This window comes from Poecilia mexicana, unplaced genomic scaffold (genome assembly GCF_051168715.1).
Source record: "Poecilia mexicana isolate PSO_F unplaced genomic scaffold, ASM5116871v1 scaffold_11, whole genome shotgun sequence".
NCBI lineage: Eukaryota > Metazoa > Chordata > Actinopteri > Cyprinodontiformes > Poeciliidae > Poecilia > Poecilia mexicana.
The window spans coordinates 3,274,623-3,336,413 of record NW_028263380.1 but is presented as its reverse complement, the minus strand read 5'-3'; the positions used below and the strand labels follow the sequence as shown (position 1 = coordinate 3,336,413).

The following is a 61,791-nucleotide window of genomic DNA, read 5'->3' as shown; positions in this document are numbered from 1 at the left end:
GAAAAACACAAAATTCACATACTCAGTGTTTTGTTATTAAACAAAACAAAATTAATCTTGATTGAAAATTTGAAATACACTGCAAAAGTATTCAAAGCCCTCTTACTTTTTTCATATATTAAGTTACAACCACAAATTTCAGCATACTTTATTTGGGTTTTATAAAATAGACTATGACAAGTTGTGTTTATGTGAAGTGGAACAAAACAAAGACAGTTTTTTTTCTTTTTTTAAATAATATTCAAGTAATATTTTTTTTTTTTTAAATGTGGAGGGTACAATTGACTCAGCATACCTAGGAGGGCCCCATATGGGATAAATTTGGGCAACAAGATGGGTCTCACATGGTTTTGTCTGTGGTTTCCATGGTGACTCTACATGGGTGTGCCCAGATAGAAAGTCTGTCTGGGCATGTAGGGCCACGATGGAAATGCAGACAAAACCATGTAGGACCCATATTATTGTCTACATTTATCCCACATGCAGCCCACCTAGGTATGCAGCTGCACATCTGCAAGTCTTTTGGGATATTGTGCCAGCTTGTCAACATAGGGATTAGCATATTTAACTATCCTTTTTTTTTTCTTTTTTTTTTTTGGACATTATCTCAGGATGACTCATCAGTGATTGTCAATTGTTCAAGTTTTGTACCAGATCATATTACATTTAATTAAATTTAGGTCTGGACATTGGACTTTTGTGCAATGTAATGAAACGTTGTTTTGTTTGTTTGTTTACTGTGTTGTGTTATTACCATGTAAAAATGTAAAACACTTTGAAATGCCTGTGCTACATAAATAAACTTGATTTGACCGGGCCATTCCTGCTAAAAGGTCAACCTGGGCACCAATTTCACCAATTTCTTTTCTCACATCTTGGTGCTTCCAAGATTGTTATGTATTTAGCATAATCTATTTTTGCACCATCAGGTCTTCAAGACGCACAATGACCCTCAGCTAAGTGGTTCCGAAGTGGCTGAATGATAACAAATCCCACGTAATGTTGTGACCATCACAAAGCCCTCACCTCAAGTGGGAGAACATCTGAAAAGGTGTGAGGAGTGGGCGGTCCAGCAAAAATATTTTAAGAAGCTTGAGGAAGAAAACTGAAAATATTTGACCCAAATAATGAAGTTCAAAAGCAATTTCAAACACTGAACTCATTTCAATGTCAGGAATGTAAATTCTTGATATTGAAATGATCAAAAATAAATCTCAGACATATTGTTTTTCTTCTTATTGTGGAATTTAGCATATAGAAGTAATTTAGGTGATTCTATCTGACCTAAAACAAGAGAGACAGTGAGGAAACAAAAGGTAGATGTGTCGATTTATTTGGTGTATGAAAACTTCTGGTTTCAACTATGGAGGCTAGAAAGCGTAAATGTGATCTCCTGTGAGATCAGCACCTTTCAACTCATATAAACTATCGTCAAAATAACATATCACAGCTTGAGCAATTCTCCAAAAAAGAATGGGCAAAAGATTGTAGTTTAATTTAAAGAAATACAATATTAAAGACTTGCAGATTGTAGTGAGAGTGGTCTAGACAAAGTACTGAAAAGGTAATGTGGATGCAAAGACTAAATAGGGAAATGGGGAGATAAAAGCTTTTTGATACTTTGTAGACTTATTCCCCCAACCCCTCCCAGTTCATACAAATTTTAATGTCAGATAAAATTGTTTAAGAAAATATAACAGGCAGTTTGGAAATTCTGATTATTAAATAGTGACATTTAATAACACAGGTAAAGTCCCACTTTTTTGGCAGAAATAAACCTTTTGACATAGAGCCGTAATACTCCACTTGTGAAAGTAAATCTTTTGGGTTTCTCTTTAGCACTCAGAGAACTGTTCTGAGGGCAACACAGGACACATTAAGAGGGAAAAAAGATCCACTTTTGACAATGCACCACTTCAGTGTACTATGTGTGAAAGAAAAAGGAGTGACTGCATGTTTTGAAAAGTATGCCGATTTTAAAATTAAACTGCTATATAAAATTTCTCAACATTAGATAAGAGGGTAACACTTTATTTGAAGGGGGTTGAATAAGACTGTCATGACACTTTCATAAACATGACATAACACCTGTCATGAACATGAATAAGTCTTCATGAATATTTATGACTGTTGTCATAAAGCGTAATTCGGTAAATTATGACACTTTAAAAATTTACAAAGTTGACATGATTCAAAATGTCATTGTTATGACAACTTGACATTAACTAGGAAATCATTACTGTTTAAACTTTACCTTTAATAACATAAAGTTACCTAATTTTTAAAGTGCAATCAATAATACTTTTATAACAAATTTATATCAGTAATGATTTCTTGGTTAATGACAAGTTGTCATAACAAAGACATTTTGAATAATGTCAACTTTGTATTAAAAGTGTCATAATTTACCGAATTACGCTTTATGACAACAGTCATAAATATTCATGAAGGCTTATTCATGTTCATGACAGGTGTTATGTCATGTTTATGACAGTGTCATGACAGTCTTATTCACCCCCCTTCAAATAAAGTGTTACCGATAAGAGCTACTGGATAAGATAAGAGCTACCACTGCTTATAATCTTTTTAACCAATAACCATTGGTGTTAAATATTTTGGATTGGAGTTCAGTTTTCTTAAAATGCTCCATCCAGGTCAGTTTGACCTTCAACTACGTAAAATCTTATGGTACGTATTTATAATTATAACTCTTTTTGTTTTGGACTGAAACACACACAAAAGTTGAACAACTCTGACCTCTTCTGGCCATTCCTCCAACTACAACATCATAGCAGGACCGCTGTTCATCCCTTTGAACGCTACATACCTCATATCAGTGTGATAGTCTGCCACCTAGCGGTCATACTCAGGTCATGCTGTTGATTTACAGGGTAGGGGTCATTATTGGAGATCAAGGGCACGCCATCCAGCAGTTTTGTAGCTCTGAAATAATCATAGTGTACTCTAAAATAAGAGCAGATATGTCTTACTAAATTATCCTCTCTTTGGATTCAAACAACATGGAGAAAAATGATCTTGATTAAATTCTTTCCCTCCGTTCTTCTTCAGTAACCAAATAACAAGGTATCAAGGTTAGAACTGATAAAGAAAGGTGTGTGTCTTTTGTTTTTCGTCTGTAAACACAAACAGTACTGCTGTATGCGGTGGGAAATGCAACTGCAGTCATTCCCAGTTCACAGTTGTTTTGTTTTTTAGTCTGCAAACTCTTGTGAACAGCTGTCTGTGGGAGTCACCGCTGCTTATGAAGGAACAGTCAGAAGAAAGTGTGCCCGCCTGTGACCTTTCCACTGACCCAGACGTTCAGAGGTCCAGACAGTGTTTCCCACCCTGTTTCTGGAGCTATTTATAGGATTACATTTTTTTTTTTTTTTTTAGTTGACCTTACTGGTTTTGGGCAAAAGTGTGGAAATATGTTTTATTGTTAAAGGAGGGAGATATTATGATTCAAGGAAAATGGGAAACTTTTTATAGCTACATTGTTCGATTCTGCCTGTCAACAGCCGGTTATTTTTTATTTTTCTTTTCATCAGTGGCCTTGGATAAACCAAAGACTTCATGAAATTTTTTAAATTACATTGCATGTAAATAGGTTGTTGGTGGTTGGAGTTGATCACATGCCTGATATATAAATCATTACCCAACTGTACCTAGATTGTTGAACGTTCTTCTTAGAGGCTGTTTTCATCCAATATTTTATTATGCTCATCTTTAACTCTATTTTGAGTTAAATTTTACTCTGAATATGTAACACTATGGAAAGATTTAAATTAACACCAGTTCCAATAAGGACCAAATAGACTCGGACACAATGATAAATTTAACACTGCAAAATTTACTGTATACTTTACTCCTTGAAACAGCTATGAGAACATTCACTACCTTGGATAAAAAGCAATGCAACACGAAGATCTAGTCTGCAGGCACAGCACAGGACTCATGGTAACCCACTTTGGTATCCAAACAATCAGAAGATGATTTATCTAACAAATGCTGCCTCTCTCTTACACTGGGTTGTTACACAAAGGATGTGTCAATGCTTTTGATTGACATTCTGCATTAACTTTCCAAGTGCAAGATAGTCGCTCTTGGGTTTCCTGAAGGTGTTGATTCAGTGTGTCATACAAACTTTTACACCACAAAAAATGTGTTAAATCCATATATCTGTCCATTATCTAATATATGGTCCTTTGGTCATTGGGCAAGAGGCAGACAACTCACCAGTCCACACAGAAACAAATCCCAAATCACAGACATACCCCACCCCAGTTGTGCAGTCCATAGAGGGGTCCACTTGGACAAAAAGAGTTCCCTCTCATATACATCACACTTTGAGTACATAACGTCTAAAAAGAATTTGCCAGTCTGCATTGTGATCCGACAATGACCTCCTTTATCTTAAATTTGGAACCAGTGAACAAAAAAAGGAAACCGGACCCGGTGCACCCTGAAAGTACTGACTACAAACATGCTGGATGGCACCAGACTGGCAAATTTAAGACCAGCACAATGCAGGAGCTGTTTGATCCGTCCCACCCACGTCTTTAAGGTTATTTTTAGTTAGCTCAATTATTTTTGACTGCTTTGTTCGATGTTGAGTTCCTCTAAAATCCTCCGTAAAATCAAGAGAGAGAAAGAGAGAGAGAAAAGCCGTTGACCAGCTGTGACTGTTTCAACCATCAATCACGAGTCAGGCAGAGCAGTTCTGGATTCAGTCTTACGTTAGTTAACTTTAGTTAACTTTATAAGTCTCTTTGTTACTGGATTATCAAGAGGTAATGGCTCTTTACTTGACAGAAACCTTTAAATAGGACATTGTTCTGTTGAGTTTGTTGTTGGTTCAGCGTGTTAAGCTGGCAGGTGTTCATTTTCTTTTAAAACACCTAATAACTTCTATTTGACACTTTGACAATAATGAGGGTGTTCCTGGTGAACTTTGAATACAGAGGTTAATATGTTACTACCACATTAGTTAATATATACATAGGTTGTTTTCATCAGAGAACCTGTTTTATTATGTCATATCTATCCCTAATTGTTCCACCATTACAGTCTTGATTAGTTTCAGGGATTAACTTGTATCTATCAATCATTTTATTTCTCTCTCTCTGTCTCTCTCTCTCTCTCTCTCTCTCTGTCTCTCTCTCTCTCTCTCTCTGTCTCTCTCTCTCTCTCTTTTAATAAAAAACACATTTTGTGACAAAAAATTCATCCATTCTACTGCTAAAATGTTTACTTTTGGGACTCAGTTAAAATTTTTAACCAAGTTAATGATCACATTTTAACTGAAAACCACATTGAAAAAAACAGAAAAAAGAGCATTGTTGTTGAAACAGTTTTAATTCAAAACCCATTTTTGATGCTAAATTAATCTACAAACACACTTTTGAGCTCAACAAGAAATATATTTATTGTTCTCAATCTGTTATTAGACTCTTCAGCTATCAGATTAGCTTGTATTCTCAAGCACTGAGAATACAAATTCTCAGTGCTTGAGAATTTGTATTTTACTTGAGTATAGCCTCTAAGTTTTGGACCCCGCTGCAAAAAGTGCAGAAGGATTTGAATGTTCCCCAACAGGAAGGACAGACCTAGGTGGCAGTGAAAGCCCATCTCTTCACAGCAGAACAGTTCAAGTGGTATTATTTGTTTAGAAAACCAAGTTGTTTCACAAAAACAAAATGACCTCAAGAATGTCAACTAATTACTCAGTGACCTAATCTTGTGTTGGAAAAAGTGAAACAACAACAGGTATGGCAGTAATTTTAGGTTGCTGGGCTGAAACTACATGCGTGATAATAGACCTGCCTCCACTTTCATTGTGCCACCCTGCAGGAAGCAGACAGGAAAACAATACGCTCATCACTGAGGCTGATTACACACTGCACTATCACGGTATCTCCCAAACACTAGATAAGACAATGCCAAGCAATCATATAAAGGAAACTATGAATGACTCAGAACCATAGCTGACCTTGTTAATGACATTCTGAAACCTGCAACCATAAAAAATGACAGTGACTCTAAATTCCTGTTCAAACTATTCATTTTGTAAAACTGTCTAATAGTGATGGAATACTAGGGCCACGCTAAGAAAATGTAAAAAATAAAATGACAAGAATAAAGTCGTAATATTACAATTTTACTCTCAAAATATGGCTTTATTCTCATAGAATTTATTTTTGTAATATTATGAATTCATTCTTGTAATTCTATAACTTCATTCACATATTTTTTCTTATTATGACTGTAATAATCCCTAATAATCTCACTGAGCCTTTGCACATGATATCATGTTCTTTAGGAAGCCGCTCACACAGCCATTTCTGACTTCAAATAATTTGGATGTAATAATTTCTATGGATTACTGCATATTTTTTCTTAGTACTACAGTCTTCATGATTAAATTTTTTTTAGCCCAAAAATGTTGAAGTTCACTTTTTTTTTTTGCTAAGTGAGCATGTGAGAAAAGAAAAACCCAGACAACACAGTTTCACTTCAAACTGTTTAAAATTTAAAGCAACTCTTTGACTTTTATTGCCTGACTTCTCAAACAGCAGGACGGTGCAAGGTAAACACAGCAAAAACAGCCCAGAAAGTCAAAAAAGAGTAAAGGAAAAGTACAACCAGTTACTGTTTTTTTTTGTGACGCCTCAGGTTGGAGTTAGTAGGTAGAATTTATTAGCAGTACTGTGATGAGTCTGTCGATGGTGACACTTTGTCTGGTCTTGGACTGAAACTCACAGGGTCACAGTGTTTGTGTTGGACAAACAGAAAAAAAAAGTTTATATGATGATCAGTCAGAAAAAATGGACGCGTTCATTCTGAACTGTAGTTACTGACAACATGCAATCAACACAGTCCAGACTTTACACTCAGGTAAGTTTAAACCTGACATGACTCGGCTCACAATGGAAAGAGCCAGAGTTTTGGAGAATTTTTGTTTAATTTGGACACATTATGGTTTATGATGGCGAGATCACAGATTTATTATCAACTGAACAGAAGGAAACAACACAAAACCCTCCGAACGCAACTTCCTCCTTCACAAACAATATAAACCAAAATGGATTTTAGCAATTAAAGGATTTCTCTTTTGTCCTTGGTAAAAGACCACGAGTCATTTCTCACACTAGCACCAGACTACTGTTTGTTTAGGTTGTAATTACCCAAAATGCATTGCACTGTAGTCCACTTCCTGTGGAGCGTTCTCTGGTCCACTTTCATCCACATGTGCATTCGAACCACACCAGAGTTCAATTTTTATTTATTTTTTGGCAAAACAATCACAAAACAATCAGAAAATCCTGGAGGGACTGAAAATATGTTCAGTATTATTTAATTTTAAGGATTTATTTATATTTTAATGGTTTAACGGATTTTATTAATACATTCTAGCACAACCGGCCCTTTGAGAAGATTCATGATCTTGGTTTGGCCAAAAAGGAAAATGAGTTTGACTCCCATGTCCCAAAGGATAAACCATCAAAAACATTGGTTAGTTTAATCTGGCAGCTGAGCCTAAAAAACGATGTTCATAAAGGGAGTCAGATAAGAAATGGAGTCGAGTTGCATTCTCTACAAAAGCTCATTGTTTGTTGTTATAACTGTTGGGCTCACAGGGTCACTGCCTCAAAACACAAAGAAGATTTAAAGATTTATTAAGACAGACAGTTTCTTTTTCTCCAGACGGGAGCCTAGTGCTCTGTATTGTGTGGCACAATGTTAGAGACTCAAAACCTGATCCACCCTTCCTACTGTGACCTTCTCCTGTGTCATCATGAATAAAGGTCATCACGCTGGGTTTCCCAGGTTGTTAAACATGAGCATCTGAGCGTGGGCATCATGGAAATAAAACGACTGTTTGTGGTACATGTCTATAATTAGCTGCCCAAAGATCTGCAGAGGGTCCGACAGGCGTCACCGAAACAAAAGCATCTGAACTTCTGGAACTTGTGACAGCGTAGATTGATAGGACGGAGGTTCTGGCCCAGTCATTGTTTAAAAGATGATAAACGTTCCCAGAAGGGAATTAGATCACCCTGCACCCCCCCTGAGCTGTGTTATGATATGTTAGGGATGGAATTTACCTGCTTAAATTTACATTCCTTTGTGAACACGGTGGTCGTGATTTGTGATGGTTTCATCGTCCATAGTTTAGGTCAGTGTTCTGTTAGTGGAAAAACCCAATGAAGAAACAAAGCAAAAAGGAAAAAAGAGGAGCTTTTTTTTTTTTTTTGACCAGATTTATTTTAACCAGATCAGACCAGTTGAGTCTCACTGAAATGTGACATTTTGAACCTTTGGCAGATGTTTTTACTCTCTATATTTTTCTTGTCCTCTGGTCTTAGATGCCATTTGGCCATCATACAGAGGCTGCAGCTATGGGGTGATGTTGACCTATTGACCTCTGCAAACAACAACTGGTATGGAAGTCTAAGCTGATAAGGGTTATGAAATGATAACCACAATACCAACATTATTGATGGACTTTGCTTTACAAAATCAATCAAACACATTATTAGTGATCTGATAGATCAACTATGCTGGACCTCCAGTATCCATGGGAGTGGCCCACTCTGCTTGTGTTCCTTAGTGTTTTCAGTCAGGTTCTTCAGATGTATTTATTGAGCCATCTGTTAATAACACAGCATATGTTTTCAGATTAATTTGGCAACATAAACACAGAGCAGCTGTAGTCCCAGGCTTATCCCTAACCGACACATCTCAACGGCCCAATTTCAAGGCGTTAAAATACAAAGTAAAACATTTTTTTATGTCATGTTTGATTTATGCATCATTTTTAATTTAAAATAGTGAGTTGATTGTGCTATAAAAAAGTACTATGTGCCTGGAAAACACATAATACTGACCGTTTAATATTTCTTGTGGTATTGCACATCTCTGTTGTTTGCACAGATAGATTTTCATACATTATAAGAGAACATTACTTTTTAATGCACAAATATTCATGCACATTTTGTACATTTCTTTTTTAAAATGATCTTAGTTTCACATTCCTCAGATCAGAGTATGCTATTTTTGATTAACTAGACATTATTTGATGTTGTAATTTTGCCCTTACCGGATAGCATATTATTTTTAATTTTGTTTTTCTATCTTATTTATTTATATGTATATGTACTAATCATTTTTTAATCTTTGTGAGAACTGACATGCCTTGACATCCTGTCATTTTGCTGCTATTACACCTAAAGAGTATTTCTATTCTATTCTATTCTATCCTGTACACTTTTGTTTGCAGCAGCTTTTTGCTTATTGTTTTGCTAACTTTTTTGAATCCTGTCTGGACAAGTTTAAAGGAAAGTAAAACTTAGGAGGAAAATACAATGCCTTCTTCTTTTGTTTTGGCTTGTAGAGATTTCCTAGATAAGAGTTTCAAAATGTTCCCCAGAAGCTCATAACAAATGTGAATATTGATACAACCAGATGCATGTGGTTCAGATTACAGTGACAGAGTTCACACAGCTAGAAATAAGAAAAAAAAAAAAAAAAAAAAAAAAAAAAAAATATATATATATATATATATATATATATATATATATATATATATATATATATATATATATATATATATATATAATAACAATATACTAGTTTTTTTCAAAACGAATTGTAATAAACTATCTGGTAAATGTGCTGGTCATCAAAATCTAATAATGTCATGATGATATAAATATGTATGTTTTTAACAGAAGTTTGAAAAAGAGAAAAAACTGTTTTGGAATTTGAAATAGTCATTCTGTAACAACATGTCAGAGGGTGAAAAGAACAGGTGGACTGAATAACACTAACGATGGCTGCATTCCATTCCGTAGAGCCAGCTCCACGGGGCCACCTCTGCCTCAATGATTTAATATGGGACATCTCATGGAACAAAACAATTTTTCATCCCAACATTTTGGAACATTCAAACAGAGAAAAGGCCTCACATCATATAAGAGAAGAACCCTGTCTGCACTACTAACTACAACTGAAGAAAGTTTAAGTTTATGGATTAAACTCAGGCTTAGAGGCATTTTCCTGAATCTGTACACCTCAGAGGCTGGGCAGTAGGTATCGATATAAAACACCAACGTGAGCAGATGACACTCAGTGTGATTCATCCCGGCTCAGGTGTTACTGTGATTCTCATACGACCACCATAAAAACTACACAGTTCTGACTCATGAGCTCTAGCAACACGTTAGTCGTGTTTTAAAATAATATGAATCTTTAGAAAGTTGACATGAATAAAGTTATTTATATGTAATGCAAAATGTGTAACCCAATTTACCAATACTTGTATCATCATTTATCCATTACATAATTTGGTAATTATATAGCATTACTACACAATACTTTTCCTTTTTTTTCCCATCCTAGCTTTCTACACAAACCATATTTCTTTCACTGCCTCAACCATTTTAACCGTTATTGTTAAGTAGTCTGATTTAATCCAAGTGATCTATTTCAGCTCATAATTTCTTTGTAAGAGAGATCATCTCTTACATGATCTCCATTCTACTCATGTTTCCTTCTAGAACCACCTGGCTGGACCTCTGTTGAATTAGGTCATTCACTAAAATATTTTATGTTAAATATTTTTATTAGTCATTAATTTGTATTGTATGTAGTTTGTTTTCACTTTGACATAAAATGTTTTTTTATGATTATTTTTGTCAGAAAGCCAAATCTTGTTGATGATGATTGATTTGTAAAAACAATATTAGACTAAAAAGAAATCGAAGGCGGTGAAGACTTTTTATGTTCTGTACACAGAAAACATTTCTAGATACTTTCCTCCTGTTTGGACTTGTCAGAATCTCTCACACCTGCATTTTGGAGTGAGGCCAGTTTTTGTCCCTTCCCATTTAGAACATTTTAGATTATCTTAGATCATTTGCTCTTAAATGTGACAGTTTGTTAAACTATCTAACATCTTAATCAGAACTTCTGTGCAATCACCTATTAGGAATGACTTCACCATTTTTATCACATTTCAGAAGGTCCATAGATAATGGTGATACACCTCGATTTATCCATGGAAAATCCCTGTTTTTTGTTTTGTTTTGTTTTTAAGCCCTCCACCGTCACTGCAGGTGATATGAATCGCTCTAAGAGCTTATCTGAAACAGAAGGAATTCTTGCCAAACCTTCTCTGACTGGCGTTATTGTTTTTACCCGTCACGTTCGAAGGACAAGGTGGTTTTTTGGATTTACTGTAAGTGTCAGATGCCACGCATCACAGCGCCTGGGGAGAAAAGGAAGAGAAACTATTTGGACAAACAATGTTTCAGTGTGATGAGGTGTGACGCTTTAGTCTTAGAGATCAGTGAATAACTCACGTGTAAAGTCCTGTTTAGAGTACATCTCAGACAGATGCGGTGCCTTAAAAGCATGTTCAAACCCACCAATTTTTTTCTCGTTTTGCCGCAATACAAGTCTACAGGCCAACACAAAGAACCAATAGAAAAATGCATATGTTTCAACATTTTTTACAAAGACAACAAAACAAATGACCATTTTTTAGGCTAAAAATTTTGCCCAGTCTTTTCTGCAAAGACAGTCTAATCTCTGTCACATTGCAGGAGGTCTGAGCTTTAGTCTTCAAGTCTTACCACAGATTTATACAGTGGATTAATTCCACACAGACTGATGTTTCTAAGCCATTTTTTCTGCTAATTATGATAACTACATCCTCACTGACAGAGTGGAAAAATGTGTGGTGCAAAAAATGAAGCATTTTGTCGTTTGTCATTGACGTTGGGGTTCCTCAAATATGTATTTTTGGTTCACTTTTGTTCAATGTCTATGTTCCCCCCCTGGCTCAGAATATTATCGTCTCTTTTGATGCACATCTGGACATAATCAGTTGGTACCCGTCTGTTAATGACCAGAAAACCTACAATGGTCACCAAAAGAACTTTAAACTGGCAAAAGTAATAATGAATACAAATTTACTGAAACTCAACCAGTGAAAATCACACATTGCTTTTTAAATTGTGGTTAAAATTTACAACAAAATCTTTTTAAAGAACTAAACTAGTAAAACCGGCTTGGACAAAATGGTACTGCCTATTTGAAAAGTACTCACTGTGCTGGTCGGTGATGTGGTGTGTGCAGAGTGAACATCAATCATTACTCTGCTTAAAGTGAATAAAAAATATAACATTTAACATTAGAATTTTATATTAAGCAAATAAAAAGAACATTTTAGTTAAGAAATGATGGCTTAATGAAGAGTTTGTGTAATATCTACTTTAAACTTTCCATAACTTCAGTCCTGAATGTGCCGCTCTGTTAACTGATCTTTACGATGCCACTCGTCCGCCATTGTTCTCTAATAAATCTACTTTGTTTTCACACAGTAGCCATAATCATCTAATTAAAGAGTCTTCTGTTCACTAATTTGCTGACTTCCCAATGCAGTAGTTTGCTCTGGATTTGATTTAGGGTGAACATATTTCCAAGTATTGTTTCTCACCTAGAAATAGAAAGCGTAACACATAAACTCCTAATGAAGTGCTTTAAATGTTGTGATGCAAAGTGCCTTTTCCAAGGCACTTGCACAATATTTTTCTTGGATTTGTAAGATTTTCCACCAAACATCCACATTTAGAACAACATCAGAGAGGCGAGGAAGCTCCTCTCATGTCAGTAAATTACAGCTGTGGGAGGAATGGATGCAGGAATTCTCCACGCCTGACTTTCTGGTGTTCACCCGGAGAAGCAGGTGCTCACTTCCATTTTTGGAGAGTCTTTGTCAGGGACAACATAACCAAGACATGAATCAAGCATTGCTCTTTAGTTTTGCACGCTGCACACTGAAGCATGATGTCATTTGTGTGGAGTATCAAACATTAAGCCACAGTACACAGATTAATGCAGGTCTTGCTTGCTTGCTGCGTCTTGAGGTTTTGTCTGGGATTTAAGGAGAACTGATATCACTGAATAATAAATACTGAGTTACAATCTTCAGGCAGGTGGATCATTTATCAGCTCAGATTTAGTCTTTGTGACCTTGTTTGGCTGAGAGCAGCTGTGGTGACACTTTCTGTTTCCTGTGACGTTAGCAGGGGAAGCTGCACATCAGGGGGTCTGTGGCAGCATCCAATCATGCATCGAATGTGTTTGTAGATCATTGTTAGTCATCCAGTTGGTCGGCTGAGTGAATGTTCAACCTTCAGTGCAATGACACAAAACTATGGCAAGAGGGAAAGACTTTTCTATACATGGTGTGAAATGTGTGAGACCAGAAATGATGACATGTTTTTGGCTCAGGTGACCGTCCGCTCCTCCTTCCTGCATTTTACTGTTACAGGAAGCTAAACATGGGTAGGTAGAAGAAACAGACAGAAAACAGGAGAGTGAGAAGGATTAACAGAAGCTTTTCAAAATGGTTGAAAGACAGTAAGTGAGTTATGTCAGTGCATCAAGAGGAGGACTGTAAATATTCGGGTTGTTACTAGAATAACAGATCACCAGCTGCATTCCCATTGAACATAGAATTTTACAGTTTGACATTTCAAAAATAAATTTACTTTTTAGCTATTTCAAAAAGACACATTTTTTGAGGAAAAATTTTGCCACTAAGATGAGATGTGTTTTTTTGGGGGGGCCATATTAAAATGGGTTTATTTCACAAACTGCAATGCAAAAACTTTTTCTGCATCACACGAGTCACATGATCAACAACCGGATGTTGCTACTTGTGAAAACCACAAAGAAGAAGATGACAGGAAGTAGTTGGGGGATGTTGGCGCGGTGTGTTTTTTGATGACTTCTCGTGTTAACAAAGTTGTTCACTTGTAATTTTCATTGAGTTTCTTATTTAATGTAAACACTGCAACTGCAAAATTCATTTTTTTCTACATTAGTGGAATAACAACAAGGTTTTGCGCACATTTATATTGGAAAAGCAGCTACTGTTTTCCTGTGACTGTGAGCTGTTTTTTTTATAATATAAAATATGAGAAGAAAAATAAAGGAACATCTTTGTGGATATTTTGTTGTTCAGACAGTAATTATTTGTTTAATTAGACAGTGAATCATAAAACAGATAAATTATAGAACTTGGAAAGGCAACAGGTCAGTCTAATATTAGATGGATGTGTAGGAAAAGGCACTTTTTAAAATATTTATTTTTAAAAAGTGGAGGCTACATTGTGTCTGGATACAAAGTGTGTTGTTGTGCCCATAAGGGGTTTACCTGCTTTAGCTATGAGAAGTAACACATGATCTGTTGCCTTGTTATTTATAGCAAAAGTATGAACTAGTTTCTGTTTATCACAGCCATATTTAACGTAGGCATCAGATGGAATCAAGCTTTGTGTAGTCTGGTTGATTCAATCTAGATCAGTAGATGGAAACACGGCGAATTCACATTTTCTCTCTTTTATTTTGCAACACTTTAAAAGTTTGCACAAAATTTGCATGCCAATTGTTTGGAAACATAGCTATTGTGGCACTGAAGCACTTTATATAAAATTGCATATATATAAAAATATATAGAAAATCTTGATTAAAAAAAAAAAGATAACTGCATTTTTAGGAACATCTTGAATGGTGCAGCCCACTAGTAGAGTAAAGCTCTGATACACAGTTTAAAGATGACGAGTTACTTAAAACATGTCCATGTGGTACCAGTGGACGTGCCTGTCAGGACCGTGTCCCTGGCCTTGTTCACACTGTCCGTCCCTCACGTCTTCACATGTCCCTGTTTTCTTTCCGAAGTCAGAAGATGGAGATCGCCAGGTGCCACAAAAGGAAATCAGAGATTTCCATCAGGAGTGTTGCACCGAGGACAGTGAGTGTTTACAGAGCAGTAAAGATTGTTTACACTGTTACAATGTGAGAAGACGATGCCCATTTAGTGGCTATCGCCTCATCTAGCCTACGTGTGCCCACACACAGCAGAAGAAATAGCAATCTCTACCATCAAGAGAAAAATGTCATCCAGTGCAGGCCTGCTGAAAAGCTTACATTAAGAGAATAAAGATGGATGTTCTCCTTAAGCAGACAGGAATGCTTGGGACTATTACTGGAAGAAACAATGCTGACAGTTCCTTTAGGAAACACTGACTATATTCATTTTACTCTGCTAAACATCTCTGTCTTTGAGTGATTACGTCGCTTAATGGATGTCACCTCTGAACTCAACGAGGAAACATCCAGGAATGTCTGCTATTCCAAACAGCTCAGTGACTGTTTATTCTTGACGCTTAAAGGAAGTTCTCTGAAGTCATGACTCCTGTTCTGGAGCGACTGGAAAGTTCCTCTTCCATGCAGCGAGACGACCACTTCAACTCGCTGTCACTATCTGAGGCTGCTTTCCTTCCTGCCAGTCGGAGGCCAGACTTCATGTTTTGGTACCAGAGGTGTTTGGGCAGCCAGTGGAGATGGATCAGTCTGTTCCGCGAGCTAACCGGGCTGACTCAGAAACAAACCCAGGAAGCGAAAGAATGTACAGACAGGCACTTGATGTGATCACAGTTGGACTTGGACTGGATCTGAGCTGGAAACACGAAAACAGATGAGGTGGCATGATGTTTCTGTGTAGAGACAGACTCATAGGATGTTTTCAGACTTCTAACCTGTGCAGAGGCTTTCAAGGTGCAACAGGTTCTTGGACAGTTTGTGCAAACAGCAGGGTTTTCAAAGACTTTAGCTCTATGAGTCTTGATCTCCAGAAACTACAACTGGATCTCAATCAACTTGAAAACTGAAATGCAATTACCTTTCTTGTTGCTAATGAATTCAAGTTCCCAGAAGAAAGGCAATTATTTTCTACTACTTTTATTGTAAAAGTCAAACTCTTCTCATTTCTTACTTAATTACATTTGACCTCAGAATCCTTGAATCTTAGCTTCACATTATAAAGTGCAGCACAGAACAACATTTTCTGTTGTTTTACATGGAGTGAGAGAGACACAGCATATCTACAACTTAACTTGACAGAACATGTTGAATGAAGCCATTTTTACTTCCAAAGAAGATACAAAGATAATGCTGCACGTGTGTAAACTTTTATGCTGTATACAACATGTAGAGAACCACTTATACCAGTTTGCAGCAACAAAGGGAGGTCATTTGTGAAAAGTTTTTTTTTTAACCTCTCTTTTTATAAGCTCTTTGCTCTACAAGGTAGATGTAAAGCTTAAGCATGAATACAGTTCTGGCTGAGGTTCGGGTTAGGAACAGACAAGGCATTCTTGGGTTAGGCATAAATACAGTCACTAAAATTAATGGAAGTCAATACAATGCAATATGTTTGGATAAATGTACAAGGATGTGTGTGTTTCTCTGGTAGACTGGGGACCAGTCCTGGGTCCAGTTGGAGGACCCCCGAGTTGGGGGGCCCCAACTGTGATCCTGCAAGGACAAGCTGGTACAGACGATGGATGGATGGATGGATGGATGGATGGATGGATGGATGGATGGATGGATGGATGGATGGATGGATGGATGGATGGATGGATGGATGGATGGATGGATGGATGGATGTGGGTTTTAGTTGAATATCTCTACATATGACAGGACTTTCACAAAAATGTAACATGCTTTTGTAAACATGAATTTGAACTGACAAAAGAAAACAAAGACTAGATTACACACATTAGCACAGTAATTAATACTGCGCGGTGCCAATGAACTGATTACATTTATTGACATAATCGAGCGATCTCCTCCCCCATCCAACCCCTATCAACTCTTTGCGTCAGCTATAAACACGCTCTTGTTTTCCTGTCGTTTGTCCTCATCCACCAGCTCTGTTCTGGAATTCAGCAGGAATGCAGAAACAGCATCCTGTTTTCATTTAGTGCTCTGACTCAGCCATTCAGACTCCGTCGCACACGTCGGCCCTTTAATTCTAGATGATGTCAGGTTGGATCAGGGGTGGGCGACTCCAGGCCTCGAGGGCAGGTGTCCTGCAACATTTAGATGTGTCTCTGCTTCAACACACAAATAATGAGGTAGCTAGCAGAACTATGGAGAATTTGACTGCACTTAGTAGGTCATTCAGTTATTTAATTGAAGTGTGTTGGACCAGGGAGACATCTAAGAGTTGCAGGACACTGGCCTGGATTGCTTCAGTTGAACTAACTGAACCAGGAGCGTCCAGTGGCTGATTGTGTATCAGTGGATAGAGAACTGAACTTACTCCAGTTCCCTCCTGCTGCACTATAACCTCCTGGAAAAGAATTTCTCCAAAGGTATCATCTGAGAGTCTGTCGCTCCTTTTTCCATTAACCATAGCATTGTGTAAATTGAAATTGTAATAATAAATTTGTGCAATGGAAACACCATTTCTCACATCACAGGAGTCACATGATCAACAGCCGGATGTTACTACTGGAGGAAACAACAAAGAAGATGACAGGAAGTGGCAGGAGGATGACGGTTTGTTTTTGTTTTTTCCGGACAATCTGCATCTGTCTCCAGCAGAGCTCTCACAGCATCACAGTTCATAAAAAGTTGTGTGTCATTCCAACGTGTTGAATCCATAACACTTCAGTAAAATCACCAACTACAATTTCCCCCAAAACGGCGCATACATAGCCGCTCCCAAGTAGGCGGGGCTTGTTGCTCCAATGCCTGAACAAGACGCCGACGTCTCCTCTGAGGGATGAAAGATGATGAGCGCTAGCACCATGATGAACTATGAATATATCTCATGTAACTGTTTATTTGTTATAACTTATTGAGTGAACGAGCTCAATAAGTGTGGGATTTTTAATTTCATGTCTTAGTTTATGGAAATACAGCAGTTGTGAAATTGTGGTTGTTTGACATCAGCAGAACATCGACAAAAGTTTCCACAAAATTTGCAATGAAAACACAGATTGTCAGCGTAAAGCGACTCTCCTGTAAAGTGGTTTTTGTGACCATAGAAAAGCCCTACATAAATCCAGTCCATAATATTACTTCGTGGTCAGGTTGTGTCCTGCCCCCCTACTGATGCGGTTTAAACCTCCAGAGCTGAACGAAACGATGCTTTGTGTGACTTTAAATCGAGCCACTTCCTCAGCCAGTCAATTATCTGTAAGTCTCACAGACTTGACTCATGAGTCCAGGATGTCCTGCAGATAATTTTGGAGAAAAAAAAATGTCACTCAACATCCTCTGTAATAAACAACTCATGAGCTCACGTTTGCCCTCCAAGAACAGCCTATCTTATGTAAACGTCACCTCACAGGCAGACTGTTTTTTTGACAAGTGACAGTAACACAAAGAAATGCTGTGTGCAGTGATGACATGCTGGGTTTTACTCTGCTCCCTCCGGCTCTCAGCAGGTTGAAAGTGCGCCCCCTCACTAGTTAAATGTTAAGCAGACACACCTGCTTTTGTACTGTCAATCTGCAGAGAGTACTTTAAAGATACCAGAGTTTCTTGGACAGTAATTTTCAAACAGAAGATATTTTCAAAGACTCTACTTTTACAAGTCTTGATCCTGAAACTATTACTGGATCTTAAGCTACTTGAAAACTGAATTTTAATTGTCTTTCCCATTTTTAATTCATCCAAGTCCACCTTACTTTTATTTTAAAAGTCAAACTCTTATCATGTCTTATTTAATCCCACTTGACCTCAGAATCCTTGCACATTAACGTCACATTATTTCTTTCTAAGGAACGAGGAAGTAAAACCTTTGGCTGCACCCTTGTGTGTTGTTGACACACCACAGCTGCTGGGTTAATTCTTCCATTTAGTTCCTTTGGTCCAAAGTTCTGGTATGATTCATGTCCACACCTTCTTTTCACAAACAACCAGGAGCTGGAGCATAATGCTCCATACAATGTAGGTGTTTACAAAGGGGTCCAACCGACCCCACACCCGTATCACTTGTATCATTTGCCTCAGTTCTCGCACGCACAAAGGTTAGAGTCCAAACCAGAGATGTTGAAAATGTGTTCCTCAAGAACTGTTCAAACATGTTTACGTGTTGGTTTTTTTTTTTTACCTCTTTTATTTGCTGTTTTTTCCCTTTCATTTTCATATCACCATATATTCCAAGGTGGCAGGAAGGAGAACTCCCATTATCCCTGCATGTATGATGCAAAGCGGTAACATTTGTATTTATTTTTATTATTTATTAATTTTCTTTTACAAATAACATGTTTAGATTTTCTGTATGTTTTTTCTACTTTGCAAACAGTTCATGTTAACTCCAATGACCCAATATCTGATTCTTCTTTTGCACTTTGACCTCTCCTCAGGACATGATTTGTTTTGTATTAAGATGCTACTTCAAGAAGGTATTGAAAATGTTATTTGGGCTTTAAATATGAACTATATTGAAATGCTTTTTAGGAAGGTTATGTGAAGCAACTTCAGCTATTTTTTAAGATAGCATTATGGGAAAAATAAATCTTTAAAAAAAAATTGCAAGTTTTTCAAAAAGGTTTAGCAAAATCTGCAATTCTAGGAAGCAACAAAAAAAAAAAAAAAAAAAAAACCCATAGCAACATCCTGGAGGTGTTGGTTGGTAGACCAGTACCAGACCAGAGGACCTCAGGGTCTGCAGTACATCAAAAAACCAAAGAGACATTTATAAACCACTGAAGTAATCTTAAAAACTATCCTGAGACTTCTGGTCTCTGCTAGCACACGAGCTGCAGAGTTTTGTAACAGCTGAATGATGGACAGATTTTTCTTATGAAAACCAGAAAGCAGGACAGTAGAAATAAAATCCTGCACCAAAGTCTCAGCATCAGCCAGACGGAAAACAGAGTGAGCTCTGAATAGATGATAAAATCCTGTTTTGACTTCATGTTTGATATGTGGAATAAAAGTAAAAAAAAAACGCCAACATGTATTTCTGCTAGATGTGTTCTCTCATGTCATCCATAAAAAAACAACTAAAAAAAAACAAGATATACAAGATGAATAGTTTCAACATTTTCTTTTATTCTCATACAAAATTCTTAACATTAGTTATAGAAATATAAATACATTTCTCAATAAGTTAGGCAATAAATAAATTCTTGTATTTACAATTACTGTGTTCGTATTAAAAAAGCTTGTAAACTGAACTTGACATTCAGTGCTGAGATGTTTTCTGCTTTGCAGTGATTGAAACGAAGCGAATCCACAATCAGTCACAGATTCAGTCAGCCTGCAGCGCCAACTACTGTTCCTCTGACCAATTACACAGGAATAAATGGATACTTATTGGGACTGATGTGTTCTTTTGTTTGCTTGTTTGTTTGTTTTTTCAGACAAGCTAAACATCATAGAAACCTTCTGGCTTATCCTCTAATAAAAACAAACACTTGAGTCATCACAATAGACCTACAGCGTCGCTGCCGTTCAGCAAACAGGAAGGAGCTGGCAAACCTTGAAAGAACTAATTGTTATTACGCAAAACCCAGAGAGATGACATTCGCTTCACCATGGCCGTGTGGGCCAGGCCTGAGCTAGCTGCCGGTTTCAAGATTTCATCATTTCAAAAGCCATTTGCAGGTTTGTCCTAAAGGTCAAGCAGGACAGCAGATTCCAGCTCTGATACAGAGGAGTTTGGAAATAAGGGTCTGCAGGGACGTTTGAAATAATGCAGATGAAATATACATATATATCTATATATCTATATATATATAGATATATAGATATATATATATATAGAGATATATATCTATATATATAGATATATATCTATATATATAGATATCTCTCTCTCTCTCTCTATATATATATATATATATATATATATATATATATAGAGATATATATCTATATATATAGATATATCTCTCTCTCTCTCTCTATATATATATATATATATATATATATATATATATAGAGATATATATCTATATATATAGATATATAGATATATATATAGATATATATATATATAGATATATATCTATATATATAGATATATATCTATATATATAGATATATATCTATATATATATAGATATATATCTATATATATATAGATATAGATATATAGATATATATATATATATCTATATATATAGATATATATCTCTCTCTATATATATATATCTATATATCTATATATATATAGAAAAAATCAAGGTGACTCTAGGATATAAATGACACAGTTCTCAATTTCAAGGTCTTTTCAGAGAACCAATGTTGGTGTTTCGTCCATTGAGCCCAAATTCCCAGTCCCTGTTGGTACTTTTGACCTTTCTTGAATATTTGACTCTGACTGAGGGAGACTAATTGTTACATATGAACTGTGATTTGGCCCATTATTCTCCATGGAGGAGAAAAAGACGACATACGCTTGTTCCTCCATTTAGGGTTCCTCATTTAGAACTAAGGAGTCTCCCAAAGTTTGAAACACGTCTTCATTTTCCTCCTTCCGCTTTCATGTCTCCACTCCTGTTTCCACATGATGGGGAATCCCTTTGAGCTCCGGAGTCAGTAGGAGTTTGGAGGAGTCTCAGAGGCTCACTGGTACCCCACTGGGAGGTAGGATCCATTAAGTCAGAGCGTTGTTTGGATCTTCTGTCCTTTACCTTCTTGTTTTGGTTTTCTTGGCTCCTGAAGAGTTTGATGACTGAATACCTTTTGCGATTGCCATGTTGAGCTTGACCACAGATCTGAGACATGAAACAGGAGTCCTGGTTAGAAACTCCTTGTTGTTGATCAGAAATAACCACAAAAACCCAACGAAAATGTGAGTTTTGTTATTTACCTTAAAGCTGTAAGAAATCTGTGGCTGTTTGTGCCGGTAACTTTTTGCAAGGCCTCCATTCTCCCGTCTTCAGGACTGTGGAGAGAAACAGGCCATCGTTAAGATTAGGACTGAAACTAAACCACAAATATACACGTTTCAGAACTTGATCTCACATTTTGGCGCCTTAGAAAAAGAGATCTATAACCTGACCCTACTGTGGGTGCAACTGTTCTGGACCAAGTTGGCAATTCCAAGAGATTCCTAATGTAAATATTTTTATGGCTGAAAAGCAGGACGTGCCTTACAAAACATCTTCAAGGACAACATCAAGAGATAATGAGTAATCCATCGTGGTGCTTTTGTGACCACAACATACCAAAGACGCAACACCAACTCCGTTGAGCCACAACAGAAATGTAAACTTTCCTAAAAATAGCCGCGTTTTTAATAAACCATAGTCACTCGGGAGAAATGCAGGTTTTGCTATCTGCCACCACCCTCATACCACAGGGCCACTATCACACGTCCGATCATTGAATCTTTTCTCTAGCTCTGTGGTGACATGCTTTCTCGATGTATCACTTAAGACCAAGGAAGACGTAGATCTTCCTTGGTCTTAAGGAAGATCTACGCTTTCAAATCACATCAGAAGATACACTTTCAAATCACATCAGAAGACAAGCGTGTGTAAAATATTCTGCACATTTGTAACAACCACCCTCTTCTGCACAGAAAGGACCTGCACCTTCCAAATCCAGATTATGTCGTGAGGGGGAAAATACTGAGTTTCCTGCTGGGTAGGTATACAGAATAAAAAGGCATCGCTCACCTTTTATGGCAAAAGCCATGGCAGGTTTTATCTGCAGGATCGCGGCATTCACATCGGCTGGCTGACCGGCGACGGCGAGACGCAGAACTTCCCAGGCCATAAGGAAGGAGTTTGCTGTCAAGGACAAATGAAACATTTTTAGATGGAGATAGCTTATCGAAGCATCTCTGGGCTTTTATTAGACATTTGGCTTTTCACACACAAATCCAACCAGCAGCATCACTGTCTGAAGCTGTGAGGAACCTCACCTCGGTGTGTTGACCCAGATGATGTCCAGGTGGCAGAAGTAGATGCACTCTCTGTCTTCCCAGTTGCTACAGGAGCAGCGCTTGGTCCTGATGTGGCGCTGATGTGGCTCTGAGACGATTGCTTCCTTCTGGTCTGATAAAGGGAGTCCACAGCCTGGCAGGTACCAGAGATCCAGAGATTAGACAGCATTACAAATGTGTGCATATGTGATTATAAATCATACATGCACATAAAGAGACATACAATATGTGTAATGTGGACCCATTGCTGCACAAATATTATTAGTTATTTAACTTATTCCAATTAAGATGATACACTATCTTGACCAGAAGTTCCGGGATCAGCAGTGCTACACTGATATTGTGTTTAATCTCTAATAAAAGGTGTGTTTCTTATCGAGGTCAAGTGTTCCATGGAAGTCTGCACTTGTTCTATTTATGCTCTCTGTTTACTGGTCAAAGTCTGGTCAAATAAAACAGCAGCATCTCTATTTTTAATCCATCATAAAAAATAAAAAAACTTCCAGGTTTCAGAACTTTACTCTGTCTAGAAATCTTTAACAAGTGTCCAACTTCCAAGAGTTTCAATGCTACAAACAAAATAATAATAATAATAATAATAATAATAATAATAAAAAACAACTTACCATCTTGTAGAGACATGCAGATAATGAATAAACCCAGCATCTTGCTCCTGAAGCGGTTCATTGTGGTTCTTTGTGGCGTTGGATGAAAGAGCAGCGGCAGTCAGGAGACACGTTCAGGTCGGTGGGCAGGTTTAATGTCTGAACTCTGTGCAGCAGCAGCAACAGGTGCTTTGTGTTCAGCTGCAGCCAGGAGCGTCTGCTTATATATCCCACAGGCTCCTCCCACATCTATGAGCTAGGTTGTTGTTATACAACTCGGCTGAGACTCCACCTGAAAACCCACATCCCCGCTCCATCACGGTGACACACAGCATTCCAGTCACCGGAGTGAAGCCGCCGTCTCCTCATGGAATGTCATTCAGACTGGAAACTCAAAATAACAACGGCAGGATGAGAATATTTCTAAGCAGCTTATGATGACCACATCTTTACAGATAACATGTTTATCATCTTCTGTCATTCTCTTTTATCTCTTTTATCTGTAGTTATGCTTATATTAGTCAAATATGCAGAGTTGGGTGGTAACTAGTTACATTTCCTTGAGTAACTTTTTTGAAAAAGAGGTACCTTTAGGATCATTTTTACTAAAGCTGTAATTTTGACTTTTACTTGAGTAATTTAATCATGAAGAATTTCTACTACTGGATTTTCTACCCACTGAATGAAAAACAAACATGTTTTAACCAGAAATTCACCAGACAAAACACCTGCAGCTTTATGTTAAAGTTTATGCGTTTTTTTATTGAAAGAAACTGATTTGGACAATTTTTATTTTACCTGATTTTATTTTTTTGTTCCTTTCATGAATCATGAATTATTGGATTTTCGTCCATAAAATATGAAAATTTCCACTTAACTTTAGATGTGATGATGTAATTTTTAAATATTAAATGATTGATCACTTGATAAGTTACTCAGTACTTGAGTAGACTTTTTACCAAATACTCTTTTACTCTCAAATTAGTCATTTAACTTGAGTAAAAATATGTTGAAGTAGTGCTACTCTTACTTGAGTACAATGTTTTGGTACTCTGTACTGAATTAGAGTTTGGATTGTGGTCAAACAAGGGTTTAAAAGGTGGTTGCCTTTTACTTTTTGACAAATAAAATTATTTCTTTGGAAAATCAGGAGCATGCAGCGGCTGAGAGGGGCTGTGTCAGCCTGCAGGGAGCCTTGTTTGTTTTTCCTCATTCCACAGATGAGAGACGTGGAACGAGATGGAACCGGAGCGCCAGAGGAAGAGGTGAGTGGCAGCAGAAGGTTTGCATGCGCCCTGCCGCTGATAGGGGGATAAAAAGAAGGGCTGTCAGCACCCCCCGCAGGAAGGTGAGGTCATAGCAGCGTCTCCACGGTGAGCATCACGGTTTGACCTTCGTAGAGACATACGCCAGATCAGCTCTCTGCAGCCCACACACACACACACAAACACAAACACACCCCTACACACACACACACACACACACACACACACACACACACACACACACACACACACACACACGCACACACACACACACACACACGTTTGTGTTGCTATCTTTGTGGGGACTTTCCATTGACTTCCATTCATTTCTACAGCCTAAACCTGACCTTTACCCTTTTCCTAACCCTAACCAAAACTCAATTCATACCTTAGTCCTAACTCTGACCCCTGACCCAAAAACAGGGTTTCCCCTTGTGGGAACTCCAGACTCCGGTCCCCACAAGGAGCAATTGGTCCCCACAACGTAGTATATGTCAGGAAAATCGTCCCCACAAGGTATTACAAACAAACGCACACACACACACACACACACACACACACACACACACACACACACACACACACACACACACACACACACACACACACACGCACACACCACTAAGTAAACACACTACAGTAAAACTCCACTGACACACACTCTCTTCTAATCCCACATACACAGATATTGAAATGTGTACCCACAGAGCCTAAGGAGTTAAAGTCGTTCAAACCTCCCAGGTATTCCTTCCCGTTGTCGTGTTGTGATCTTCAGAGCTACAGGCTGGTGAACTTGAGACAAAGAGAGCATATGATACAGGAACAAGTGGGAGAAATGAAGGAATTCAAATCAAAGTGTTAGTAGTGACAGTTCCAGCACAACTAGGTCCGACAAACTGAGGCTGTTTTTCTTCTGTTTTTTTTTTTTGTTCTGATTTTGTCCAACTTTCCTCTTCACAGAACAGCAGGACGTCTACTGACTTCAAATGACCAACACTTAGAGTGAAGGTCCTCACACTGAACTTTTGCATGCTACACTTTTCAGATTTTCATTTGTACACTGTTTGAAAGCCATCGATACAGACTGTTGTGTTGGTCTGTCACATAATATCTCACTAACATAGATTGAATTTTGTGGTTGTAATGCATCAAAATGTGCTAAAACTTCTAGGAGAGTGAATATATTTGCAAGGACTTGTGTTTCCTCACGTGTGAGTGTTAAAAACACCTGTCAAATAACTCATGATTAAATCATGATTGTGATTAGACAAAATCTTTTTATCAAAATGAAACCTGTATTACAGCTTTCTTTTACAAAGACTCCAAATTTAATCCAAATTTTAAATGATTTGAAACATCTGACTTCTATTGATCGGTCGGTGCCACAATATGCTCATATAAACAATGTTATGTTATTAAAGCAGGAGTTTATTTTCAGTGCTGCGTCATGCTGCAGTATGCTGGTTAAGGTGTTGTTCTTCCTGGATGTTCACAGGTGCATCTGCTCCCAAAATAAAATCAAAGTAGCATCAATGTATTTGTTTTACACATTATTTACCATAAATGGTTTCAGATTGCGGACCAGACGGCCAAATTTAAAAACAGGAAGGAGTGCAATTGTTTAGTTAATGCTGGATGGAAAGTCTGGTGGAGGAATTTTTTTACATCAGCACTGTGCTGGAAACGTGATAGATAGAAGGTGCTTAGAGAAACAACAGGAGGAAAAAACACGGCTGGAGCATTGTGTGCTGGTTTTGGAGGGTTAAGGTTAAAAGGAAATGCCACAAGGATGTCAAAATGTGTGCAGACTGATATTGGACCAATCACAGGTTTACAGTGAGGTGGAAAAAAAAAACAGATCTTGAGTAAATATTTGTCTGATGGAAAAATGGAGTCAATCTGAAGGTAACCTTTGGCCCTCGCTTCCTTTCCTCTTGCTGCTTGGCAGGGTGGCAGGGTGAAAAATGTACTCTTATCTGCCCGTCACTTCCGCCTGCTGCTGAGGGACAAAGAGGAATGCAAGGCGGTGACAAACAAAAAGCTGAGCTGTGATTGCAGAATCATTAAGAATTCCTAAAGGATGAGGGAAAACGTTTGAGCCGCTGAGGCAGCTGTGCAGCCTGCCACGATATCAGCATCCTTTAAAGCGTTTAAAAGTCTTAAATTCATGTACCTAAAATTAAGTCTTTAAAATGTATTAAATTCTTAAAACAAGATGTAACTTGGCCTTGAATACGTATATATTACATTTTGTCATGGCAGGATCATTTAACCTTGTATATTCAATATAAGATGCAAAAATGGGAAAGACGTTTGCGGCTCGCCGTCTGCCGGAGTCAGCTTTCTTGTTTTTGTGTCCTTATAGTGGCCATTATGTTGTACTTCAAATAGTTTTATGTATTCTGTACAGCACTTTGGTGCTTTTGGTAATTTTAATTTAAATCTGAATTGAATTGGATGTAGTGTTTTTCTGACATCTTCATTGCGTTCTGTGACACGAAGTGGTTGAGGCAACTCTGGACAAATACTCTGACCTTTCTAGTTTCTTGCGTTGATCATCGGTAAGTGAAAACATATCAACAGTCGGCTGGATTACATTCGACTTTGCCGTTGCCTCACTTCTATTACCAACCCTTTAGAGGCTACTTGCATTCTGCGCCCCAGATATGTCACAGTTTTGCTCCCTGGCGTGGCTAAAACTCCATAGAAAATGGTCGCCACTGTGATTAGCGCACAGTTCCTTCACACTGTGGTCAAGCAACTGTCTGACCTTTTGAAGAATTTTCAACAAAGTTGTTAATATGATGGGATATACAGCTGAGATTTGGGTGATGCAGGTCTTAAATTTCCTTCGTAATAGTCTTAAAAAGGTTTCAAAAAGTCTTGAATTTGAGTTGGTGAACTAGGAACCATCATGGTTTCTGATGGTTTTCATCAGAAACCATGATGAAACTACCTGCTAGCACTGTCTCTTTAGTAGAAACATCTATATTAGCTATCATATTAGTATAGATCTTTCAAGGCAACAGTTAGAAGCTAACTTGATCAACGCAAGTTAGCATCTCCACCCTATCTCTAAGGCGGAGATGTAGTGCATTTCCACCCTACTCATCTGGTACAGGTCAAGTATTAAGACCATTTTCCTCCACAAATCATGGAGAGAAGACTGTTTGATATTAGCTTTAAATACTAAATAGAAACATTTTAATATCAAGGGCTCAGAAGTTTGGATGATGTCCAGGAGATTTTAGTGAGAGCAGAAGAAGCAACAGCATTCCTCATATAGAGTTAAAATCTGGTGTTTATGTGAGCAGAGCACATTTCCTTAAATCTAATCTGAACAATCCCAGTGACAGAAAGACCTTCTGTAACCTTTATGCTATGAGGAGATGGTTTGTTTTTCAGGCCTGGGAATCTTTGTGATCCTGGCCAGGGTGGAAGAGAGAGCAGGGGTCTCTGGCATTCCAGGCAGACTTGACATTTCCCTGACATTAGGCTATTTTTGTTACATTTTTCCATTCTAAATCCAGGACATTTCCATTGTCCTGGGTTTAGTTTAAGGAACGCTGTTGTGAAGCTGCTCTGGAGACTATCCCTGCTTTGAGTCGATTCTTTCTTATTACTCAGAGTAATAATAATAAGAGTATAGAGAAGCTGCTGAACCAATCACAGCCAGGTCTGGTTTGGGGCAATGAGATTCAAAATAACTAGGAGCAAGAACTGAATATGAATTTACATATTTTAAATTAGGGTTATAAGTAACCATCCTCCACTACAAAGAGAGAAGTGCCGAGCCTAATGAGCCAACTGTTAGTGTTAATTTAATATTTGGAGGCGTGACCAACACAGACTGAACTGCTTCCTTCACTTCTGCCATCGCTAAAACTACAGGCAGCCTACAATTCTAAAACACCGCAGAAAAATCAACTTCTCACTCCACTTGACTGAAATTCTACGAGAGGAATCCACGTGAATGGGAGTAAACCCAGATGAAACACTAAAGAGAGATGTGAATCAAGTGAAACTGCATAGAATGGGTGAAGACTGAGGATTGGTTGTATAACTGTCTCTGATCAGTGGGGAAGGATCCACTGTTACAGAATGACAGCGTAGATGCGTACGGTGTTGGTGTGTCAGCCCATCATGCAGTTCATCTCCCCAATCTGTTCAAGATCAGATTCCATTACAACACTTTTTCAGTGATGCAGGCTCTCTTGTTTTTATAAGATAAAGCAGCGAATCTGAAACCGCATCACGGAGCAGCCACGCCCTGATGAACACACAAAGAGAAACGGAGAACAGGAACCAAACTTGGTAACCGTTGGTGGTTTTCGAACATTGGTGACTCACACAGATAGCGGCGCGGGGTGAGCTTAAAAGAAATATGGGCCAAGCGTCTGCAGGAGTAGATCAAAGATTTGATTGCAGCAGCGTACCTGCCAACATGTCAGACACACAAAGGTAAAATGTAAGTGATGAGGGTATCCGCCACACCTGTCTGCCATGACTATGTGAGGATGAGGGTTAGCCAGAGTTGCAAGAGGAGACAAGTGATGCTTGCATAAAAAAATGTGAAACATTTACTATATAACAGGTAAACATGGAAAATGATTAAGAAAGATTTTGGTGCGGTGTTTCTCAGCAACCAAGCATTTTCGTGACTACAAAGGGAAAATATTCTAAAGCATTTTTAATGAAACACTTTCAGACCCACATGAAGGTATTATACCTTAAATGGGTAAAAGGAGCAGTGGACCTCCACCTATTCTTGGTTCCTTCGCAAGTGCTTCTTTGGGTCTTTTCACGCCTGATAGACTTTTTTCAGCTGCTGCGGTTCTGTGCACTGTCAAAAGAACCAAACATTTTATAAAACCTTTTCCCCTCCTCGCCTGTGGAGGCGCTGCACCAAGAACCGCTGAAGGACACAACATGAAAATCTCTGAAGAAAACCCTGAGCCAAAACTGGAGTGGCGTCAGATGGTTGGAGGATTTGTTTTTTTTTGTCTTTGGTGAAAGACCCTGAGTCATCTCTCCCGTTTGCACTAGACCTGTGTGTTTGTTTTAGTTGTATTTAACTGAACTGAGACTAAGGTTTTCTGATTCTCTGGTCTGCAGCAGAGTTTGATTGTGAATTCACAGCTCCCCAAACGAACCAGACTGCCAAGGTAAATGAACCAGAGTTTAATTAAAGCCAACTAAATGAATATGATGTGAATGAACCCTTACTTATTTGTAAAATATTTGTGGAAAACCTGGCTTTTTGTGGATTCAAAAGAGAATGCACCATGAGAAGTTGAAACACCTGAGTGCAATCCTTGACAAGCTATTGGCTAGCTTTTAGAAAGCAGCTAATCCAAGGACATCCTGCATTTAAAACCCGAGGTGCATCCACGAAGTTTAGGTTAGAGGTTATGCAGCCAGGTTATATTAGCTTTAGTAAGTAGAATAGGTCGTCACAAAGTCGTAAGTTCATCTTTCATTCTCAATCCAGAACAAAGGTAACATTGAAATAAGCCTCCTATTTCTAAACAATGATCCTTACAATTGAACAGTTTTTATGAGGAAATGCTAAACATTTTTGTGGGTTCGTGTCACCCGTCTCCTGTCTCCCCAGCTGCCCTCATTGTCACATACCTGCTGCAGACACCCGCATCACTTAAACCGGTACGCTGACAGTTAGCGTTCACATCCACGCTGCTTGTTTATGCTGTGCAATGACAAAATGAAATTACCGAGATGAACAAGTCGCCACGGTATTTTCCAAAAGTAAGGAGGATGTTCAAGCCAACGGTTTTCATAAGTCATGAAGGTAGATTTTTGTGAGTATTTTTTTTCTTTCTGTTTTTTTCTGAGAAACACCAATAAACCCAACACAAGCGGTTAGGACGGCATTACCAAAACTTGAGAATAGAGGTGGAATTGCTCCTGAAATAGCAATGAATACCAGGAACTAAACTATCTACTTTTCTAATAAACACAAATGTAAAATAAAATATTTGCTCCAAGATAAATTTCTTGAACAATTCCTATTCATCAAAAGAACTTCATATCTGACAAAGTTAAAGTGAGTAAATGTTAAATTAATTAAGTTATATTTGATATATTCACCATTTTTAACAACTGAAAGTAACATAATTACTTGATTGTGCTGTATAATTGTATTATGTACCTGGAAAACACATAATACTGCCTGTTTAATATTAAGTGAGGCACACTGCACTCAGAAGTTCTCCATTCCATTCATTGTTAGACTGCTGGCACCACTTGGTTGGAGCTCTGTTGAATTGGGTCAGTCACTTTAAAGTGAATACTTATGCAATCACTTATTTCCTATTAGTCTACATATATTTGTCATTAGTTTTTAGAAATCAGTTTTTACACTGACATCACTGGGATTTTTGCTTCTTTTATTGCCCTTGTGTTGTAGGAAACAACACAAGGGCAAGTAATCCAAGGGCTAAATACTTTTCATATGCACTACAAACTGTAAATTTGTGGCTGTAAATCACAGCCACAAGTTTAGATTGTTCTGGTTTGCCCTGCTTCCTTTTGTCCTTCCTATTTACTCATGCTTTATATGAAATTCAGAAGAATTAACTGTTTATGTAACTCTATGAAACTCTTATCTCTCCTTTAACAAAGGTAATTACCTTCAGACTTTAAATCACTGCAAGCTTCCAAAAATGTGGGGTTTTGTTATGCTTGTCGCTATAGAAACTCAAACTGCTTTCCAGGGAACCTTATCAGTGGATTAATTTATATAAAGAGGAAAGACCCAGACAGGACGTCAGCCATTGTCAACATCTACTTCTCTGCTAAACCAGAACTTTGTCTTAAAATGTTCAACATATTCGGGTCCGATTAGGAGAAACAACAATAATCCCCCTGAACCGTCCCTAAGGTATGATTGAAGTCTGTGGATGATGTCATAATGCCTGTAAGCGGCAGGCAGCTCTCTGCTGCCATCCAGTGGATACAGTAGACTCCTGCTCCTCAATGTCGACCTACTTCAGCGGCATTTCACAGCAGAGAGAATGACTTAGAGGGAAGAGTGAACTCTGTCATTACTATAAAATTTAAACAAACCAATAATTAATTTATTGGTTAAAAACATTAACCCAAGCAACAGTCACTGATTGCCACTGGGGGGAGCCACACTAGTATGAAGTGAGCGGTGGTGGTTTGTACACAAAAGATTATGTTTACGTCAATGTACCAGCTGTAGTCCTGTAATCGTCAATTAATTTAGTCATGGATTTATGGTTAGCTGGAGTTCATGGGGTCAAAAAAGGAAGAAAAAACAGCTAAACATTCGTCAACAAGTTCCAGTGTTTCTCTGTCTAAACTGGAAAACCAGATTTCTATCCAGAAGCATTTGTTACGGAAAACGGTAATGTGATTTTTAATATATATATATATATATATTTACAAAAACTATTTTGAGACATTCAATAAGATTTACGTCTACTGTGCAAACAGTTCATTCTAACTAACTTGAATGACCTATATGGAATTCTTTTGCACTTTGACCTCTGATGACAGGATTTTATTAGATGTTATTTGTACTTTAAATGTGAACTGTTAAAATCCTGTTTTTTGGGAAGGCTATGTGCAGCAATTTCAGCTTTTTTGTTAAACTACATTATGGCAAAAAGTTAAAGCTTTTTTTTTAAAGTTTTATTTAATTTAAAAAGAAAAATCTGTCAGTTTAGGCAGCAGCAGTCACAAAAAAACCAAAACATTGCAACATCTTGGAGGAACTGAATAATTTATCTGGGTAGTGATGCTGTACTGCTATTATCTAGGAATTTAAAGAAATGTTTATATTCATATTTATATCATTGAGAGGAGTAGTGGAATTATTATTATTTTTAAAAAAGGGAGACCTCACAAGAAGCTTGAAGTTCCAATCAGTTGTTTTTATAACAGGAAACTTTGTTTTGCCTGAAAAAAAAAAAAAAAACATGGAAAGAACGACTTTAGAGACCAGCCATGTGTCACAGTTTTAATATAAATCTGTAAAAATGAGACGTTTAATGGCAAACATGAAAATGAGTGATTGTATCGTTTAGAAAAGGCAAAAAAAAAAAACAAACATAAAAAAACACACACATCCGTTTATGACGATTGAAAGCCAACAGTACCATTGTCACCGAGTACATGAAACATCTCCATCAGATCATCTGTCAGTGCTCTCCCTACACTTGGAGCTGAAGCTGGTTTCCTACAGAAAAGGCTGATCCCAGCTCTGCTTCTCACTCCACAACACCAACAAAACAAAAAAATCTGACAAATCAGAAAAATCACAGCTTTAAGAATGACGCTTCAAACCACAATCCTGACATCAAATTGCACTTTAAATACTGGTCTGAGTGAATAAATATCTGTTCTGATAATACAGTACAATAACATAGCAATAGTTGAATTAGAGCTGTCTCAATGGGGCTAACGGGAAAACTCAATTCATTCCAGCTGCTGTTGCATAACGTACAGAATTTGCATAATAGCACATAAATAAATTAACACAGATGACGTCAAACGAAAGGGTAAAAAAGATTTACAAAACGTACTGCATATCTAACATAGTGCTTATTTATATATTTAGATATATTATTCAGATAATTACATAACAGCGTCATTCAGAAGCGGTGCTCAAGTGCTTTCGTCTTGTTGAGCTTTGGAATATTTCACCGTCACCTGGACTCTGTTTCTTTTCTTCTCTTCTTCTTTTTGCACTGTCCCTTTATATATATATATAAAAAGTCTCCCTCCTATCAGAGATGCTTCTGAGAGGAGTTCTGACCTTCAGTGTAAACATGCCTCTCTGTGTCGCTTCTGGAAGTGGAGGGCTGCTGGTCGGGGAGGCCTTTGTCTCCTGCGGGTGTTTGCTCTGCAGCTCGGGGGCGCCGTGGAGCGCTGCTGGCCACCATCTCTTTGTGGGCATCCTGGTACGGCGGGGCAGCCATCTTTCCGGTTGGGATGTTGGAAGCCGCCGGGCTGGCCACCAGACGGTAGAGCGGGAGGGTGGACCTGGGCTGGACCATGTGGATCCCCCCGATGGGGATCAGGAGGCTGGGCGTTCTGCCGGGCTGCTGGGAGTGAAGCGGGAGGTGGCTCAGGAGTCGGTTGGTTCCTCGAGGTCGGGCAGGATGAGGTCCGATGATGGGGACCAGACTGCTCTCCTCACCCGACTGCAAAAGACAAAGATGGGCAACGGAAGAGGGATGATTGTGATGTAGCAGGAAGGAGAGTTCAGAAAAGGAATAAAGGAACAAAACAAGCAAATTACATACTAAAGGGCTCTGAAGGTCGTTGATTTCATTGGATTTTAGATGGTAATTACCATAATTCTCGGACATTGGCTCCTCTCCCCACTGAGCCACGGTCATATCAGAGTAAAGAGAAATGTAAAACACAGGTATCCCTTTCCTTCCACTTCACAACTGAGCCCTACCTTGTGTTGCTATGTGGCATTAAACCCCAATCAACACATTGCAGATTGAGATTGTGACATGACAACAGAGGGAAAGATTTAAAGAGGTAGGAAGTCTTTTTCTAAGGCACGGTTTGAGGAGCTTCCACCACATTTTCATAATATCCCTGTTTTTTGTCTTCAATCTCCTCCCTGTGGCTCCAATCTTTCACCTGCTTCCCAGTTTTCCGGCCAGCTGCCCACAGAAAACATGCCGACTCTATTTCCAAGCTCTCCTGGTTTATTCTGAGCTCAGGAGTTACAGGTTGATAGGAAGCATGAGAGTTGCCTTTCCTTCCTGTTCCAATAAATGCGACTTTAAACAAGCTGAGATGTAGCAGCCGATCTATATTTGCTCTGCGTGTTGACCGACTGGGATTAAACCGAGCCACACAGCATTGGCTGTTTGAGTCTGAAGGGCGTTTATTTTAGGCTGAGCTAAACTAACATGGATGGAGTCACAGGTGAAAGAAGGCTGCGGTTTGGCTTATTCCTAGGCTGTTTTCACACCTGATGGTCCGGTAGACTTGGTCTGACTGGGAACCAAATTCACTCAATCAACCACACTTTGAAAAATGCCCCTCTTCACCTGTGGGGGCACTGCAGCAAGAATCACTGAAGGGAATGACAAAAACATCTGAAAGCAACTTCCTTCTTCACAAATCTAAGCAAAAATGGAGTGGCAACTGACTGTAGAGGTTGTGGGATTTCTCTTAAGTCTTTGGTAAAAGATCACGAGCCATTTTTCCCGTTAGCACTAGACCCTCAAGGTAGCTTGGGTTGTATCTACCCAGAATGCACTGTGCTATAGTCCACTTCCTGCTATTGGAGTGGTCTCCAGTCCACTTGGGGTTCTCATATTAATTTGACCAGCACCAGAGTTCATATCACCTGAACCAGGACCGAGGTTAGTAGGTGGACCAGAGTTTGTTTTATTAATCTGCATCAGAGTTCAATTACGCATTCACACCTTCCCAACTAACCGGACCTTCTAGGCAAATGAACTGAGGTTTGATTAAATTATACATTTATTCAACAGACTCACCAGAGCTGCAGCAGGCCGTAACTCCTTCTGTGGACGGCAAGTTTGACATGGAGCAGATCCACCAGCTGGGGAGCCAGGAAACCCGGCGGAGTGGGACCCCTCGTTTGGGCCCCTGACTGGAGATGCTGCTGTCTTCAGAACTGAAGAGACAGGATGAGAGGACGGAGACAGGGACGAGGTTGGCGCAGGAGGCGGGTGTGGGCCGGGTGATGGGCTGCGAGATGGAGACGGCTCCCTTTCTGGACCTGGAGACTGGGTGTGTGGAGAGTGGGAGGCCCCGGAGGACGAAGCATTGAGGCGCCTGCGGGCGAACAGGGCCCTCCTGGTGCTGGCGGAGCTCCTCCTGGTGGGAGGTGGTGGGGGCGAGCTGCACGTGTTCCCCACCAGCCGGCCCTCCACTCCAGCTTTTTCCCCTCTGGTGTGTGAACCGTCAGGTACTGTGGACCCACTGCCTTCATCATGTGTACCGTCATCATCCTCATGAGCAGCGTCTTGGCGGTCAGAGTCCTCGAGTTGGTCTGGATCGGCTGCTTGGTCCTTCGATTCTAATGGAGCAGAGAGAAAAACTGATTTCAAACTTTTCTGTTATTTTTTAATTTATGAATGTTTATGAATTGTCATGAAGTGTCATTCGCTAAATAATGACACTTTTAATGCAAAGTTGCTTTAAAAGTTGTATTAAAGTTCATTAAAAGTGCCAACTTTGAATTATTTGGTAAATACTGACATTTTAATGGAAAGTTGGCACTTTTAATGGACTTTAATACAACTTTTAAAGCAACTTTGCATTAAAAGTGTCATTATTTACCAAATGACTACCAACAGAACTCGACAGTTATAAACATTCATAAAGACTCCTTTATGATCTTAACGGGTGTTATGTCATATTTATGACGGCGTCATGTCAGTCTTATGCACAACCCTTCAAATAAAGTGTTAACAAATGAGCTGTTATGAGAAAGAAGAAGGACCAAAGTAAAGTTTCTTTATGACAAAGTAATATTTAACAGGACTATATCATCAACACAGAATAGAACAAACCTCCAGGTGTGTCGTCCTGGTGACCTCTGCCCTCTGCCCCAGGAGTCAGGTGTTCACCAAGCCCCACTGAAAACAAACAGCAGCTCTGTGGAAAGGAGCCCGGACCAGAGAAGAAGAGCAACAGCTTCACAGGTTCTTATCTCACCTGGAGTGTCCAGCGAGCCGCTGCACACCTCGCACACAGACGTCTGGGATTCCTCTGGGAGTGCGGTGGGATTCCCGGACTCACCCGGGTGCTTCCTGTCACACTCACCAGACACCACTCCTGGCTGGGCCTGGGATCTGGATGAGTGGGAGATCAAGAAGGTTTAGTTTGTCCCAGAGCTGACCTGTTAGCAGCGGTTTAACATCTACATCGGTCAGCTGTTAGCACATTAGCCTTCTGGTCTTCACTGTGTAGGCGCCCAGTTCAGCTTCAACAGACCAGCTTTCAGAAGTCTTAGCGGTCCACTGCTATGCAAAATTCACCTTTTGCATGTTTCTGTCCTTTGTTTGGTTATCTACTGCTTTTAGAAAAAGAACACCAAGTCGTTTTTTGGGAATTAGTCAATGTTCTGCTGGTGTCTGCAAAACAACCCATTTCAAAAACATCTACATTTTTGCATCACATTGTTTTAACCTAGCAACCCCAAGCCCTGGAAACCCAAGTGGAGAGCCACCCACTTTATTACAACACGATGCTAAGTTTGTTATGCTGGATTTATGCTGCACAATGGCTGCTGGAAAAGGTAAATATTTTGTTCTTAACTGCAACACAGAGCATGTGTCCATGTATTTTCTCCCAGGCACAGAGAACTGAGCTCCATGGCTTCATCTTAGTTTTGCTTACAATGTCGCTGGGATGTTGCTAAAGAAAGTTGTAGTTTGAACAGATCAGTTTAGGAAGGATTTCTCTGAAAACTACCAACAGAACTCGACAGGATCCACCAAATGGCTTGGCCTGATGAAGGTGCTGTTCCTATTGTTCGTCACTAATCTGCAGATGATGGCCGTGTAAATCTATAATGCTGCCTTGTTGTTCAGCATGAACGTGATTTGTCAATTAGGACAAGGTAACACCAAATGGGTTTGGTTTGTTTGAATTTGGTTCGTTTGACACAGTGCAGTGTGAAAACGAACTGAAGCAGCTGAAACTGGAAAAAAACTATTTAACTTTGGTCCCCGATCGAATCGAGTCCACCAGCTTTTCATCAGCTGTGAAAACATCCTAAGAAAACCTCCAGGTAAATAAAGACACTTCAGTGTAAGGACCCTGCACACACACACACACACAGCGCTCACACTCCACACCCGTCAGAGTCGATGCTCTTGGCGTTCCCTGTACTGGGTGACATTTGGCGTCCTTGCTGCCTCCGGTTTGTCTTTTTGCACCTCAGACAGACTGAACAGATGGAGAAAAGCAGGTTTGCAGATGAGTCATGTCTTTAGGAAGGCTGCGCTGCCGCGGCAACATGAGTCACAACATGGCTTTCTGCCCAAGCGCTCACATCACATCCCAAGATGTGCAGATGGCACCTCTCTTCACTCCCCGGTGTGTTCATTCCTGACAGGTATTATGACACATAAAGTCAGATATATGGTCCAACATAAAAAAGAAAACAAGGTGGGACTGTGTTAGAACTCCTGTTCATGGAACCAGAAAATAAAAGACATCTGTTATTGTTAATTAATGTCTTGCAGATATCTTAAAAGTTGCTCACTGCAAAAAAATTACTGGCTAGCTTAACCCCCCCCCCCTCAAAAAAAAAGACAAAAAAACATCCACATGTTTCTTAGAAAATCTTTCTTGTGTGTGTCAGGGCTGGTTGTTGATTTATGCTCAGAACTTCTGAATGTTAACTTTCAGAAGTTAATGTTCAGAATCAGAACATTAACTTCTGAAAGCCACCAGTGTCTCTGTCTCTACACAGTTTTGGCGTTTTGTCCTTTTATCAAGCAGTTCAAGTTGAAAATCTTGTACTTTCTCATTTGTCTTCACTATGCAGAGACAATTAATGATTTTTCCCTCTTCCTGTGAGATATTTACAGTTGCAAACAGAAGTTTATACACCAAATAAAAAGACAGAACATTAATTTTCAAGACATTAATCAAAAAATATCTGACATATTATTTTTAATATAATGGCCTAAGTAATTTCTTTGCCAAAAGTGACTTTTTTTTTGTTGATAGAAATCATCTTTTGGCAATACAGAAGTGATTTTTTTTTTTTTGACAGCCTCCCCCCTTCCTTTTTTATATATAATTTGGATTAATTAAATACAAAGATTTTAACGTGTTCATAAGTTGCAAATATTTTTGAGAACCATAGTTGTCATGGCCTTCTAAGCTCCAAAGCTATTTTTTTTCCCAAGGAAGGCCGTGTAGAGGCAACAGGTTATTTGTTTCTTGAATGGACTACTGACTTGTTTGAAAAATCTACGTAGTTTATTTCTAGCAGAAACATTAGTTAACTACAAAGATTTTAACATGATTCCATTTTTAACGCAAATAATCAGGTCTTTCTGTTCGTACATGTAGAAATCCTGAGCTGGAACCTTTGCATTGTGTTTCTGGTACTCCTGTAAAGCTGACACACGAGCAAACATCTGCGAACATCAGCCATGGACAACGGAGCTGCTTCTCTTGGTCCACTGCAGTTAACTCCATTAAAGAACTTTATTGAATCCCACCACTAATTATTTTATAACGGAACCAAAATCGGGGCAACATTTTAAATTGCTTTTAAAAAAGCTTTTCAAAGTCATGCTTACTTTGGCTTGATGCTGTTTGAAATACAGTAGTGAAGAGTTTTACTGTAAAGCAGGATGAGTAGTGCAGCTTCTAACAGCTGCAGTCTTTCCAATTAATGCCAGTCTTGGCGAAAGGTGAACCTCTCATTTATTAAAGAACCACAGGCAACAAATGTAGTTTCAATACGATTTGATTGACATTAACATCAATTCAATTTATGAGTCAACAGAACAACACTTGATTTGGTTTGGTTAGAACAGAACAGGACAGCAATGGTAATAAGAGTTAACATATTTTCTCTAGTAGTTCTTGCAGCTTTATTTCAGTATACTTTAAAACATCTGCTGTGAAACGGTAAGCAGCGCGTTGGGAACAATCTACCAAACAACAGATGTGCTTCAGAGGCCTCTCAGTAAGTCTGAAGGTGTATTTTTAGATTATGAACAATTAAATGAAGTGGGCCGTCTTTATAACTGTACATAGTTGCAAAAAAATAAAATAAAATAAGAAATCTATTTACACCCGATTTACTGTTGCAAACATGTAAAAAGCGATGCTACATCTGGGTTTCATTCCAAAATCTGAGAGCACCAGCTGCTGTGCAGATGCTCTCCCGTCCTACATGCGTCTGCCAATGAATCACAATGAAATGATTCATCTTAAAAAGACACGCTGATGCTGGAAGGGCAGATGGAGGTTTTACCTTGATGCACATTCAGGTTGTCCCAGGAGGTCAAAGCTTGGAGCTGAGATTTCCCAACTGCTAATTACTGTTAGCAAGCAGGATTGTCAAAATAATGAATCTTGACAATCCTATTATAATCAATGCTTCTTATCAATACTAAAATCATACATTCTGTAAAGATACTAATTAACTGACAAAGCTTTTCTTTCCTTCTCAAACTGGAATTTTGACATTTAGCCCCTTCATGCAGAGGAACACAAACAATATTTTACTAATCGATTGTTTTGAAGATTGATCGATTAGTCAGATTAAAAGTACCGCAAATATTTCATTGAAGCACTTAAGTTTATGGTATACACTTTTAGAAACACATTAAAAATGCAAATAAATGCTTCAATTCATTTTTAAAATATGTTAAATATACATTTCTTGTCTAACATGCAATAGCAGCATTCCTTCTGTGAACGCTTGATCGTTTGTAGTAAGTACAGCTAAGAAATACTTCTAACATCGACATGTGGAAAACTCAACCCTTTCTGCTCCCGACACATTAAAACAGTGTTGGGTTTATCTGTTGACTATTCAATTAATCAATTAATAATTGCATAGAAAATTATTGTTTTGTTTTTTAAGAATTTGACCCACGTGAAGATAAAATTGCCACTTGAGTTCTGGCTGGGATATATTTATGTACAACAGTTTTTTTTTCTTTCTTAAATGCAAAATGTATTTATTATATATACAACTTTGACTTAATCATTGCTCTGAATATGTTGTTCTTTTAGCAAATGGCCTTTTTTTATTGATACTCCAGTTAAAAGTGAATTCATTTTTTTAATAAATTAGCCAAAATCTGTAATAAAAAAAGAAAGAATCCTCACTGTTATAAGGGGGTATTTGTATATAGAATTCTGAGAAGAGTTTAAGTTAATTCAATTTGGAAAAAGGCTGGAACATAAACAAATGTGTAAAAAAAAAGTTTAGCACTGTGAATACTGTAGTTTCATGGTCCAGTAATGCATTTTTCCATATTTGACCGGTTATTCATGGCCACCCTATAGAGATGTGTGGTTGCATGTGCAGTTACATTCTGGAGTTCTTCCCATATATTTCTATCCATTTATTTAGTGTCAGTGTGACACCCCCAACACACACACACACACACACACACACACACACACACACACACACACACACACACACACACACACACACACACACACACACGCACACACACACACACACACACACATGCACACGCACACACACTGCTCTGCTACTGGATGAGAATGGCAGCAATTGCTGGTGTAAATGAATCTCTGCAGGAGCGGAGGAAGCTCAGGTAGTTTTCTGGCTTTGGCTCTTCAACAGACGGACTCTGTTGGTGCACACAGCCAACCCTGAGCCTCTCCATCATGAAGGAAAGAAACATGAATAAACTGGGTGATGAAAGCTTCGATTACAACTGGTGTTTAATCCAGCTAGTGTTTATGGCTCTTTGTGAAGGGGTTTATGCTCACCTCCTTTCAGATATCCGGACTTCAAGTGCCTGTTTGTTTCTGAAGCATAAACTGACTTCCTGCTTTTGTCTTTTCTTCTCTTTCTGCTCGCTGGTTTTTCTATTCGCAATGTCATCTGTCAGCAGCTGAACCTTTACCATCCGCTCATGGTCTATGCAGTAGGGGGGAGTGCTGTAGACCTGAATTCAGGGAAAAAAGAAAAATAAATTAAACAATTCTGCCTCTTGCATGGCAAGGGAAACCAAACCTAGGAACTCACTATGAACAAAGTGTTATATACCATCTGTTATAGACTTACGTGTAGATAGCTTGTCTTTGATGACCATAACTACAAATGTTTTTATAAGTTGCAAAATACTTTTGAGAATCACAATTCTCACAGCCTTCTAAGTTCCAAAACCAATTTTTTTTTTAATTTGATTCTTGAATGCACTTCTGATTTGTTTGGAAAAATATTGACAAAACAATAACTAAATATTGCTTACACTTGGATGAAAACAAAAGCTAACTTCATCTGATCTTACCAGTTTAAAAAGTCATTTTAAAACGTCTCTTGTCGTCATGAGAGATGTTTTAATCTCCGGCCAAACAACCAGGGCTTGACCGCCCCCTGGTGTGGCCTTAATCTCTTATATTAATAGGAGGGTCCAAAAGTTATCAAAGTGATCTTAACAATTCAAAAGGGAACAATTAATAGATTTTGGTTCAAAATTACCTTACATATAAGTTAGAATAACTGCCCAAAGAAAAACAAAATTAATAGAACTCATCATTTGCAAAAATCCAACATAAATGGTCACAACAATGATCAACAAACTTTTGATGCTTCCAGAATTGTAGTTCTATTTTATGTAATGATCTGTCTTCTCAATCTGAACATTTCTTAGACAAAAAAAAAAAACTCTCACAGGTCAGTGCAGTATCTACCTCAGTAGAGCAGAGACGTTTGCAGTCCTCATCCTCCATGGATTCGGTTATCCTGACCGTCATGGATGATGTGGTATAAATGGAGGAAGTGAGCCTCTGCTTACAGTGCAGTAGCGAGAGTACAGTCTTGCTACAGAGCCCAGGTGGGTTGGGGTCATAGCCACTAGTAGACCACGATGAATACACCGAGGGCTCCTGTTCATCCAGAGTTGATGGATTCGGCTTTATGTAGTTCAAATAGCACCAGCTGTTACAAGTGCTTGAGAGCAGGCTGGGGTAAGAGGGTTCAGCACATGAGGCTGGAGAAGAAACATCTGGTAAGCACGACAGAGTTTCCTGTTTGAGCTCTTGACTCTGTGTATTAAGTGCTGATATGTTGGCACATCCAACCTCCTTCTCCTCTTCTTCTTTTACTCTTTTCTGCTGCTGCTGTGACTCAGGGTTGAGCTCTATACTGTTTGAAGGGGAAAGCATACGCTTGTTGCTACTGGATCCTGGACACCTTGGGCCATCCTCAGACCATGATTGCAAGTCTAAACTTGTGTTTGGGTGGTTTCTGAGTTCGGCTGTTGAAAGACATACTTTAGGTGAGATGCCGTTGAACGCATTGTGTGGCCTCTGGGAGACGGACTGAGATAGAGTAGTGTATATGGCACATCCTGGGGTGAGAGTGTCTGTCTGGAGACGAACAGCTATTGCTGGAGATGTAAATGGCCTCAGTTCTTCTAAATTGTATGTGATATGAGGGGTACGTTGCTGAATGTGGGATTTAATGGTAGGCCCCTCAGCGTATGTTTGATGTTGTGGCGGAATCTCTAGTTTCAGCCCAGTAGACACAGGAAGATAGTGGGCTCGGGCTGCCCCTGAGGGTCCATATGAAGGATTAGTCTGCGGTACTCGAGGAGGAACTTGCTCTGGATGGATGTACGAAGCCTCCTTTATCACATCTACTGAAGGTCCGTAGCTTATTGACAGTTCTGTGCTTCCTTTTAAGTTAATATTTTGACTGAGTTTCCACTTGGTGAGAATCTCTTTGCACTGCGATCCCTCTGGAATACCCAAGACTCTGACACTTGATAACGGGGGAGAAGAGGACCTGCTACCATAAACAGTAGTCTGACTTCCTTGAGAACATCTGTCAGAGCTTACATGTTCTGGACTATGGCTCAGGACAGTAGCATGCCCTACCTCATCATCTTGATCTCGGATTACTGCATGTCTCATGAGGAGACATCTTCGTCTCTCTTTCCAGCCAACTGCAGAGCGTTCAGGCGAAAGACAACTATAGTCAAATGATTTACTGCGGGTCTCGGCCATTTCAACACTAGGTTGTGGGTCATGAGGGGCTTGTTCAGATGCTGAGCGCCTCATCTCTCTTTGATGATGAACTCCAGGCACAGTCAACATGTGAGGGGCTCTTGATCTCCTCAGGGCTGTTGATGTCGTTATCTCCATGTCTGGTCTGCTTGGTTCCTCAAAAGATGTGGAGCGGCTCGACGCGTATGATGCACTGCTGTCCTGACTGGGGCTACGGGGCAGAGACATGGAATCAAAGCTAGAGTCACCTGAGGACTGGGCAGCCTCAGCTAAACGCAAGCGCTTCTTCTTTGGGGGAAGCTTTTCAATGGGAAGCTGTGCTAACGAGGGGCTCCTCTGTGGCCAATGAAAATCATCAAGTTTCTCCAATTTTTTCTCTGCCAAGTTTGGCTCTTTTGAGTTATCTGGGCAAATATTTAAGTCTTCTGTTACAAGTATTTCTGGAACCTGCACATTATTTTGACGGACCAGCTTTCGGCTGGTAGGTTTAACTGATTGATGTTGGGGTTGGGTTTTAGAGATAGGACGATTTTCTTTATGAGGTGGAGAGCTGTTTGTTATTTTCAGGCTTTGATATTCATAACATGAAGATTCTTGTTTTTCAAATAAACTAGTGTGCTGAATCACAGAGCAGGTCTGCAGTGCTGGCCGTCTAGGGCCCTCAACAGCTACAATAGCCTCATCTTTGCACTGTCCTGATGAGAGAGCCGAAGGGGACAAGGAGAGGTCATCAGAATCAAAACTCTCCTCTTTCCTTCTCTTACGCATTGTTGAGACTCCGGCTCTGACTACATGGTTACTTAGCTGTGAGCTCTCCATTGGACTCATTACCATTTCATTTTGCGGATAATGTGCATGGCATAGGTTTTGCTTGTGTTTCTTATATCCTTCCCAATCCTTGCAACCAGTGCCACAGGCTTCACATTCATACGGCTGTGGTTGACGTTGCCTCTGACCAGATACTGTGGTTACACTGTTGCAGGAAAATGTATGTGACATCTCTTGTTCTTCTTTTGTAGGCTCAGAACCTACAGGGATTTCGATGGCTGGTTGCCTTCTTAGTGTTCCAAAACGGCGCGGCGTTTGAGTTTCAGAAGGTTTTTCATCAAAGGACTGAGTTTGACGAAATTTACAGGGAACAGCACTTGAAGTGTCTAATGAACTTGATGCAGATGGCATTGAAAGACTTCTCACCATGGAGGCAGACGATATTTGGCAAGAAGGTTGCTCCACTTTTAGGGATGCATGATGAAATTTTTCGCAGGGAACTCCCATACTGATGGAGCCTGTTGTTTTATACCCAAGATTTCCAGATTTAGGGCTGTGAATAATGGGTTCTTTGATGCTAGGACTCTTTTGGGCCTCTGAACTATTCTTTCTAGTCAGTGAAAATCTCCTTGGTTTTACACTGTCAATTTTACTGGTATCCACCACTGCCTCGTTGATAGTGATGAGTTTTGTGATATGATCAATAACTTGCTTCTTGGGGACACTGAATGAGATGTTTTTTTCCTCATGACCAGGGAGATTCTGGTCATGATGACGGGTCATCCTCTGTAGTTGTCCAAGGCGTCCATATTTTCCAAGGATGATCTCCGCATAGCTTTTGGCACTTGTGTTTGTGGGACTGTCTTGTGGTTGCTCTGTACTTTCAGAACGGGAGAAGTAGCCAGATTCTGTACTGCCTCTGCTACCTAAAATGAGAGAGGAGGTCTTTTCATCAGAAGACTCTTGAGAGCAATGTTTCCCTCTACTTAGACGAAGGGCCAGTCTCTTTTTCACTGCAAAGGAGTCATTGCTGGGTCCAGTTCTGTCCTTTGTCACATCAACTTCAGGATTCTTAACCGAGGCCACGCTGTTTTGTCTATTTGTAAGGGCTGAAGCAGAGGATAGATGTCGTGTTTCATCCTCTGATTCAGTGACCTGCTCTTCTAAAGATTTTGGCTCCCCAAATGCCAAGCCTGCCTTTACCTTGTGGGTATGTGATTTGCGGTGTTTGTACAGGTTGCTCTTTGTCTTAAAAGAGAACCCACAAGGGGCACAAGGATAGGGTCTTTCGCCTGTATGGGAGCGAATATGTTTCTGTAGAACACTGGGCTTTGCACATGCACGGCCACAGTAAGTGCAAACATATTTGCCTGGTTTCTGAGGTTTGCGCTCACGTTTCTGTTTGGGATTGTCCTCTTGGGTTTCTGATGCAGACTGGATAGTAGCGTCTTGAGTGGAAGGTAACCCTCCTAGAGAGGAACAGGAAACTGTAGCTTCTTCTGTTGCTGCTTCTTGTTTGTGTTCCAGCTCTGTACCAGAGGCAATGCTCTGGCGCTGGTGCCTAAGACGTTTACGTTCAGGGTTATGTCTTCTGGACAGCTTGGGCACCTGTGCTGTACATTGAGACTTTGGGCAAGCAGTTGGTTGTTGTTGAGAGGTCTGGAATGGAGACTTGCACCGCAGACCTTGCTGAAGAGATTCTGATTGATGTTGTTCTTGACCTCCAGTCTGCTCCCCAGTTGTTTTCTGACAATGCAAGGCCTCCATAAACAAGAAGGAAATCCCCAGGTAGACACTTGATTTGCGTCTGCCTCAACCAGGCCACAGAATCAAAGGCAAATCTTTAACTGGATTTCACATAAGGTGGTTTGGTCAACTTGCCTACCTGATGTAAGTGGTAGGCTTCATGATTCTTGCTTTATTGACTCAATCTTTATTGCTTCATAGCAAACAATATCAACTACAGACCAATGACATCAAATAATCCAGTTGTTTGGGGAAGGAATTCCTATGCAGTGCAGATCCAGTAAAGGTAACATGGAGCATTTATCCAGCCTTCAGACTCATTTGAATGTATGATTCCTGTCTTCTGAACATTATGATCTGTGAATACAAAAAATTACAAGTTCATTAGAAAAAAGGTTGTAGTTGACAAATTATCATATTGTCAATTTCAAATTAATCAGAATCGGAATTTCTTCTATTGTCATTGTGCACAAAGAAAGCACAACAAAATATAAAAACTGTTATACAGGTATATTTTTAACATTCTCATGCCTTCTGAAGATTTTAAATAATCCTTTCTGTGACTTTTGTAGAAAACATTATGTCGACACATGAATAGCCAAGCTTTTCCTGTGTCACTTTCCTAAAATAATGACCAAAGTTATTTTTTGCCCTAACATGAGGTGGTGATTATTTCTCTTTTTGTGCAGAAATCACTTTTGGTAAAAGAAAACAAAAACAAAAAAACAATTTAGGCCATTATTTTAAGAAGGTGGCGATATGCAGCCCTCTGCTCTAAAGCTAGCATTTCTAGAAACAAACTGTCACACACACACACCCTAAGTTCTACTTGAGGACCGACACACACAATCATAATAAAAAGCAACTCAATTTTACTTTGACTCTGGCCTTTTATGACTGGAGCTTTTAAAAAAATGACCATCTTTACTACAATCTGTCCCCTGATACGCAAAAATGCGTAACAGAAACAAAGTTGTCTTTATTTATTAACAATAAAAAAAAACAGAGAACTTGTGTATTGGACTCTTGCTATTTCTTTTAGATTTAAAAGAACAAACGTTGTCAGGTGTTACCAAATTTCAATCAAATTCACCTAAATCAGTGGTCCCCAACCTTTTTATTATCACGGACCGGTGAAGACTTGGAAAATTTTGCTGCGGCCGGGGGAGGGGAGGAGGTGAACCGGCAGATAAGGCTTCTGCATAAATCCTGAATATACCTAATTTGGGTTGTCTTCGGCTTTTTTTCGCAGCCTGTGGGGTTTACCCTGACTGGGAACGAGAATACAACCTGCTGAATGTGACAGGTAGCCAATCAGAAAGCGCGGTGACGTAAGAACAGAGGGGAATCCCAAACAGCTGACATATCGCGCAACTGAGAGTCCAGTGGATATCGGAGAAGATATGTGGAAATGTTTATTATTTTATGTAAAGGTCGTTATTATATATGTTTATTCAGTTAAAAATGTTAACTATGAAAAAACACAGTCACCTCCAAATCATAGTGCAGCAAATAGAGCGGCTGCTCCCGTCGTCTTTTATCCACCGCCTTTTCTTTTTGTTACGTCTTTTATCTCTTAAAATGACTCCACAAACTGTCACTATTGAACTACATCGTCATCCATGTTTGGTTATTCTAAATTCCCGTATGCTATGTTGGGGGGTTTTACTGGATTATCCTCTGGAATCGGGATGTTCGTGTGGTGTGTTCCTCCTGCCTTGGACACACGACCCGATCGAACCTCCCAGCCAGCATGGATAGGTGGGCCCCACTTGGGTTTGATGTGGGCTACATGGGTTATGAGTGGGCATGGGTTTTATCTGGGCTAACTGTATGGGACCGATATGGTAACCTAAAATGGGGCCCACTTGGGCTGGCCCATTTGGGCTAAACATATGGGCCCCATTCAGCATTAATGTGGGCTAACTGTGAATGGGGCAGAAGTGGGCAACACTATGTGGGGCCCATGTAGTTTCGGTATCACGGGCCCAACATGGGAAGCCCATGTGGGCTGACCACATTGAACCCACATGAGATAAGTATGGGCTGACCGTACATGGGTTGGACCTGGGCATGCCTATGTAGGCCCCATTCCTTTTTTATGTGGGCTAACTGGGGATGGGGCAGAAGTGGGCAACACTATGTGGGGCCCATGTAGTTTCAGTATCACGGGCCCAACATGGGAAGCCCATTTGGGCTGACCACACTGAACCCACATGAGATAAGTATGGGCTGACCGTACATGGGTTGGACCTGGGCATGCCTATGTAGGCCCCATTCCTTTTTTATGTGGGCTAACTGGGGATGGGGCAGAAGTGGGCAACACTATGTGGGGCCCATGTAGTTTCGGTATCACGGGCCCAACATGGGAAGCCCATGTGGGCTGACCACACTGAACCCACATGAGATAAGTATGGGCTGACCGTACATGGGTTGGACCTGGGCATGCCTATGTAGGCCCCATTCCATTTTTATGTGGGCTAACTGGGGATGGGGCAGAAGTGGGCAACACTATGTGGGGCCCATGTAGTTTCAGTATCATGGGCCCAACATGGGAAGCCCATGTGGGCTGACCACATTGAACCCACATGAGATAAGTATGGGCTGACCGTACATGGGTTGGACCTGGGCATGCGTATGTAGGCCCCATTCCTTTTTTATGTGGGCTAACTGGGGATGGGGCAGAAGTGGGCAACACTATGTGGGGCCCATGTAGTTTCGGTATCACGGGCCCAACATGGGAAGCCCATTTGGGCTGACCACACTGAACCCACATGAGATAAGTATGGGCTGACCGTACATGGGTTGGACCTGGGCATGCGTATGTAGGCCCCATTCCTTTTTTATGTGGGCTAACTGCGGATGGGGCAGAAGTGGGCAACACTATGTGGGGCCCATGTAGTTTCGGTATCACGGGCCCAACATGGGAAGCCCATGTGGGCTGACCACACTGAACCCACATGAGATAAGTATGGGCTGACCGTACATGGGTTGGACCTGGGCATGCGTATGTAGGCCCCATTCCTTTTTTATGTGGGCTAACTGGGGATGGGGCAGAAGTGGGCAACACTATGTGGGGCCCATGTAGTTTCAGTATCACGGGCCCAACATGGGAAGCCCATGTGGGCTGACCACACTGAACCCACATGAGATAAGTATGGGCTGACCGTACATGGGTTGGACCTGGGCATGCCTATGTAGGCCCCATTCCTTTTTTATGTGGGCTAACTGGGGATGGGGCAGAAGTGGGCAACACTATGTGGGGCCCATGTAGTTTCGGTATCACGGGCCCAACATGGGAAGCCCATTTGGGCTGACCACACTGAACCCACATGAGATAAGTATGGGCTGACCGTACATGGGTTGGACCTGGGCATGCGTATGTAGGCCCCATTCCTTTTTTATGTGGGCTAACTGGGGATGGGGCAGAAGTGGGCAACACTATGTGGGGCCCATGTAGTTTCGGTATCACGGGCCCAACATGGGAAGCCCATGTGGGCTGACCACACTGAACCCACATGAGATAAGTATGGGCTGACCGTACATGGGTTGGACCTGGGCATGCCTATGTAGGCCCCATTCCATTTTTACGTGGGCTAACTGGGGATGGGGCAGAAGTGGGCAACACTATGTGGGGCCCATGTAGTTTCGGTATCACGGGCCCAACATGGGAAGCCCATGTGGGCTGACCACACTGAACCCACATGAGATAAGTATGGGCTGACCGTACATGGGTTGGACCTGGGCATGCGTATGTAGGCCCCATTCCATTTTTATGTGGGCTAACTGGGGATGGGGCAGAAGTGGGCAACACTATGTGGGGCCCATGTAGTTTCAGTATCATGGGCCCAACATGGGAAGCCCATGTTGGTTGACTGCATAGAAACCAGATAAGTATGGGCTGACCGTACATGGGTTGGACCTGGGCAGGAAAATGTAGACCCTAATCCTATTTTATGTGGGCTAACTGGGGATTGGGCAGAAATGGGCAACACTATGTGGGACCCATATGGGCTGACTGCATTGAACCCACATGACATAAGCACGGGCTGACTGTACATGGGTTGGGCCTGGGCATACATATGTAGGCCCCATTCCATTTTTATGTGGGCTAACTGGGGATGGGGCAAAAATGGGCAACACTATGTGGGGCCCATGTAGTTTCAGTATCATGGGCCCAACATGGGAAGCCCATGTGGGCTGACCACACTGAACCCACATGAGATAAGTATGGGCTGACCGTACATGGGTTGGACCTGGGCATGCGTATGTAGGCCCCATTCCTTTTTTATGTGGGCTAACTGGGGATGGGGCAAAAATGGGCAACACTATGTGGGGCCCATGTAGTTTCAGTATCATGGGCCCAACATGGGAAGCCCATGTGGGCTGACCACACTGAACCCACATGACATAAGCATGGGCTGACCATACATGGGTTAGACCTGGGCAGGAAAATGTAGACCTAAATCCTTTTTCATGTGGGGTAATGGGAAAATTTTTTTTAAATCTGATTAGACAATGTGGTTACCCTGTCACTTTTAAACTTTTTACTATATGTCAAAAGCAAAAGCTGCAAGAGCAAGATTATAAAAACTTTGAAAAAAATTATGAGATGTCAGATTGATGGCCTTTAGCTAAGGAAATTGTTACTCAGTTGGCCTGTATTGGAGCTGATAAAAGGTAAATTGTTGAAGCAATTGTATAAGCTTTCTACAAAATGAAAAGCTCTCCTTGGATGGTTACCTCGTCTTGGAGGTCATAAAGAGGTATTGTATTTGAACCATGCTCACTACATGATTTCTGTGTCTGGCTCATTTACTAACACCGACATTACACTAGGGTTCCAGAAGACCAAAATATGCTTCAATGCTTTATTTTTTAAACCAGTTCAGTATTGTTCAAGCTACACTTTGAAGTCCTAGCATTTTACTTTTTATTATTTTACACTAGAACAGTCCAGATGTCCTAACATTTTTGTGACATTATCTGTTAAATATGCATAATCTTCTGCTGCTCACTCAAAATAGGTAATGGTTCAGAGTGGACTTTTGTCCTTGCTTCTTTTTTTAAATGTAATTTAATTTTATTTTATTATCAATAGGATGTTCAGACATCCAAAGTGTTCATTGCAGCTTTTTCACAGAAGGACTTAATTCTTATTTGGAGAAATAGTTCAGATCAGATCATCGTGAAAAATATTACAAAATGTTTAGAAAATGAATTCAAACAAAACTCAAGTGAGAAAGACAAGAGTAAAATTTTTAGCATCTGTTTTTTCATCTGTAAACATTTTCCAAGTTGTCAGCATAAATAAAATAAAAAAACTAAACATTTCTATTAATGATTATTTTTTATATCTTTTAATCTTTTTTCAATAATCTTTTTAACCTTTTTGTTCATTTTTTCTCTGGCACCGTTGCCAATAAAGGTTGGTGAATTGAAGTAGATACTTTACACATCCACTAAAGAAAGTAGTTCCAAAACACATTTGAATAAGGACGACTATATTTATTTATTTTTATTGAGAAAATTTGTGAGTGCTACATCGGTTTTACATTTGTTAAACCGATGTATTACTCTCAAAATTAATCTCGTGTTTCTTGGAGAACGTACAATTGTTAACTGCGGATGGATATGCGGTTTCAAAATCAAACGTAGTCCCATCAGTCCGTTGGCGCGGAGTCTGCAGGTTCGCTGGCCTTCTACTAAAGAATCTGTAAGTACACTTCTGTCTGTTTTGTCTGTCAAATTTTAGGGAGAGATTTTAAATCGCTAGTTAAAACATTTGTTGCTCGTAATGGTTCGGATGACCGGAGTACCCCGAAAGACCTAATTAGTTGTTTCTTCTTTTTTTTGGCTTTTTTTTTTTTTTTCTTTTAGGTGATTTTTTTTATATTGTTAAAACACACACAATAAGTCATTTGCCATTATTGAGGTAAGAATATTTGGATGCAGAGCGATTTCAAACTGTTCTGGGCCAGATCATTTTCAAATACGCTGCGGCGCCATTCACCGGTAAATTTGAGCGCCAACGCGGCAGAATAAAATCGGTTCACTAATGAATCTACGTTGCTAGCGGAGGTTGCTTTTAAAGTACCTTGACACGATAAAACCACTTACATTATTTATAAAGAGTAACTACTTCGCTTTCATTCTGTGTACATGGGTTTTTAACAATCTTTCTCGCAGCCAATTAAGCCAGCATGCATAGCTGGGATCCATTAATTGTGCATTTTTAATTATTATTATATTTTTTTCTTCATGAAACTGCATTGAATCGTGTCGTTATGGGCTAGATAGGTAATGATGAATGGGCATGGGTTTTGTCTGGGCTAACTACAGGAGGCCCATATGTTTAACCTAAAATGGGACCCATATTGTCAGCCCATTTGGGCTAAATGTAGACTGTATTCAGCATTATTGTGGGCTAACTGAGAATGGGACAGAAATGGGCAACACGAAATGGGGCCCATGTGGTTTCAGTATATTTGGCATAAAAGCTTTTTTGTAAATAGAATGAAGGCATAGTAGTAAATATTTTAAAATCATGTTTGTTTTATTGTGTAAGTGACATTTTAAAGCGTTTTATTCTGTCATCGTTTGACTGCAAAAAACATGACAAGTGGGTGTTTAGGTCTCAACTAGCCATTTGTTTGGTCAATGCAAATGGGAGCTTTAGATTTACCAATGTTTTAATACTTTTTAAAAAATTATTTTCTACAGACTACTATGGAGAAGCGTGAAGAAGGCTTGCAAGGGCAGAAGTGACATCAGATCTTCAAAGAGATAATGATATTCCAGAAAAGCGACGTAGAAGGTAACGTGGAACAGGGACTTCTGTAACACACAACTCTAGATCAGTGGTTCTTAACCTGGGTTCGATTGAACCCTAGGGGTTCGGCGGAGCCTCTGCCGCGGAGGGAAAAAAAACTTGTGTAAAGTCGTGATGCGCCGCTTTGCCATCATTTGCTGCGGAGGATCACGTTACATTGCTTAGCCAATCAGTGCTGCGGAGGAGCGCAGGGATGGGGCAAGGAGGGGGGGGGGGTTCGGTGAATGCGCATATGAAACTGGGGGGTTCGGTACCTCAAAAAAGGCTAAGAACCACTGCTCTAGATCTTCTGTCTCCCTGGTTGTCATTTGAGCTGCTCTCAGTTCTTTTACCCATTTGGTTCTCCTTGCTTTACTTTTTCCTTCTAATCCTTCAAAATTTATTGACTTAAATTGATACAGACATTAACAATTGGCATTTTGTTCATGTATAAAAAGTAAGCTTATAAACTATATATGTGTGAAACAATATATAGCTTATAACAAATCAATTAATAAAAACTAAATGTATCATGTGTCCTGATTTTAAAATGTTGTCTTGTAATTGTCATTATACTTAAGGTTGTCATGGTTGCAGAAATTGGAGGAGGGTCCTTAGATGATGCAGTACAACAAGCTGTGCGATTCCTCATGTCCCCTGAATTGGCCCTCCAGTTCAACCTGTTTGGCCGACATAGGAAACAAGTTCCGGGACCTGCGTCTCTGATGTTTTGTATGGTAAAGATCAGTTTTTATATTCACGTTTTTTCTTGAACATTTGTTAATTTTGGTTGTCTTATGCCTTTTGTTCATTTTTAGTAATCTTTTTTTTTTTTTTTTTCTTAAGATTAAAAACTGAGACTTCAATTTTTGGTTTAATTCACATAGTATTCTTTCACTGTGCTCTCAAGAACTTAAAGATTTGATTGCTGACAAAATTTGAAGGTAATATTGTTTGCATTTCAAACAGTATTAACAAAATATACAAGACCATGATAGAACCTTTATGTCAGTAGTTGATTTATATACATTAATATATTTTAAATTTACAATAAGAATATAGTGTGTGTACTAGGGATGCTCCGATCAGGTTTTTTGCTTCCAATTCTGATACCGATCACCCATGGGGCTCATCTCTGCCGATCATCTGGATTGGCTGTTATTTTTTCACTTTAGGTATAAATGATAACATGTTATCTGGCAAAATTAAAAAGTCTGCGCAGTGTGACGGAAAGAGTAGATCAGCTGCACACACAGGCTGCGAATGAGATACAGGTGATCTGCAACAAGAGGCCGTGATCAGCGATCACCAATCAAACACATTTTCACGGAAATTAACCGATTATGATTGCTGATCGATCTGCACACCTCTATGTACATAATAATAATGACTCCAGAGTGCTTTGATTTTGGCAGATCCCTGCAAGCATTTCTGCCCCTTGAAGGGGAAGAGATGCACATTTCATTAATGTTACATTGTACTAAAAGTAAAACACTAATGCAATTTCTACCTTTGCTTGTTTTTTAGGGGCACTTAAAAGAAATGGATCCATCCACGGAATCACACAAAGATACGGAAAAGGCACTCGAAGTGGGTTACTGGAGCCCCGGACAGAGGTGGAAATAGAAAAGTTAGAGCGACTAGAGCCAGCTCAGACTCAGGTGGGCAGGTTCCAAGATGGACAGTTACAATGATGTATGAGAGCTTTCAAGTGTGGCATATAGGTTATTAAAAATATTTGACAAAAATGTAGTGTGAAAGAGCTATGTAGGTGTGTGTGTGTGTGTGTTGATATATATTTATATGTATTTATATATAGATGTACAGATCTATCTATATAGTTGCATATCTAGATATAGATCTATATACATTTATGTATCTACATATTTACATAACTAGATGCATAGTTATCTAGATAACAAGATATAGTTATTTAGAAATATAACTAGATATATAGATCTATATATATAGAGATAAATATATATTTACATAGCTAGAAATCTAGTTATATAGATAATTATATATCTACATATAGATCTATGTTTATACATTTGTTATATTAAACTAGTTTCTGTTATTTTCAAATCTGCCATATGAATAATTTTGTAGATTTCTTTTGCCAGTGCATTTCTTGTGGCATCATTTGCTCTGTGTCAATAAAGCTCTTATAATTGACGAGTTAAAAAAACTGAATATTTTAAATTACCAAATAAAAACCTTGACCAAAAGACATTTTTCATCTCTTTTTCTTTAATGCAGGTTTTGTGCTAAAGCATTTTAATACTTTGGTTTGTTGATTAAGATTGTATATCTATTAATGTAATTCACTTTCAGGTTAGGTGAGAAAGACCCCATTGTTCCTACTGGAATGAGGCATCTGGGCCCCACTGAAAACCCAGTCAGCACCCATTTAAATCTACCTGGGCAAACCCATGTGGGGCCACCATGGAACCCGTGGACAAACCCACTTGGTACCCATATTCTAGCCCAGTTTAGACCCAGTTGGGGCCCAGGTAAAAATGAAAGCTCCCAAGTGGGGCCAAGATGGGCCTCATGTAAGTTACCCATCTGGGCCCCACTGAAAACCCAGTCAGCACCCATTTAAATCTACCTGGGCAAATCCATATGGGGCCACCATGGAACCCGTGGACAAACCCACTTGGTACCCATATTCTAGCCCAGTTTAGACCCAGTTGGGGCCCAGGTAAAAATTAATGAAAGCTCCCAAGTGGGGCCCAGATGGGCCTCATGTAAGTTACCCATCTGGGCCCCACTCAAAACCCAGTCAGCACCCATTTAAATTACCTGGGCAAACCCATGTGGGGCCACCATGGAACCCGTGGACAAACCCACTTGGTACCCATATTCTAGCCCAGTTTAGACCCAGTTGGGGCCCAGGTAAAAATTAATGAAAGCTCCCAAGTGGGGCCCAGATGGGCCTCATGTAAGTTACCCATCTGGGCCCCACTCAAAACCCAGTCAGCACCCATTTAAATCTACCTGGGCAAACCCATATGGGGCCACCATGGAACCCGTGGACAAACCCACTTGGTACCCATATTCTAGCCCAGTTTAGACCCAGTTGGGGCCCAGGTAAAAATTAATGAAAGCTCCCAAGTGGGGCCCAGATGGGCCTCATGTAAGTTACCCATCTGGGCCCCACTCAAAACCCAGTCAGCACCCATTTAAATTACCTGGGCAAACCCATGTGGGGCCACCATGGAACCCGTGGACAAACCCACTTGGTACCCATATTCTAGCCCAGTTTAGACCCAGTTGGGGCCCAGGTAAAAATTAATGAAAGCTCCCAAGTGGGGCCCAGATGGGCCTCATGTGAGTTACCCATCTGGGCCCCACTCAAAACCCAGTCAGCACCCATTTAAATTACCTGGGCAAACCCATGTGGGGCCACCATGGAACCCGCGGACAAACCCACTTGGTACCCATATTCTAGCCCAGTTTAGACCCAGTTGGGGCCCAGGTAAAAATTAATGAAAGCTCCCAAGTGGGGCCCAGATGGGCCTCATGTAAGTTACCCATCTGGGCCCCACTCAAAACCCAGTCAGCACCCATTTAAATCTAACTGGGCAAACCCATGTGGGGCCACCATGGAACCCGCGGACAAACCCATTTGGGGCCCATATTGGCAGCCCACTTTTATCCCATATGGGGCCCACATGGGTATGCTGGCTGGGCTGTTGGACTTTTATCAGCTCTGTGGTCACAGAGGTTTGGAGAATCGGCCGACAATCCTTAAGTCTTGCCGTCTAAACCAGATTTAAGACTCACAAGCTCTACTCATCTCCTCTCGACCACTGCCCAAACGCTCTGACTCTGGTCGCTATGGTAACTTTTACATATCCCTTCAAAATAAGATACAGATGCGCCACAAAAACGAGCATTTTACTTTCGTGAAAATTTTAACTCACGATAATGACTAACGGGAGCCCTGAGCTTGTTTCTCTGCAACGAGATGGTCCCATCAGGGAGTGATGGGACCGTTGCAGATATAAGCAACCCGAAGTGTTGCTTATATCCACAGCCTGCTTGGTCTCTACGTGGCAAAGCAGTTTGAAGCTTCATTGCTGGGCAGGCATGCGTTTCTGGGCATAACACCGGTGGAAACGCGGTCACTCCGAAATAGAGCCGAGCCGAACCGGGTTGTTTCTATTGCCGGTGGAAAAGGGGCAATTGAAAGTCATCAAGCAAATCAGAACAGCGGAGAGGACTTAACAGAATGTCGCCAGTGAAAGTCCATGAGTAGGAGGAACAAAATAAGACCACCAGAGGGCGGTGTTGTCACATAGAACAGAATGGAATGGGTCAAACACGTCCATTTCTTATGGAACAATCGTGTAAACAAATATTTTTATCTGAAAAATGTTATTTTTTGAATGTGAGGTAAAACATTCATTCATCATTCACTTTAACCCTCAGCCCCCTGTGAGTATCCCCCCGAACAGGTGCCCTCACAGAGGGTAACGTTTCGGACGAAACATTACTCCGAATCGTTCGCCAGTTGAACATCGGGGGCGAGCGGGTTAACGCCCCTGGACAGATCGCCATCATTGTCGCAGGGGGAACATAGAGACAGACAACCATGCACACACATTCACACCTAAGGAGAATTTAGAGGGACCCCAATTAACCTGTCATTCATGTTTTTGGACTGTGGGTGGAAACCCACGCATGCACAGGGAGAACATGCAAACTCCATGCAGAAGCGTCCGGGCCGGGAATCGAACCCACAACCTTCTTGCTGCAAGGCAACAGCTCTACCAACTGCGCCAACTGTGCAGCACGCTATAAATGCCTAAAAATACTTTTAAGTCTTATAATAATTACGTCATGAGGGAACACGTGACGAAGCTCGGACCCTGTGACGTGTTTGACCCATTCCATTCTGTTCTATGTGACAACACCGCCCTCTGGTGGTCTTGTTTTGTTCCTCCTACTCATGGACTTTCACTGGCGACATTCTGTTAAGTTCTCTCCGCTGTTCTGATTTGCTTGATGACTTTCAATTGCCCCTTTTCCACCGGCAATAGAAACAACCCGGTTCGGCTCTATTTCGGAGTGACCGCGTTTCCACCGGAGCCTTCTTGGCTCTGTAGCAGGGTGCCGCCTCCTGATGGCGGGGTGTAGCGCCATGTGCTGTGCTTCGTTACATGCGACCCAGAGGTCGCGTTAGCGGAATATTTTCCGTATTTGACCGGTTATTTTTTTTAACTACATGAAAATTTAAAGCCCGTCGGTCATTTGACAGGTTATAATTAACACCCTCATGCGAGGACGTGATAGACTTTACGCAAAGAGTTCATCGCAGAGGAAACTAAAATCAATCAATAAAAGAATCCTTTCTGAATATCATCTCATGGACACTGAACTAAATGCGTCTTTCTGACCGGTGTTATATCTTTAAAATGTCCTCTTCGGTCATATTTCAGTCCGTTTTCTCGTCAATATGCGAGAGCTTAGAGCAATGCGCGCTCCCGCGAGAGGGGATGCAATTTTGGGCAGGCATGCGTTTCTGGGCATAACACCTGTCGCCGCATGTTACGCAGAGCGGCTTGTAATGTTTGACTCACCTACCGGTTCGGGATAAATCCATTCTCCTGTCTCTTCTCTGGGCCTTTTCCCCTTTGCCAAGAAACTTTACAAATACATCTGATCCGTTTCTTACTCATTTTGCTGTGGGCTCAGTGTTGGCGCACAAGTAACTGAGAGAATCCGGTTAAAGGATTTTCAAAATAAAAGATCCTCCAGACTCAAATAATACATAAAACGGAAATATTTAATTATTTCTTGCGCGGCCCGGTACCAATTGGTCCACGGACCGGTACCGGGCCACAGACCGGGGGTTGGGGACCACTGACCTAAATAACCGACTGAGCAGGTGTGACTACCAGCATACCAGCAGAGGCAGAGAAGATCTGGATCACACATGTAAGGAAATACATCAGTAATATTCTTTCAGAACTACTTGTTGCTTCCTCTGCCATCAATCTGAAGTCCATATTTGTACAGTGAGAAACATAAGTGACAAGACTGTAGGGCAGCTGTCAAGCTTTCTATGACTGGACACCTAAGCAAATTCACCACACTATCTGCATTTTCATTAGCCATAAAACTGCAAATTTGGTGCATTTCCATTAAGCGAATATAGTTCTGTAATTTCAGTCCATCCACTATAAACCCGTACTGCAGCGCAGTACAGCGTAGCGTAGCAAAGACGCATGTAGTCTGGGCTTACTGGTGCTTAAAAAAACCTATTTAAAATAAAAATAAGCAGTGCTTAATATGGAGGTGGGGTTTTGGGGGGCGGAGGGGATCTTTACTTGTTTAACATATTACCAAGCTTTGAATTCTAACATTTGTTTCTTCTACAAAAGTGTAAACCTTTAAGAGTCACATTAGATCTAATATTTGATAAATATAAGCCATGTTTTTAGATCGTTCAAAGATCCCACCAAATGTAGTGGATGAATGGCCATTAGCTATCAGTTCCTCCATGAATAAATTTCCCACTGCTATTATGTGCCAGCACACTGAAACAGTAAACAAGGCATCCCACGCACAGACCAGCTGGTTTCTACACCCACATTCTGGTGGAAGACGGCGAAGCTGCTGGATAATATCCAAATGACTGATAACAGGTTGATAACCATCTTTGAATTAACTTGTGGGAGAACTATACATGTGAAATTTGAACCTTCAACAAAACCATTTGTGCTATATTAGGGTACGTGTATAGAGTTTGTGCAAGTTATCTGGGACCAACATTACAAAATATGCAACATGCTTTCTTTAACTGAGAACAGAAAAAACTAACTGTAGACAGTAAGGTAGTTACATATGTACAAAAAGGTTCTGAGACTAATTTCAGTCTTGAGGATGTCAGCACCGAAATGCTGAAATGTAAAAGAACTGTAAATACATTTTTAACAGGATCTTGTCCATTAGACAGTGTCCCATTTAATATCTTGCAATTTGCTAATCTCCGTCTCGTATGCTGCAGGTTACAGACATATCTTGGTGAAATTTGTATGACATGAACAAGTGAGCTAACAAAACAAAGGAATATAAATTTAGTTTGAACTAAATAACATTATCATCCAACATTCCACTAAAATAAAATTTTAAAAACACATTTGTAATACCAACAATTTCCAATGTTTTTTTTTTTTTTTTTTTTGATTTTTCAGCTCCTCTTCCAAAAGCATCACTTTAACTCAGCCTGCATTCAGGCTGTTGCAAGTTTGAGTTGAGACTGATGTGAGCGCATATATCTTTGGAAATAAAGAATACCATGTGGTAAGTGTGTTTACATCTCACACACACTCGCTCAACGTGTGTTCCGGCAGCACTTGGCCCTGTGTCTCTGCTGTAACTTGATAATGTCAATGTAAATTAACTACACCACTAGCCAATCACAGACAACTCTTTCATCTAGGATTCCTTGCAAATCCTGCATTCACCCGGATAAACAACAACCAACCACAAACAGAAAGTTAAAATACTGCACCAAGCAGCAGCCAGTGCTTCACAAATATTACTTATTACTTAATCTCGGTCACCCAGGAGGGACACAGAGAAAGCCACTGCTTCTATACATCGAGACGAGCCAGAGCAGGTGGATCGGGTATCTGGTCAGGATGCCTCCTGGGCTGCTCTTTGGTGAGTTGTTCTGCACAAGACCCACCAGGAGGCCCAGAGGAAGACCCCGGACATACTCGGAGGGATGATGTTTCTTTGCCTGGGATTCCCCCGGAATGCCTGAAGAGAAGGGAAATCTGATGCTCTCTGCTATAGGCTGCTACCCCACGGCCCGATCCCAGACAAACGGAAAACAATGGACGGGTGGATGTTAGAATACCATAGTATATATAGTGAGTAAGTCTAGCTTAACAGAGCAAACAGAGCAAAGCTGAACAAAATATTGTAACAGAGAACAGAAATTCCATAAAACATAGTTCGACATTCATGAAGCCTTTATTCTATTTGGCTTTTAGAACCAGCTCAGATAAAGGTGATCATAAAATTGCAGCACATAGACTAGTTAAACCTAGATACAATGACTCTACAGTATTGTAACTAGTTTCATCATAAAGGTTAAAACATTGTATTCTCTCGTTCTCGTGATCATCTCGTCTCGTCTGCCACCTATGTCGTTAAGCCCCGATTGAAAAATACCTCTCGTTTCTGTCAAATGGCTTGAATGCAGAGCGGACAACACAACTGGAGTTACCATGCTGCATGGAAAATGCAACAACTAAATGTAATATGTTTGACAAAATAGAACCTCCCCCCTAAAAAACATTTAAAATCTGGAATACACACATACTGGATTGCTTAAAAAAAGCTTTTTTAAAAAATCTTGACAATTTCCTCTTCTCAGTCTAATGGGCACCCAGCAGTGGTTCCTATGGTAACGGCCCTAAACCATGTGGTAGCAGATGGAAGGAGAGCTGGAGGGCTAAATTTATCTTCTAGCATCCTCACGGACAAAAGAGAGAGAGAGGAAGAGAGAGAGAGATTGGAAGGCAGGGTAAGGTGCCTCCCCCTCAGGAGCTGCTTCTTTTTGGAAGAGAGTACATTGCTAAAAATCAATAGTTTAGAAGCCTTGAATTTGTACAGCTATGATTCTGCATCCTTTTAGACGGTTTTAGGAAGAACAATATCTCAAATGTAATGACTAGTACCGAGTTTTTCAATGAGGAAAAAAATGGATCAGTTCCTTTGCTATATTTTACCTATTAGGTTTGACCAGCGGACACATTTACTGATTATTCAAGGATGCAAAATTCAACTTATTTCATCTTAAAAACAGCGTTTAGCTCCCTTATCTGTGTTCCCACCATGATGTCAGCTGAGGAGTTCATCAGCACCTTTCCAGGGTCCTCTCAGCTGTATTGTACACCACCTTCCCCTTTGTGTGTGTGTGAGTGTGTGTGTGAGTACGCAGCGTTAAGGACTGCTCCCACTGGTCCACGCGAGGAGACTGGCTGCACAACACAGGCAGCTCATTCACTCCCAGTGTGAGCTGCAGGCTGTAATACACACACATCCCACGGACTGCACACT

General features: G+C 40.1%; 2 protein-coding genes and 1 long non-coding RNA gene across 4 annotated transcripts; 1 reads left to right on the top strand and 2 right to left on the bottom strand.

Moving 5' to 3' along the window:
* Positions 1-21,028: 21,028 nt before the first annotated feature.
* On the bottom strand, positions 21,029-23,595 carry edn2 (endothelin 2). Its single transcript, XM_015005719.2, has 5 exons — positions 23,401-23,595; positions 22,754-22,907; positions 22,506-22,619; positions 21,695-21,769; positions 21,029-21,599 (listed from the first exon to the last, which is right to left on the bottom strand). Exons 1-5 carry the CDS (start codon positions 23,459-23,461, stop codon positions 21,512-21,514), a joined length of 492 nt encoding a protein of 163 aa, XP_014861205.1. The 5' UTR covers positions 23,462-23,595; the 3' UTR covers positions 21,029-21,511.
* An 8,465-nt stretch (positions 23,596-32,060) lies between these two features.
* hivep3a (HIVEP zinc finger 3a) lies at positions 32,061-46,249 on the bottom strand. Its single transcript, XM_015005721.2, has 6 exons — positions 42,066-46,249; positions 41,139-41,317; positions 36,348-36,484; positions 36,203-36,268; positions 35,162-35,706; positions 32,061-33,835 (listed from the first exon to the last, which is right to left on the bottom strand). Exons 1-6 carry the CDS (start codon positions 45,915-45,917, stop codon positions 33,419-33,421), a joined length of 5,196 nt encoding a protein of 1,731 aa, XP_014861207.2. The 5' UTR covers positions 45,918-46,249; the 3' UTR covers positions 32,061-33,418.
* A 3,546-nt stretch (positions 46,250-49,795) lies between these two features.
* Positions 49,796-54,455, top strand: LOC148156361 (uncharacterized). 2 transcript variants are annotated; one of them, XR_015764600.1, is made up of 4 exons: positions 49,796-51,612; positions 52,620-52,713; positions 53,289-53,444; positions 54,235-54,455. It is a non-coding gene; the product is annotated as an uncharacterized LOC148156361 (long non-coding RNA). The 2 variants fall into 2 exon arrangements; XR_015764599.1 differs by lacking the exon at positions 49,796-51,612 and having other exon boundaries at positions 51,835-52,713.
* Positions 54,456-61,791: the final 7,336 nt, after the last annotated feature.

What these genes read in the sequence shown, in the direction of transcription:
- edn2 (XM_015005719.2), bottom strand. Translation starts at nt 23,461, where the DNA reads ATGAACCGCTTCAGGAGCAAGATGCTGGGTTTATTCATTATCTGCATG. An exon ending in CATGGCTTTTGCCATAAAAG is followed by an intron (nt 21,770 to 22,505) that starts GTGAGCGATGCC and finishes TTCTCTCCACAG; the next exon opens with TCCTGAAGACGGGAGAATGG. An exon ending in AGATTTCTTACAGCTTTAAG is followed by an intron (nt 21,600 to 21,694) that starts GTAAATAACAAA and finishes TTCATGTCTCAG; the next exon opens with ATCTGTGGTCAAGCTCAACA.
- hivep3a (XM_015005721.2), bottom strand. Translation starts at nt 45,917, where the DNA reads ATGGAGGCCTTGCATTGTCAGAAAACAACTGGGGAGCAGACTGGAGGT. An exon ending in AACGTCTCTGCTCTACTGAG is followed by an intron (nt 41,318 to 42,065) that starts GTAGATACTGCA and finishes CCCTGAATTCAG; the next exon opens with GTCTACAGCACTCCCCCCTA. An exon ending in TACGGCCTGCTGCAGCTCTG is followed by an intron (nt 33,836 to 35,161) that starts GTGAGTCTGTTG and finishes TGTCTTTTGCAG; the next exon opens with TCGGGTGAGGAGAGCAGTCT.